The 72,089-nt window shown below is 33.9% G+C and overlaps 2 protein-coding genes and 2 long non-coding RNA genes across 8 annotated transcripts; 3 read left to right on the top strand and 1 right to left on the bottom strand.

Moving 5' to 3' along the window:
• Window positions 1–22,955: 22,955 nt before the first annotated feature.
• LOC145116950 (uncharacterized) lies at window positions 22,956–28,260 on the bottom strand. Its single transcript, XR_013712400.1, has 5 exons — window positions 27,942–28,260; window positions 27,230–27,861; window positions 26,398–26,553; window positions 24,329–26,087; window positions 22,956–23,256 (listed from the first exon to the last, which is right to left on the bottom strand). It is a non-coding gene; the product is annotated as an uncharacterized LOC145116950 (long non-coding RNA).
• Window positions 28,261–30,539: 2,279 nt separating this feature from the next.
• Window positions 30,540–34,153, top strand: LOC145111663 (uncharacterized). The gene is made up of 4 exons (XM_079047922.1): window positions 30,540–30,606; window positions 30,679–31,553; window positions 31,666–31,906; window positions 32,010–34,153. The coding sequence occupies exons 1-4, from the start codon at window positions 30,540–30,542 to the stop codon at window positions 34,151–34,153; spliced, it is 3,327 nt and encodes a 1,108-aa protein (XP_078904048.1).
• Window positions 34,154–34,259: 106 nt separating this feature from the next.
• LOC145111661 (uncharacterized) lies at window positions 34,260–35,320 on the top strand. Its single transcript, XM_079047921.1, has 2 exons — window positions 34,260–34,580; window positions 34,658–35,320. Exons 1-2 carry the CDS (start codon window positions 34,260–34,262, stop codon window positions 35,318–35,320), a joined length of 984 nt encoding a protein of 327 aa, XP_078904047.1.
• A 12,683-nt stretch (window positions 35,321–48,003) lies between these two features.
• LOC145117433 (uncharacterized) lies at window positions 48,004–52,870 on the top strand. 5 transcript variants are annotated; one of them, XR_013712664.1, is made up of 6 exons: window positions 48,004–48,537; window positions 49,005–49,109; window positions 49,189–49,234; window positions 49,989–52,193; window positions 52,373–52,486; window positions 52,593–52,870. It is a non-coding gene; the product is annotated as an uncharacterized LOC145117433 (long non-coding RNA). The 5 variants fall into 5 exon arrangements; XR_013712661.1 differs by having other exon boundaries at window positions 48,004–49,109; window positions 49,989–50,713; window positions 50,795–52,193; XR_013712660.1 differs by having other exon boundaries at window positions 48,004–49,109.
• Window positions 52,871–72,089: the final 19,219 nt, after the last annotated feature.

Below are 72,089 nucleotides of genomic sequence, written 5' to 3'. Positions count from 1 at the left end.
CTTTGTTTTTCTTCTTGTCCATACTTTATCTGATTTATTCCAAACATATTGAGTTGGGAATTCAACATAGGATAACTCCCGTGCCTTTTCATCGTATGTATTACATTCCATCCAGGCCAAAAACTGAGAAGCAGCAATAGTGGGTTTAGAAACAACATTAGTAACACGTTGGGATGGTTTAAACACAACAAGTTGTTTGTCTTCTAGGTGAAACGACAACCTTTCAACAGGAGGTGTTCTATAAAGAATGTCGTATCCAAAAAGTCTCCGGCATGCCTCACAAGCAGAAATATAACGACAATTGTAATACTCAACAATTTCATCACGGTTGTTATTTTCTTTATGTTGTTTATTTTTTTTTTTGGGGGGGGGGGGGGGGGGTCATAAAAAGAGGTTGTTATTAAATGTAGAAACTATGATATAATCGTGGCAGATCTTAGGGAGTAAATGTGTTTGATTTATGGTTGATTAGATAAATTTTAGGTATACGATAATGTGGTTAAAATTGAATTTATAAAAGTCAACAATTAAATGTAGAAACTAATTCATATCATATGAAACATAAATCTTTTTATATAAAACGATTATTAGTTAGTTATATAAATTATCGTGGCATAATTTAGGGAGGAGATGCGTTTCATTTATTGTTGATTATAGAGAATCTTGGTATAAGATAATGTGTTAAAAGTTGAATTCCTAAAAGTCAACAATTAAATGTAGAAACTAATTAATTTCATATTAAATATAAATGTTTATTAAAAAACGATTATTAGTTAATTATATAATTTATCGGGAATTTTATGTAGAAACTATAATAGAACCGTGGCATAATTTAGGGAGTAGATTTGATTCTATTATGGTTGATTATAGATAATTTTGATCTAAGAAAGTGAAATTTTTTATTTGTTATTTTAGGTTGTAATGTAGTGCTTTCAACATATAAAGGTGTATGTAATAAGTACAATCTACACGAATTGGGATCTTAGTGCCTTTTTAGAAAACATATTGAGTTGATTTTCATTCAAAGTTGTGTAAGTCAACTGAAAAAGGTAAAAATATGGGAGGAGCACAAGTTACACAATGGTGTTAATCAAGTGAATGATACTGCTATACCTCATGTACAAGTGAAGTATACTTATATAGGGGAAAAATAGGAAACTCAACAAATTACAAGCATCTTATTAATAGGGGGTAAAACAAAACATTATCTATTACAAGCTTTAAACTTCTAACATAATTTTCCCTATGTAAGAAGAATCTTATTAATAATATCATCAACTTGATCAACGACCACAACAGAATAATCCAATGCAAGGATGGCATTCTGGCACTATGGATTTTATGAAGAAATTCTTATGGCAAGCTGCATAGTCTATCTTCTTCTACCACTCGTCTGCTAATCTGATCAAAACTTAGAACATGAAATCAAAAATATTGGACCAATAATAAACAAATAAATAGTGCAGGACTACCAAAAGTCATTATACTTCACCCGTTTCTTATATAACCTGACATTCGAATGATACCCATTTGTGTCACACCCCCAAACCGAGACGGTGAAAACGTTCGGGGGCGGAGGACGTCATGTACAATATCACAACAATTGTATAATAGTAAGCAAAGCAACAATAACCATTGTATTAATAATATAGTGTTTACATTGCATTCGACTCACATATGATTGACTCCAAAAGTAAATAGCAAAACAAAGACTTGAAGCTACTATCCTCCATCTTCTCGTAACCGGTGTGTGTACCTGTCTACTAGATTCCTGAGAATACGAGTGATTTTGAAAGTGTATCAACATTGAAGTTGGTGAGTTCATAAGCATTTTTGTTATAGAAATATATTCTTTTTTCTTTGAAAATGTTCATGTGTTCCTCCAGAAAATCCTATATTTTCTGATGTAATCTAATGTAAGAATGGTGACCCATACCAGTTCCTTCTATGATCACTTAAAATATACTAGCTATATATAAACTAATATCGAACGGACAGTTGAATGTGTGGATCTGCCCCAAACAAGGAACAGGAAGTAAGGCGGAAATCACACATTCCACTGCCTATCGGATATTATTTATATATAACTCGGAGGTATAAACTAAGGAACCATAGAATTAACAACAAGGGTCTTTTACGTTATGCTAATTTGTAAACTAAGTGTTGAACCTTTTGTAAATGGGTTCCTAGTTCCACACACTCTACCATAAAGAATTGTTTCCAGAAAGTATTCGTATTTGTTTTCAGAAAGTTGAATTGTAAACTGTTTTCCAGTAAAATAGTTATGTTTAACCTGGAAAATCCTATATTTTCCATGTAACCGAATTGTAGTTTAAAACGTTCCAAGACTGAAAAGTACAAGTATAATTGTCATACTTGATTTGATGATACCTAGTTTTATTTATAAGTAAAACTAGTTGAATATTAGTTTTCCCTGTAAACTGAATGTGATGTTAATACCCTTCTATGATTACTTAGTACATACGAGTCGTATATATCGAGATCGAACAGACAATGGAATGGGTGAATCTGCTTTAAGCCCCCAACCAAACAAGGAACAGGAAGTAAGACGGAAATCACACATTCCATTGTCTGTCGGGCGTTAATTTTATATAACCCTGATGTATATACTAAGGAATCATAGAGTTACTACCCCTTAAGAATGTTTGAAAAGTATATTACTACGTAAACATATCGTTGTTTTCTACATGCGAGTTCTTATTACCATACTAGTATGACAGATATCCTGATCCGACGTTCTTCGGACGTCGTTATTGTTAATGACGTTTGTCACCTCAGGCCTGCTGGCCTAGCTGTTGCAAGCAGATCAGGTGCGGGATTGTCAGTCCCGTATAGATCTATACACAAACTCACGCTCTCCCTCCAGGAGACTCTGGTTAATAAGCCGAGAGTTCCATTGGTACTTAGGTAAGTACGCGAAGACGTGTCTCACAAATTGCTTCAACGAATTTACTAGTAATAGAGTGAAAAACCTTTTTGTAGATAACATGTAACTTTTTCCTAGAAAGATCTATGATGACAAATACTGTGAAAAGACTCATAAATTATACCCATTATAATTTATATGTTTACTTTGGTATTGTTATCCGATTTAGTAAAAGCAGTATATATAAGTTCCATAAATTGTACCTATTATAGTTTATAAGTTTGCAATGAAATTTTTAAGAAAAGTACCCTTTTTGCTCGACATGGTACAAAAGGGTTATAGTTTTATTAAAATAAGTTTTATACTTACATATATATATATATATATATATATATATATATATATATATATATATATATTTGGAAAAACAAAAGTACAAACAATTTAAGTAGTTTGAGTCAGTTTAAAATAGTTTCATTCGTTTAAAACAGTTGAAAACATTATGATGTTAACATAAGATTTCCTTGTGTTTTACTTGTATTCCCCACCTAAAAACATTGTAAAATGGTAAAAACGTAGGGGTATGAACTCACCTCTAGTATGTGTGCTTGCCTGAATACGAAGTGGCAGTGGTGATCCTCGGGTTAGAATCTGTGCGAGTAGTCGTATCCTAATAATAGTTATACACGATATCATATTTAAATTAATAAAATATTAATTTAAATAATAGGTTAAGTAATGGTTTAATTAATAATTAAAGTGTTAGACAACACCCTAATTATGTAAGAAAATTACTTACAAAAGTCTTAAGAATTATTTTGTAACGCCCCGACTCTCATGTATTAGTTTTACAGCTTTATTTTTCATATTGAAAGGTTTACTCGACGAGTTAGATGCACTGATTCGTCGAGTAGGTACGTTTTGGCCACGTGTTTAAGTGACCAACTCGACGAGTCGGAGGACACGACTCGACGAGTTGGAGCTGAAGGATGAAACCCTAATTCTCGGGGATCTGCATCATATTTAAAGGATCCTGTGCCCCCTTAGCCTCCCCTTACAGCCCCTTGTGAGTCCAGAAACCCTAACTCGTGTGTGTACTCCATCCTTGTGCAATTTTCAAGCTTGGAATGTGATTTTCAAGCTTGGAATGTGATTTGCAAGAAGAAGACTTGAAGTATAAGAGGAGTGGTGCAAGAGGAGCTAGTAGATCTGACCCTTCTGCTTATTGGCATCAGTTTGGAGGTAACAAGTCGTTACCTTGACCTTTCCTCCTTTCTAGATCTCTTTATGTTTAAGATTAGGGCTTTCCTAGCATGTATATTAGCCATTTTTGAGTATGGGCTAGGGTCTGAAGTTGAAACTTCAGATCTGAGCTTATCTTGGTCTCTATAGCTATAAAGTCTCCAGCTTTAGCAAGTATGAACCTCCCCTTTTGAGTTAAACCCCATTATAAGCTTGGATTTGATATTCCAAGCCTTTAGAGCCTTGCATGCACGTAAAGTTTGCAACTTTACGTGATAAACATGCCTTAGGAAGCTAGATATACAATTTGGAGCATTGGGGTGGCTTAAATTTGTCTGAATGAGTAATAGACTGAAGGGACTCGACGAGTCGGATGAAGATTGCCTGAGAATGGTTTCTGCATGGACTCGGCGACGACGTCATGTATAGTATCACAACAATTGCGGAATCGTAATGGTGGAATCGTTCGGAGGTGGAGGACGTCATGTATAGTATCACAACAATTTCATCATAGTAATCAAAGTAAACACAACCATTACATTGAATAAGTAAAATATTTACATCTGTTTGATTCATATTTATATACATCAAAAGTATAACAAAATGTAAAAGACGTGACTCTATACGCTCCGTCTTCTCAAAAACTGCGGAAGGTACCTGTCTACTGATTTCCTGAGAATATAAGCATTTGTGAAAGAGTATCAGAATTAAGCTGGTGAGTTCATAAGCATGTTTTTGTAAGGAAAATTTGTTAATGAATCAATGAAAATATTTGTATGTTTCCAAGAAAATCCAATATTTTCTAACATGTGTGTTTTTGTTATTGTATCTCATAATGTATTAGTTCATATGCATGGTTACCATTAGGTGTGCATTATGGTGGTGCTTTGAATAGGAAATCCCCTTTTACATGAAAACCCTGGCTATCACCAGTATGTATAGTAAGTTCGGAAAAACAATGGAAAACTCTAGTATGTATAGTAGCTCTATTATTTCATAATAAAACTAGTTGAAGTTATTACCATTCATACATTAATCGTATATTCTTAATACCAAATTTATGCGTTGTTATAACCATACTTGACCATTGAATTGCCTGAACGACGTTCTTCAGGTGTCGGAATCGAAATGACTTTGTCACCCAAGCCTGTCGGCCTAACTGTAGCTAACAGTTATGGTGCAGGATTATTAATCCCGTATAGATCTATACACAAACTCACGTTCTCCCGCAAGGAGACTCTGGTTATAATCTCAGGACTTTTATTAGTACTTAAGTAAGTGCGCGAAGAATACTCACTCATAAAATGCTATACTAACGATTAGGTGTAGAATAAAATGAATCCATTGAATTTAACTTGTTGTCTATATGTTTCATAAACTATACTCTATATAGCTTATATGTTTGATCGTATTGAATCTATGTTTGTCCATTGATAAGATAATTGTTCCATAAACTATACCTATTATACTCTATATGTTCGTTAATGTATTCAATTCATGTTTTACACTGAAAATTCTATGAATATGTTGAAAACTTCCCTTATGCTTAGCATAATACAAAAGGAATAAAATATCTAAATATTTTATAAAAGTATGGAAACCGTATTGTTGTATCAATTGCATCAGTTCTAAGTGTATTGAAATCCTTTTGTATAATTTCACAAAATCAATGATGTTTGGCTTGTATTCCCCCCCCCCTGAAAATGTTAAAAACAGTAAAGGTATAGGGGTATGAACTCACCTGCTTGTGAGTGACTTGGATGAATGACAAAGATAGGATGCTTGGTATGCTAAGTGAAGTCTCGAGCACAGTACGGTCCTATTAAGCACATATTAACATGTATGGACCTACAATTAGAGTCTAAAAACACTAACAAGCATAGGAAACACACTTAGGATGTAGGAAACACTTACAATGAAGTGTTAGAATAAAAACTGAGGGACAAAAAGGAGTTCACGGCCAACCACCATGGGTTCACGGCCCAAGATGTGTTCACGGCCCATGAACACATGAAGGGTTCACGAGCCACCTATGAACACTTGAAGGGTTTACGACCCATCTATGAAGGGTTCACGGCCCTATAAAGGGTTCACGGCCGTGAACTCTTGAAGATCATAAAGATGGTGACGAAAGTGATGAGTCAATGGATGGATATGAAGCACTTCACATGAATAAGATGAATAACAAGTGAAAAGGGGAGAATCACTTACTCTTATGGGGTGGAAATAGAGCTTTTGTTGGATGAGTCTTGAGAGAGTCTTGAGGAGTTTTTGGCCAAGGAGGGAAGAAATGAGGAAAAATGAAGGAATATATATATATATATATATATATATATATATATATATATATATATATATATATATATATATATATATATGGGGAGGGGTTCACGTCCCAACATGGGTTCACGGCCGTGAATCTAGTTTGCTGCCGTGAACACCCTTTGAAGAGTTTTCTGGTTCGATTGCATTCCTCTAATCCCAAGCTAACACTTCTTAACATCCAACTCTTAAGTGTAGTAGGCTTCAAGACTCTCAAACTGACCCTGAACACAATAAATCAATAGCAGAAACAAGCCTGACTTTTATTGATTGAATTTGACTTACAGATAAAGATTTCGGGTTGGCACATCATCCCCCCGATAGAGGGAATTTCATCCCGAAATTTAAACATAGAATACAATCATGGACTCGGAAAAAGATGCGGGCATTTCTGTTTCATTTGATCTTCGCGCTCCCAAGTAAATTCAGGTCCCCGCTTGGCATTCCAGCGGACCGTCACTATCGGGATACGACTCTGTTTTGTTTTCTTGACTTCCCTGTCCATAATTTCTATGTGTTCCTCCACGAAGTGTAAGTTCTCGTCTAGTTCGATCTCGTCGAGAGGTATCACAAGTGTCTCATCGGACAGACACTTCTTTAGGTTCGACACATGAAATGTAGGGTGTATGTTGTTAAGTTCTTGTGGCAAGACGAAGTTTGTAAGCTACAGGGTCGATTCTAGCGAGGATCTCGAATGGCCCAATGTATCTCAGATTCAGCTTTCCATGCTTCCCAAAGCGTATTACGCCCTTCCAGGGTGAGACCTTCAACATGACACGGTCACCTACCTGGAACTCCAAGGGTTTTCGTCGTCTGTCAGCGTAACTCTTTTGTCTATCCCTGGAGGCTTTTAGTCGCTCCCTGATTTGTATGATCTTTTTAGTGGTTTCGCGAATGATCTCCGGGCCTGTGAGAGTATTGTCGGGGACTTGACCCTTAGCTAGTTGCGTGTCACCCACCTCAGCCCTGCATAGAGGGGATCTGCACTTACGGCCATAGAGGGCTTCAAACGGCGAATCCTTGATACTCGTATGGTAGCTGTTGTTGTAAGAGAACTCGACCAAGGACAAGTGGTTGTCCCACGACTTACCAAAGTCTATGACACATGCTCTCAACATGTCTTCCAATTTCTGAATGGTCCTCTCACTCTGCCCATCGGTCTGTGGATGGTAAGCTGTGCTCATATCCAGCTTCGTTCCAAGAGCCTTCTGCAGTGACTGCCAAAATCTCGAGGTGAATCTGCTATCCCGATCGGAGATAATGGACACAGGCACACCATGCAGATGAACTATCTCTTGGATGTAGATTTGTGTTAGTCTCTCCATCTTGACTGTTTCCTTGATTGGCAGAAAGTGGGCGGATTTTGTCAATCGGTCGACAATTACCGAGATGGTATCGTACCCACTCGGAGATTTGGGAAATTTAGTGATAAAATCCATCGCGATCCTTTCCCACTTCCACTCAGGTATTGTTGGCTGCTGAAGTAGACCTGAGGGCTTTTGATATTCCACCTTCACCTTGGCGCAAGTCAGGCACTTGCCCACGAAGGTAGTGATCTTTGCTTTCATGTTTGGCCACCAATAGAGCTTTTTGAGATCCAGATACATCTTATCCGAACCTAGATGAATGGAGTATTTAGTCTTGTGAGCTTCGTTCATGACAACCTCCTTGTACCCGCCGAACTTTGGGGTCCAGATCCGGTTCATGAAATAGTATACTCCATTTCCCTTTACCTCTAAGTTCTTATCCATTCCCCTCAAGGCTTCATCTGACATGTTCTCTGGTTTTAAGGCTTCCAGTTGAGCCTCTCTGATTTGAGCGGATAGATGGGAATGGATGGTCATTGTCAGTGCCTTCACTCTACACCCTGAATACTCTTTCCGGCTGAGGGCATCCGTTACCACATTGGCCTTGCTGGGATGATAGCGTATTTTGTACTCATAATCACTGAGTAGCTCTACCCATCGTCCTTGCCTCATGTTCAACTCTTTCTGGTCGAAGATATGTTGTAGGCTCTTATGGTCGGTGAAGACAGTACACTTGGTTCCGTAAAGATAATGTCTCTAAAATTTTAATGCGAAGACCACTGCTCCCAACTCCAGATCGTGAGTTGTATAATTGACTTCGTATGCTTTCAGCAGCCTCGAGGCATAGGCAATAATCTTTCCTCGTTGCATGGGCACACAGCCTAGACCCTGATTGGATGCATCGTAGTAGACAACGAAGTCCTCCGTCCCTTCTGGCAGGGAAAAGATAGGTGCGCTGCATAAGGCCTACTTTAATGTTTGGAACGCAGTGTCTTGCTTTTCTCCCCAACCATATGTTACACCTTTCTGAGTCAGGGTGGTTAAGGGCTTAGCAATCCTAGAGAAATTCTGGATAAATCTGCGATAATAGCCAGCGAGACCCAAGAATTGACGAATTTCTGTGGGTGTCTTCGGAGCTGACCAATTCTCAATCTCCTTGATTTTGGAAGGGTCCACGTGTATGCCTTCGTTCCTAAGCACGTGATCGAGGAACGTCACTTTTCTTATCCAGAATTCGCACTTTGAGAATTTTGCATATAATTTCTCCGCCCTTATGGTTTCTAGCACTAGTCTCAAGTGTTGTTTATGATCCTTCTCACTTCGAGAGTAGACAAGTATATCATCAATGAATACTATCACAAACTTGTCTAGGAAGGGCGGCACACCCGATTCATCAGATCCATGAATACTGCGGGTGCGTTGGTTAGACCAAAAGGCATCACTACAAACTCATAGTGGCCATATCGAGTCTGAAATGTTGTCTTAGGGACATCACCCTCATGGACGCGTAACTAATGGTACCCTGACCTTAGGTCTATTTTGGAGAAATAGCTGGCTCCTTGAAGTTGATCGAAGAGGTCGTCGATTCTGGGTAAGGGGTAACGGTTTTTGATGGTAAGCTTGTTCAGTTCACGATAATCTATGCACATCCGAAAGGATCCATCCTTCTTTTTCACGAATAGAATCGGGGCTCCCCGAGGTGAGGAACTTGGTCTGATGAATCCCTTGTTGAGTAGTTCATTGAGCTGGCTGGATAACTCTTGCATTTCTGCCGGTGCTAGACGGTATGGGGATTTAGCTACAGGAGTAGCTCCGGGAATTAAGTCGATACGAAACTCGACTTGGCGCTCGGGAGGGATTCCGGGAAGATCTTCGGGGAAGACATCAGGAAAGTTGCAGACTTTGGGGATGCACTCGAGGTCTTTAACTTCCTGTTTCTCATTAACGAAATGGGCTAGGAATGCATGGCACTCCTTTCGCAGATATTTCTGGGCTTTGATGCATGAAATGATACGAAGGTTTGAGCTAAGTTTATCACCATAGATAATGAGGGCTTCGCCGGATGGAAAATTAAGGCGTATGGCTTTTTCGTAACAAAGGATATCAGCACAATTGGGGCTCAACCAATCCATGCCAATGATGACATCGAAACTTTTTATGGAAACTAGCATGAGGTAGATTGGAGAAGAATGATTGTTTAGGGTAAGGGTACAGCCTATGAATACGTCGTTAGTACTCTCTTTCTTCCCGTTAGCCATCTCGACGGTAAATGTTTCAGGTAAAGGTTGGGATTTATGCTCGAGTAGATGTTTAAATGCATGACTAACTGTCACACCCCGCTAAAGCGGAAACGCAAGATATGACAGCGATAAAGGTTTCATTGCAAAAGATAAAGATACATCACCATAGTAATAGTTAAAAGTTTACAACCCATAATTAACAAAACAAAATACAAGTTTTTCCAAAATAACATTGTTCAAAAAATAACTTCATAAAATAACTTCCACACGATGCAACATGATCTATGATGATGAATCTTTACACCCACTTATTAATTATTTCCTGAAAAAGCATGTAAAACAAGGGTCAACTATGAAAATAGTTGGTGAGTTCACAAGTTTACAAAATCAAGATTTGGTATAAAACTTTCCATAAATACAAGTACATTGCTATAATGAGAAACAAAGTTTATTGCTATAATAAACAACAAGCTTGTATGTACATGAGCAAACAATGAGTTCACAACCAAGCCTATGACTGATGCCCTATCAAGATCTATGCTTATCGTTCCATAGATTAATATGGTATCATGTACTCAAGCAATCGGGCGAGTGAGGAGTTGTCAATTCCTAATAGCGCTATTCATAATGACCATTGGCTCAAAGAGTTAATGGTTGGAGTAAAGTGGAAGGGACTTAAGACGATAAGGCCTCATGTTTTAACAATATCATACACATACACAACAAAATATAACAATCAATTTTCATACAATTCAATATAAATACATCAATCATAATTAATTTGGACATGCTTTTCCACCCCAAAACATAAAAACCGAAAATAGGGGGAGGTGTGAATACTCACAATGTTTCAAGTAGCTATAAGTGGTGCCTCGGAATACACCAATTCCTTACTGCCGGGATCCTACGACATCAAACACACTCTAGTGAGTTTCTATGTCGAAATCTAATGCTAACATACTAAATTCTACATATAGAGAAATGCCAAATTTTTGTTCTAATATTGGTTTTATATTAAATGGGTAACTATTTTTCTGAAATGGTGATATTTTATAACTCATGTGATTAAGATAGTTTTGGATATTATTTTCCATACTTTTGTAATTTTAATTGAGGGTATTTCAACACATTTAAAGGTGATTTCAAACTCCTAAAATCCAAAAATAGTATCAAACAGTTTCCAAAATTCATCAAATTTTACATTTTCATTCCAAATACAGTAGAGCTCTTCCAGAACTTTTCCCTTGAATTTTTGATGTGCTTAACTATTTTTCCAAATTTTTAAGCCTTCATAACAATATAAAATCGTTAAAAATAGCATCCAGATGATAAAAATTCCCAAAATTTTTATATTACTGCAATTAAATATACTTAAGCTGTGAAAAATATAGAAATGGGTTTCTAAACAGTTTAACCAAATTTTATGATTTTTGTGCATTTACTCTAACAAAAATGGAGATAAATATAAAACAGTTTCCAAAATTGCCCAAACTTTTTGTAACACTGTTATTATATATGTAGAAGCTGGGAAAAATATAAAAGATATTTTTCAATTTGTTTTTCTATTTTTCTTTGTTTTTATTCTCTTGAATAATCATTAATTGATGAATAATTAACAAACAGTTAAATTAAATTACCAAAATTTTTGTAAACTTCATCTATAGTGAACATAATCCAAGAAAAATACTAATGGTGATTTTTATATATTATAATCCGATTTTGTGGATTTAAGTGTATTTAATCTTAGAAAATACAAGAAAAATAGTATACGGAATATAAAAATAATCCACATTTTTATTTAGAGTTATAATATCTTATAAGGTCCTCTGGTAAATTTTCATGAATTTTGGATGAGTAGAACTATTTATCCCATTATTAGTCCATTATAAATACACAAATCGGGGAAAAATAGGTATGCATTATGAAAAATTCTGAAAATATTTTTATGAATATTCCACATGTAGTAGGATCTGCGAAAAATATTAGATAGCCTTTTCACATTCCCTACAGTGGTTTTATGATTTATTTGGATTAAACAAAAAGAAAATTCAAAACCATAAAAAACAGTAACAAAAATCGATGAGACTATGTGAGATGTCATAATTTACTTTAGGGTTCATCCACGAATTTATCTAGGATTTATAGACCTCAGAAATTATTTTAAATGATTTATGGCGTTGTTTCCTTGTAATAATTTTATTAAATTAAATAAATGATAAAAACTCTTGGAATTTTCCAGATCCTCATATCATCTTACTGGGAATTTAAGGAAATTTTATTTCGACCAGAAAAGGATATCTAGATTTTTTTTATGAATAAAACCATTTACATGCACTATTAACAATGTACTTTGATCATCAAGCTCTTTAACTTGATGTTCATCACATGCATCATGGTTTGTAGACCATGCATGGATATATTTTGTTCATAGTGATGTTTTCAAATGAAAAACTTGAATGCATAAGGTAGATAAACCTTTAAAACTTGTAAAAATTTGTATTTTAGGGTTTGACATAGGTTTTGGTCCTTGGATTTAACCATTAAACAACATGCATGTTGTTTTTGGGTGAAACCCTACCACCATCATCATCAAACTCGAAATTTCATGGATATGTTCATCTATGTTCATAAAGAATGGTGTAGAAGAAGGAGAAGTGCAAGAAAAACCTTTAAAACAAGAAGGAAAGTGAAGGAAAATGAAGGATTTTCGTGATTACCTTGAAGGACAACCCTAGAAGATGAAGATTTGAAGGTTGAGACGTGTTCTTGGCTGGAGAATTTCGTGGCTTTGAGAGAGAGAAGAGAGTGTTTGAGTGTGGTAAAGAGTGGAGTGAGAGAGAGAGAGAGTGTGTGTGTGTGTGTGTGAAGAGAGGGACATGAAGTGTAAAAATGGACTTAATGATTGAAGTTTTAGGGAAAAGAGAGCATGGGAGAGAGTATGGACGGATTTTATGAGTATAAGAGAGGTCCTCTCTCTCTCCTAGTTCACATTTATATAATTTCCCCTTAATTTTTATAAAACCCCAATCTTTATAAAAAGGCTTCTTTATTTAATTCTTGATTTATTAAAAATCTTTGTTTTTAACTAATAAATTATGATTAATGTTTGATAATTAAATTTTTATGTCTTTCATTATATCCCATAACTTAATTATTTAAATTTGATATAATGAGGTTCATAACAAATCTTATAGAGTTTTTAGGTTTTAAAGTTTATAAATTTGGATTTTTGGGCTCTTTAGGGCTTTTGGAACTTTGTTAGATACTTACCATCATAATGAAATGAAATTAGAAGATTTTAATTTATTTTTAAGGTTTTATACTCTTTTTCAATTGTAACAAATGTTTGGAGTTCGTTCTAATTCGGGTATTGGCATTTCCTACAGTAGCTAGACAACTTACTAGAATCGTAAGAGTCAAGTATATTAGTCCTAGATTTTTGTTGGATCCTAGTTTCTACAAGATTATGACCTAATCTATACTACTAGGCCATAGCATGATGTGCATATATTGTTTATAAAAAGACGCATGAGTCCGAGAATGTTCTGAATTTGACAGTTGTCACAGTATCCCCCACTCAAAAAGAATTTCGTCCCGAAATTCATTCTATGTCATCGTTTGTCATCGCATGGGAAAAGATGTGGATACTTTTCCTTCATGAAGCCTTCATGCTCCCAGGTGTACTCTGGCCCGCGTTTTGAGTTCCATTGAACTTTCACAATCAGAATCTTACTCTGCTTGAGTTTTTTCACCTCTCTGTCAAGGATTTCTATCGGCTCCTCAACGAAATTCAGCTTATCATTGATCTTGATTTCCTCCAGAGGTACTATCAATGATTCGTCGGCTAAACATTTCTTAAGATTGGAGACGTGGAAGGTGTCGTGAATGGCGCTTAACTCTTGGGGTAATTGGAGTTTTCCCACTTCTTGATTGCCTCAATCTTAGCTGGATCTACATGAATTCCTTTGTCACCGACCACATGGCCATGGAAATGTACTTCTCGAATCCAAAATTCACACTTAGTGAACTTGGCATACAATTTCTGCTCCTTCAATAGTTCCAACATTAGCTTCAGATGTCGTTCATGATCTTCCTTGGTTTGCGAGTAAACAAGTATGTCATCAATAAATACGATTACGAACTTGTCCAGGTATGGTCTACAGACCCTGTTCATCAAATCCATGAAAACAGTTGGCGCGTTCGTTAGTCCAAAAGGCATGGCTAAGAACTCATAATTTCCCTAACAGGTTCTAAACGCTATTTTATGAATGTCTTCTTCGTGAACTCTTAGTTGTTGATATCCTGATCTGAGGTCGATCTTGGAAAAGTATGAAGCGCCCTGCAACTGGTCGAACAAGTCATCAATTCGAGGAAGAGGATATCGATTCTTGATTGTCAACTTGTTCAGTTCTCTATAATCAATACACATTTGGAATGACCCATCTTTCTTTTTGACGAACAACACCGGGGCTCCCCAAGGTGAAAAACTTGGTCTTATAAACCCCTTGTCTAGAAGTTCTTGAAGTTGTCCGGACAATTCTTGCATCTCAGATGGCGCGAGACGATATGGTGCTTTTGCTACTGGTGCTGCTCCAGGAATTAAGTCGATCCGAAATTTGACTTGTCTGTGTGGGGGTAGACCGGGTAATTCCTCCGGAAACACTTTAGGATAGTCTTGAACCACCGGGATCTCTTTGATTTCCTTAGCTTCAGGTTCTCTTTCTACCACATGGTCCATGAATGCAATACAATCCTTCTTCAGGTACTTGTGAATCTTCATGCTTGACACAATGTTTAAACTTCTTCCCGGATTTTCACCGTGTATGATAAGGGTTTCGTTATTGGAGAGAGATACCCTAATGACTTTCTCATAACAACCAATGTCCGCTCTATTCTTGGATAACCAATCCATTCCTACTATTACATCAAAACTACCCAGCTCTATAGGAATTAGGTCTATGCTAAAGAGTTTATCAGCTAAGTTCAAAGAATAACCTAAAGTTATTTCATTAGCCCTAATTTCATACCGATGAGCAAGTTCAATAGCATAAGTATTCCTCATCTTTCCCGATTTCAAGTCAATTAATGGTCTAAATGCTAAAGAAACGAAACTCCTATCTGCTCGCGTATCGAATATTACTTATGCAAAGTGATTGTTGAGGAGGAACGTACCTGTAATCACTTCAGGGTTTTGACGAACTTCTTATGCACCAATCACAAAGGCTACACCTCTTGGCCGCCCACCTTGATTTCCTTGGAAATTTTGCCTAGCCTGGTCTTGTCCGTTATTACCAGGCCCCCTGTTTAGTTTGGGACAAGCATTACGGAGGTGATCAGTACTCCCGCACTCGTAACATGCCCTTTTTCCATCCTTATTCAGCTTACAATACTTCGGGTAATGACCTGTTTGGTTACATTTTTGGCACACAGGGCAAGCTCCCTTGTGATGGAAGTTACACTTATCGCATTTTGGATGCAACCCAAGGTACTGCTCTCGTTCCTGGGTCCTCACCGGCTCTTGTTCTTGTGTTTTCACCATGAAATTCTTTGTGGTTTTCCACTTCCTCCCTGAGTCACCATCATCTTTCTTTTGTCCTTGATTTTCTAACTTTCTCTTGCTACTAGATTTTTCCTTTATCAAGGCTCATGTTCGAATCACATCATTGGTCAGTCGGTTTGCTAGACTTACTGCACTTTGAATGGTGGTTGGGTTAGCAGCAGTAACCATTCCTCGAATCTCAGGCGCCGAACCCCAAAGGTAGCGGTCAATCCGTTTCTCCTCAGGAGTGACCATGTGAGGTAACAGTTTTGCTAGCTCATGAAATCGCACTGTGTACTTCTCTATTTGTGTTCCAACCATAGAATGGTTCCAGAACTCAGATTCAAGCTTCTGAATTTCGTCCTTGGGACAATACTCCTCTATCAGTAGCTTCTTCAGGTCTTCCCAAGTTAGCTGATATGCCACTGCACGGCCTTGGGTTTGCACTAGGGTATTCCACCAGGTCAATGCCCTATCCTGGAGTAGACAAGTTGCATACTCCACTTTGTTGCGTTCGAGACATTTGCTAATGTGAAGGACCGACTCCATGCTGTCAATCCATTTCAGCAACCCGACCGCACCTTCCTTTCCATGGAATTCCTTAGGTTTACAGGCCATAAAGGACTTATAGTTGCATTCTCTTTCATTGTTTCCCTGGTTTCCTCCTCTACTTCCTTGGGTTTCATTAAGACCCGCAGTTACTTGGGTAACAGTGTTTGGGATTGCTGCCATGAGTTGTTGTGCTACCAATTGAGCAACATCGGATGTTTTGTTATGTGGGCGCCCGCGATTAGGCCTTCCCGACATGGTTCTAAGACACAAGAGAAGAAATACGTATAAATACGTAAAATAATGTATAATATTTAGTTCACTACTATTTTGGAAACCATAAGTGTTGTCAAATTAGTGGTTTGCATTATTACTATGCATATAGATTTGAGAAAGGAAAGAAAAAGAAAAATCTTTTTATTCAACCATTGACTAAATAAATTCTAGGGTTTGATCTCATAGTAAAAGTTTTTAAACATAAAAATAAATTTTTTCATTATCATTTGAAATAGTTTTAAAACCAAAACAATACATCAATCCCAAAATAAAGTTTTAATGTTTTTCCCAAAAGACACCCTACATGGGTTTTCATTACATGATAAGATAAAATACTAAAATCAGAAAAAAATAGGAATCGATATCCCAACAAGAAACATCCACATCATGATCAGTAACAGCCCTCCGAATACATAACATGCGGTCACGCACGACCTGCTACTCGCCTGGCATCTCTAGCAGTATCGTTAGCCTCCATCGAATGCTGAAACAGGATGCCCATTCCTGTCATCACCTCATCCAGAACCTCCTGATGCCCATCTATCACTGCAAGACTCTGTCGTATGTCCGCTGCCATCCACTGCATTCTTCGGGGCTCCTCCGGGGTCATACCTGCCTGCCTGACAGGTATCCCTATGACTCGCTGTGGTAGGGGTGGTCTCGGTCCTGCCATGTTGGGTCTCACCCTACTGGGTCCTGCTCCATCGAATGACATCCCCACGGGCCTAGAGACGTTCTTCCTTGCAATGTGTCGGATACGAGGCCCGGAGGGTGGCGGCTGTGGTAACACCGATACAGGCGATGCCTCGCGTTACCGACTCGGAGCGTTGTCGCTGCTGATCTCCACCGAGTCTCCCATGTCTTCCATGTCTTCCGAGGGGTCTTCTTCCACCGAGGTGGGAGGATCACGTCGAGGGATAACAGTGACATAGCCGGACTCATCAGCCGAGGGGGTAGCGTGAGAGGATGACAATGTCGACATAGTGGACTGAGACATAGTTTTAATGACTTATGAAATAAATAACAATGAATGCCTATAATATGCAATGCTTACACACACCAAATTCACCTTTTGATTTTTGAAATAAAGTTTTCATGAAAATTTGGTTCAACATTTTCCCATTGTAATTAGCTCAAGCTTTGTACACATTTTTCCTTAATTAAACATAGGTGATCAGGCTATGATTAATTAAGGTCCAATAATACAACTCCCGACCTAATTACATTAGTAGTATGTTCGATGTAAAAGAAAATTTATAAATTTTGGTTATAGGTTGTGTTTTCTTAAAAGAAAACTGATGTTCTCTATAACTTTAGCTCTGATACCATTTCTGTCACACCCCGCTAAAGCGGAAACGCAAGATATGACAGCGATAAAGGTTTCATTGCAAAAGATAAAGATACATCACCATAGTACTAGTTAAAAGTTTACAGCCCATAATTAACAAAACAAAATACAAGTTTTTCCAAAATAACATGGTTCAAAAGATAACTTCATAAAATAACTTCCACACGATGCAGCATGCTCTATGATGATGAATCTTTATACCCACTTACTAATTATTTCCTAAAAAAGCATCTAAAACAAGGGTCAACTATGAAAATAGTTAGTGAGTTCACAAGTTTACAAAATCAAGATTTGGTATAAAACTTTCCATAAATACAAGTACATTGCTATAATGAGAAACAAAGTTTATTGCTATAATAAACAACAAGCTTGTATGTACATGAGCAAACAATGAGTTCACAACCAAGCCTATGACTGATGCCCTATCAAGATCTATGCTTATCGTTCCATAGATTAATATGGTATCATGTACTCAAGCAATCGGGCGAGTGAGGAGTTGTCAATTCCTAATAGCGCTATTCATAATGACCATTGGCTCAAAGAGTTAATGGTTGGAGTAAAGTGGAAGGGACTTAAGACGATAAGGCCTCATGTTTTAACAATATCATACACATACACAACAAAATATAACAATCAATTTTCATACAATTCAATATAAATACATCAATCATAATTAATTTGGACATGCTTTTCCACCCCAAAACATAAAAACCGAAAATAGGGGGAGGTGTGAATACTCACAATGTTTCAAGTAGCTATAAGTGGTGCCTCGGAATACACCAATTCCTTACTGCCGGGATCCTACGACATCAAACACACTCTAGTGAGTTTCTATGTCGAAATCTAATGCTAACATACTAAATTCTACATATAGAGAAATGCCAAATTTTTGTTCTAATATTGGTTTTATATTAAATGGGTAACTATTTTTCTGAAATGGTGATATTTTATAACTCATGTGATTAAGATAGTTTTGGATATTATTTTCCATACTTTTGTAATTTTAATTGAGGGTATTTCAACACATTTAAAGGTGATTTCAAACTCCTAAAATCCAAAAATAGTATCAAACAGTTTCCAAAATTCATCAAATTTTACATTTTCATTCCAAATACAGTAGAGGTCTTCCAGAACTTTTCCCTTGAATTTTTGATGTGCTTAACTATTTTTCCAAATTTTTAAGCCTTCATAACAATATAAAATCGTTAAAAATAGCATCCAGATGATAAAAATTCCCAAAATTTTTATATTACTGCAATTAAATATACTTAAGCTGTGAAAAATATAGAAATGAGTTTCTAAACAGTTTAACCAAATTTTATGATTTTTGTGCATTTATTCTAACAAATATGGAGATAAATATAAAACAGTTTCCAAAATTGCCCAAACTTTTTGTAACACTGTTATTATATATGTAGAAGCTGGGAAAAATATAAAAGATATTTTTCAATTTGTTTTTCTATTTTTCTTTGTTTTTATTCTCTTGAATAATCATTAATTGATGAATAATTAACAAACAGTTAAATTAAATTACCAAAATTTTTGTAAACTTCATCTATAGTGAACATAATCCAAGAAAAATACTAATGGTGATTTTTATATATTATAATCCGATTTTGTGGATTTAAGTGTATTTAATCTTAGAAAATACAAGAAAAATAGTATACGGAATATAAAAATAATCCACTTTTTTATTTAGAGTTATAATATATTATAAGGTCTTCAGGTAAATTTTCATGAATTTTGGATGAGTAGAACTAGTTTTCCCATTATTAGTCCATTATAAATACAAAAATCGGGGAAAAATATGTATGCCTTATGAAAAATTCTGAAATTATTTTTGTGATTATTCGACATGCAGTAGGATCTGCGAAAAATATTAGATAGCCTTTTCACATTCCCTAAAGTGGTTTTATGATTTATTTGGATTAAACAAAAAGAAAATTCAAAACCATAGAAAACAGTAACAAAAATCGATGAGACTCACTGAGATGTCATAATCTACTTTAGGGTTCGTCCACGAACTTACCTATGATTTATAGACCTCATAAATTATTTTAAATGATTTATGGCCTTGTTTTCTTGTAATAATTTTATTAAATTAAATAAATGATAAAAACTCTTGGAATTTTCTAGATCCTCATATCATCTTACTGGGAATTTGAGGAGATTTTATTTCGACCAGAAAATGATATCTAGATTTTTTTATGAATAAAACCGTTTACATGCACTATTAACAATGTACTTTGATCATCAAGCTCTTTAACTTGATGTTCATCACATGCATCATGGTTTGTAGACCATGCATGGATATATTTTGTTCATAGTGATGTTTTCAAATAAAAAACTTGAATGCATAAGGTAGATGAACCTTTAAAACTTGTAAAAATTTGTATTTTAGGGTTTGACATAGGTTTTGGTCCTTAGATTTCACCATTAAACAACATGCATGTTGTTTTTGGGTGAAACCCTACCACCATCATCATCAAACTCGAAATTTCATGGATATATGTTCATAAAGAATGGTGTAGAAGAAGGAGAAGTGCAAGAAAAACCTTTAAAACAAGAAGGAAAGTGAAGGAAAATGAAGGATTTTCGTGATTACCTTGAAGGACAACCCTAGAAGATGAAGATTTGAAGGTTGAGAGGTGTTCTTGGCTGGAGAATTTCGTGGCTTTGAGAGAGAGAAGAGAGTGTTTGAGTGTGGTAAAGAGTGGAGTGAGAGAGAGAGAGAGTGTGTGTGTGTGTGTGTGAAGAGAGGGACATGAAGTGTAAAAATGGACTTAATGATTGAAGTTTTAGGGAAAAGAGAGCATGGGAGAGAGTATGGACGAACTTTATGAGTATAAGAGAGGTCCTCTCTCTCCTAATTCACATTTATATAATTTCCCCTTAATTTTTATAAAACCCCAATCTTTATAAAAAGGCTTCTTTATTTAATTCTTGATTTAGTAAAAATCTTTGTTTTTAACTAATAAATTATGATTAATGTTTGATAATTAAATTTTTATGTCTTTCATTATATCCCATAACTTAATTATTTAAATTTGATATAATGAGGTTCATAACAAATCTTATAGAGTTTTTAGGTTTTAAAGTTTATAAATTTGGATTTTTGGGCTCTTTAGGGCTTTTGGAACTTTGTTAGATACTTACCATCATAATGAAATGAAATTAGAAGATTTTAATTTATTTTTAAGGTTTTATACTCTTTTTCAATTGTAACAAATGTTTGGAGTTCGTTCTAATTCGGGTATTGGCATTTCCTACAGTAGCTAGACAACTTACTAGAATCGTAAGAGTCAAGTATATTAGTCCTAGATTTTTGTTGGATCCTAGTTTCTACAAGATTATGACCTAATTTATACTACTAGGCCATAGCATGATGTGCATATATGGTTTATAAAAAGATGCATGAGTCCGAGAATGTCCTAAATTTGACAGTTGTCACACTAACAAAACTTCTCTCCGCACCAGAATCGAAAAGAATGCATGCATAAGAGTTGTCGAGGAGGAACGTACTCGAAACGACGGTGGGATCAGCAACTGCCTCCTCGTGGCCCATTGCTAGCACCTTTCCCGTGTTGCCAGCAGTTGTTGCCTTGGGACAATTTCTCTTGAAATGTCCGATCTCCCCACAGCCATAACAGGCTTGACTAACGCCCGCTCCAGGAGCCTGGTTGGTCGGTTGGGCTGGTGTCTTGAAAAATTGTGTTGTGTGCCCCTTTCTGCCACATTTGTTGTATTGCATCTCTCTACAAACTCCCAAATGATGGAAGTTTCATTTGTTGCACAAGGGCAGGTTTCCAGCATAACGACTGGGAGTTTTTGGAGTAGTGGGAACAGCAGCAGGAGTGGTAGCGACATGAACTGCCACTACTTGTTGTTTCTTGGAGGGCTCCTGCGAAGACTGGCCCTTACGCTTGTTCCCGAACTTTTTCTTCCCACCACTCTCCTTTGGTGGTTCGGGAACGGTTGCTACTGCATCAAGATCAACCCCATGATCTATAAGAGTCTGCGCTAAACACTTGGCACTATCGAATGTAGAAGGTTTCGCAACCAAGACATTCCCTTGAGTTGGGGGTGTCAATCCCCAAATGTACCTCTCTATTTTCTTGCTTTCCGGGGTGAACATCCTCGGACATAGAAGAGCCAGATCGCAAAATCTAGCTGTATAGGTGGCAATGTCGGAACCCTTCATCTTTAGGTTCCAGAGCTCGTGCTCCAACTTCTGCATTTCGCCCCTCGGGCGGTACTCAGCAAGCATAAGTTCCTTTAAACTTTCCCAACCCATGGCATTTGCTACTGGCAGAGTTAGGGATTTAACCCGGCTATTCCACCAAGTCAATGCTCAATCGGTGAAGGTTCAGGCGGCAAACTTCACCTTGCTTGCCTCAGAACATGCGCAAATCTCGAAAATTGATTCGATTTTCTCGAACCACGGGGTCAGGGCAATGATTCCTCCATTGTCGTCGAAAGATTTGGGCTTCACATTCATAAAATCTTTGTAGGAACACTCCTTTTGGTGTCCCTGACCACCATCCAGATTTTGGGGGTGGGTACCACTTCCTGATCCGCTGGAGCCACCAGGATTTATTTGCGCCATCGCGGCAGCCACAACGGCTGTAACAGCTGCTTGGAACATGGCCGGATCGAACTGAGGAGGTGGCGGCGACGGACGATCGTCGTTCTTCTTGTTGGGTCTCTTTCTGGGAGGCATCTTTTCTTTAAAAAGATACAAGGGGAAAATGACGACAAGCCTCCTATACGATTATGAATCGAATATTTTCGAGCAAGATATATCTTAATCCTACAACGAAATTAGAGACCTAAAATGATAGTTACTAACATAACAAGGAATTGCAAGTCTTTCGTTTGTGAGGGTTAGTACTACTTATGCAGTGTTATAAAATCATAAAATACTCCTATAGTATTTTAACTACGTGTTTTCATTAGTATAAGATTTGGTGAGTTTTAGACTTGTCGCACACTACAGTCACTCCCAAACACATGTTGGTCATATCTCGAACAAATAAAGTTGATCAGGTTATATTGGCCCCACATATGATTACATAACTATCCAGGTTTAATCGTAGTGTCCAACTCGCGCTAAATACTTTTATGTAGGTCTTACTATGTTATAGCTTCTTGTACGTATGTATACTTGTATGCTTCTTCTAAGAATACTTGTATTTTTAAAGTATACGTTTAGTTTCAGAGCACTTCGGCCCCTTTAGTATTTATAGTTGTATACCATGTAAGGTTCGGTATACTTAGTTCACTATAAACAATAGCTCTGATACCAATCTGTCACACCCCAAACCGTAATGGCGGAATAGTTTGGAGGTGGAGGACGTCATGTATAGTATCACAACAATTGCATCATAGTAATCAAAGTAAACACAACCATTACATTGAATAAGTAAAATATTTACATCTGTTTGATTCATATTTATACACATCAAAAGTATAACAAAATGTAAAATACGTGACTCTATACGCTCCGTCTTCTCAAAAGCTGCGGAAGGTAGCTGTCTACTAATTTCCTGAGAATACAAGCATTTTTGGAAGAGTATCAACATTAAGTTGGTGAGTTCATAAGCATGTTTTTGTAAGGAAAATCTGTTAATGAATCAATGAAAATATTTGTATGTTTCCAAGAAAATCCAATATTTTCTAACATGTGTGTTTTTGTTATTGTATCTCATAATGTATTAGTCCATATGTATGGTTACCATTAGGTGTGCATTATAGTGGTGCTTTGAATAGGAAATCCCCTTTTACATGAAAACCCTGGCTATCATTAGTATGTATAGTAAGTTCGGAAAAACTCTAGAAAACTCTACTATGTATAGTAGCTCTATTATTTCATAATAAAACTAGTTGAAGTTATTACCATTCATACATTAATCGTATATTCTTAGTACCAAATTTATGACTTGTTATAACCATACTTGACCATTGAATTGTCTGAACGACGTTCTTCAGGTATCGGAATCAAAATGACTTTGTCACCCAGGCCTACCGGCCTAACTGTAGCTAACAGTTATGGTGCAGGATTGTCAATCCCGTATAGATCTATACACAAACTCAAGTTCTCCCGAAAGGAGACTCTGGTTATAATCTCGGGACTTTTGTTAGTACTTAAGTAAGTACGCGAAGAATGCTCACTCATAAAATGCTATACTAACGATTAGGTGTAGAATAAAATGAATCCATTGAATTTAACTTGTTGTCTATATGTTTCATAAACTATACTATATATAGCTTATATGACTGATCGTATTGAATCTATGTTTGTACATTGATAAGATAATTGTTCCATAAATTATACCTATTATACTCTATATGTTCGTTAATGTATTCAATTCATGTTTTACACTGAAAATTCTATGAATATGTTGAAAACTTCCCTTATGCTCAGCATAATACAAAATGGATAAAATATCTAAATATTTTATAAAAGTATGGAAACCGTATGGTTGTATCAATTGCATCAGTTCTAAGTGTATTGAAATCCTTTTCTATAATTTAACAAAATCAATGATGTTTGGCTTTTATTCCCCCCCCCCCCCTGAAAATGTTAAAAACAGTAAAGGTATAGGGGTATGAACTCACCTGCTTGTGAGTGACTTGGATGAATGACAAAGATAGGATGCTTGGTATGCTAAGTGAAAACCCGAGCACAGTACGGTCCTATTAAGCACATATTAACATGTATGGGCCTACAATTAGAGTCTAAAACCACTAACAAGCATAAGAAACACCCTTAGGATGTAGGAAACACTTACAATCAAGTGTTAGAATAAAAAATGAGGGACAAAAAGGAGTTCACAGCCAACCACCATGGGTTCACGACCCAAGATGTGTTCACGGCCCATGAACACATGAAGGATTCACGGCCCACCTATGAACACTTGAAGGGTTTACGGCCCATTTATGAAGGGTTCACGACCTTATGAAGGGTTCACGGCCGTAAACTCTTGAAGATCATAAAGATGGTGATGAAAGTGATGAATCAATGGATGAATATGAAGCACTTCACATGAATAAGATGAATAACAAGTGAAAAGGGGAGAATCACTTACTCTTGTGGGGTGGAAAGAAAGCTTTTGTTGGATGAGTCTTGAGAGAGTCTTGAGGAGTTTTCGGCCAAGGAGGGAAGAAATGAGGAAAAATGAAGGAATATATATATATATATATATATATATATATATATATATATATATATATATATATATATATACCTTAATAAGCATTTACAAGATTTTGCTGAATTTTAAGAAGTACAATGGTTATTGCATTATTTACAACAATTTTATGCATTACATAATCTGATTTGGTCTTGAAAAGGTCAAGAACGTAAATCTGTTTGACTTAGCCCCCTCAAAATCCCTATATTTCCATCAATTTTGAATTATTGTTACGCCAATGTCGCACCTACATCGCAAATATCTCCTCTTTCCCTTATAAGTTGCATCTAACCACCATTAAAACCAAATAGAAGGAATCGACACAACCATCAAAGACAGAGGAAAACCATATTCAAGTAATTGTTTCTGTTTAAATCTACCAAAGCAACAATACCCAAAACTTATCTCAAGACTCTTTAATGTTGTGTGTGTGTGTTTTTTTTTGGTGTTTACAGGTACCGAAACTGCCAGCAACAGTCTAGGCAACCATATAAGAAAACATTCCTCCATAAAAAGTAATACGATACAGTTATATATATGTAAAAAACACTGCATACATAACCAAAATCACTTTAACTCTCTCTTTGATGTTTTGTCTGTGTTTGTGTTAATTTTTTGTGTTTATAGGACCCGATTGTTGGCTCTATGAAATTAATTCTTAGCCAAGACCACCATCTATTCCTGAGGTAAAATAAATCAGTTTAAGGGCAGGTCTGTAATTTATTTCTAATATAAATTAGAACACATTATATACACACACATGCACATACAATATACCCACTCTAACTCTCTCATTAATAGAGTTTATGTGTCTGTAATATTTGCTTTTAAAATTAATGGTGCATGAGTGTGTTTCTGTTTACATCTACCAAAGCAACAATACCCAAAACTTATCTCAATACTCTTTAATGATGTGTGTGTTGTGTGTTTTTGGTGTTTACAGGTAACGAAACAGCCATCAATCCAACTTATATTCTTGTGCAAAACAAAAAACAAATATCAGGTATCTTCAATGTTGTGTGTGTGTGTGTTTTATAAATGCTCAGCTTTTTTGCAATTTAAGGGTTATTTCTGTCATTTTAACAATACCCAAAACTTATCTCAATACTCTTTAATGATGTGTGTGTGTTGTATGTTTTTGGTGTTTACAGGTAACGAAACAGCCATCAATCCAACTTATATTCCTGTGCAAAACAAAAAACAAATATCAGGTATCTTCAATGTTGTGTGTGTGTGTTTTATAAATGCTCAGCTTTTTTGCAATTTAAGGGTTATTCCTGTCATTTTATGCAATTTAATATTTTTAATGTCATATTTTGCAATTTAATATTGTTTAATGTCACTTTATTACAAAAAATAATCTTCAAGAAAAAAAAATTTCATAAAGAATTTTTGAAATTTTTGCAGATTAAAACTACTCAGAAATGGATGTTGAAGTTGTTATCGATGTCATTGTGTGTGATATATGTGGAGATGTAGGGCATGAACATTTACTTGCTATTTGTAGTAGATGCATGGATGGCGCTGAACACACTTATTGTATGAAGAAAATGCCAAATGAAATTCACAAACATGGATGGTTATGTGAAGAGTGCAAAAATGGTGAGGGCTATGATCTTCCAAATCACAATGCAACTGTCCAAATGCAACCTGTCCCGAGACAGTCCAATAAGTCATCAAATGCAAAGAAAGTTGCAGAAAATGAATGTACAACAGAAATTCCAATTTTACAAGTGTTACAAGAAGTCACTATGCATGTAAATGAGGAAACACATAAAGGAAAATTAAATTGGTGGATGCAGTATGGCCGTTATATGATTGTTGACAACTATGGCTTCCTCTTAGGTAAATACAGAAAATTGGATGAAGACATGAACATAACCTAAATATAATTTGATTTAGTGTCTTTTGTAGATGATTTTTAGTTTCATTTTGAACATAAATAGTTTGATTTAGTTCCTATTGTATCATCATACTTTGATTTGGTTGCTTATTATAGTATCCTACTTTTGTTTATTTTTTTAGTTGTAACCGAATTTTTGGTTTATTGTTGGGTTGTATGATTGTCAACAATAATTGCTTATTATATCAATGTACTTTCGAGTAAATCTTTATTATAGATCCATGTCAAAGTACTTTTGAAGATGGAAGGTTTATACAGTGTTGTTGGTAATTGATGATGGTGATGTACACATCGACCCTCAGCATATGTTAAACCAACAAAACACTTAAAAACCCAATTGTGGTGAATGTGTATCTGTTTTTTTTAAACCAGAGAGATTAAGACAGAAAGAGGGAGAGGGGAGGGTGGAGAAATAAGTGATACCTGAAAGGCTGAAAACCTTATATTTACCAGAATCGTTTGTTGACACGCCTAAATAGAAGCAAGGTCATGAGCCTCAATATCGTTTTGTGACCAATCAGTTATAGAAGAAGTTATGTACTGGTGGGGGGTGGGGGCGGGGGGAATAGTTGGTGCTGACTTCTGCTTTGTTGAAACCTGAGAAAATGAAGCGACAAAAAGAAACAATAGCAACAACAAAAGTCTGAATAAAAGTGATTCAATTTCACCGATGGCGGAGAAGGGAGAAGTGGTAGTGGGGATTTAGATATCACAGTGCTTATGTGGTGGCGGTGAAGGCGAAGATGGTCAGTGAAGCCGTCATGGTGAAAGCTATAGAAGTCGGTGTTAGTCGAAGCAACAACAATGATGAATGAAGTAGAAGGTGGTCGGTGAGCTTGTAGGGCTTCGATCTGATGCAAAATGGAAACCATCTACAGATTCAATGAAGTAGAAGATGATGAATGAAGTGGTTAGACAATGATGAATGAAGTGTTTAGGCGGTGGTGGTGTATTGGTCGTGGTAGAAACGGCTTTTAGGGTTTAGATAGATGAGGGCAACGGAAACGATTCGAACATCCAGATGATCGGACATCAAGAAGGTCTTCCCTGCTCCACTGCGAACAAAATTGTTCAAAATTGACAAATCAATTAAAGTTTACAACCAGAGATAGAATATAAAAAAAGTAGATGTTACCAGATCTATGCTAATGGCTGTGACTAGCGGAGAAGGCGAAGCTGTTTTGGGTACCAAATCAGAACGAAAAAACTCAAATTTGAGGTAGTTCGATGGTATTCTAGAGAAAGAGGAAGTTGTTAGACAAAGTTGAATGAAGTGTTTAGGCGGTGGTGGTGTATTGGTCGTGGTAGAAACGACACCTAGGGTTTAGATAGATGAGGGCGACGGAAATGATTTGAACATCCAGATGATCGGACATCAACAAGGTCTTCCCTTCTCCACTCCGAACTGGTAATTGCTGTTGTAGAGCAAATGTCGGCTGTAAGAAATGTATTTGCAATTTAGGGTTTGGATAGAAGTGAAGCAAATGTTTTTTCACTTATATAACAATACCCTATATTTTTATTATTAAAAAAATGAAATAATAACGGGAGGTAAATATGCCGCCTTCACAAATCACACAACAGCACTATGTTAAGTATTTGTGTCATTGTGTTAAAATATGTATATAAAAAATAATTAAAAGATGTGTATTAAGGCAAAAACACTTTTGATTGTCATATTATATCGTAATTTTTTTTATTCTAACATTAAATTAAATATAATAATTTAATGTGATTATTTAAAATATTTCACATAAACATAAAATTAATTTAGGCTTTTAAATAAAAATGAATGTTTTTTTTTATTATTACATAAAAAAATTATAAAAATGTTTATATGGTTAAATTAAATTATACAAAACAATATCTATTTGTATTCCATACTGACATGAAAACTTTAGTACTGACATGAAAACTTTAGTTATATTTAAAATATTCCATACTGACATGAAAACTTTAGTAATGGATGGTCATACTACTGTTCGAGATTTTTTTGCATTACGACACGTTCACATATGGTGGAACATACTAGCTGTTCGAGTTTTGTTTGTGTGGGACCATGTTGAACATGAAAGACTTCTTATTTAGCTGATTGATCGCAACGTAAGTATTAATACAATAAAATAAATATGTCATTATTTTGTTTAATGTTCTATTTATAATTCACATATTGTTATTATATTGCATATCTCAGAGAGACAAAATGATCGCAATTGTCCCCCGGGTTTTGAGGTCAATTTTCAACATGAATTTGGTTGGACGCGTTATCTCCTTAAATCATTTCCGTATGGATCATTTTTACACAGACCACCCAAGATATCAACATTATAAAATTTTCTTTGGTGAGTGGGCTATATTGATAAAGAGTAACACAATTTTTACTCTCTTGGGAAATGATATCGCCAATTCATTTCCAATTTATCCATTGTGTTCTTCTATCACAAGCCTCACAAGAGATTTTAGCCGTCGAAGAATGTTGATAGGTACATTTGTATATTTGATTATATATATATATATATATATATATATATATATATATATATTTCATACGACAAATTAAATAATACTAAATTTGGTGCATTGTAGATGTCGTTGGAAAAATCGTATGGGGAAGACGAATGATGTCATTCTATGCATTTGAACTATTTATCCAAAATGAGATGTAAGATTATAATGTATATTATTTAAATGTATTCACCAATTATTATTATTATTATTATTATTATTATTATTATATTAATATTATTATTATCATTATTATTATTATTATGTGTTTTAACAAAATTTTGTTTAAATGAATAGGGGGCATACAATAAAGTTGATGTTCAATCACGTACCGATGAGCCTTATGATACAAGTGTATCTCGCAATTGTCAATCAATCCATAATTTATGTCTCTAGGGTCAAGTTGGTCCACCAAAATTTTTGTAAGTTAACTTTGTGCAACATTATATATAGTTTCAATTATTTATAAATAAATTATTTCGGTATACCTTATTAACTATATAATACATGTCCATACAGATAATATTTTGGTTTCAACTGCATTAACCGATGTCACGTTAGATCCAAGAATGCCGGAAGCTGATAGGATTCGAATGAGAGATAGGGAAAATTTTTAATTTTTCCATGGTTATTTGTGTGTGTCGTATGTGGTATTTATTTGTTTGCTGGATTTAAGATTTTTATTTGTTTTTATAGTTATTTTGGTATTTATTTGTTTGCGGATTTTGTGATATGGATTTTTGGTACGTTTTTAGTTTATAAATTTTACTTTCTTTGTTTGACAATCTTTTCTTATATGATTGTATTTTGTTATTTCTGTTTATAGGATATTGATATTGTTGTATGTTAATTAAAATAAATATTCTACCAAATAGAATTTACAAATACTATCTAAATAAAAATCAATCAAAATGAATTTATCAAATTATTGAAAAAAACTTATTGAAATATGAAAGAACGATACAATGAAAAAACAATTCAAAATTCAAATTATAAGTTGACACGGTAAGTCAATACCCAAAAACTGTTAAAACATTACTTCCGAGTCTTGTAAACAAAACTATATAATTTAATGTAAGGATCACTCTCACATATAAATAATTACTTCAAACCAATCAATTTTCGATTAATATGTTAGTATTTTATAAAAAAATTCGTTTTTTATTACAAATGTGTTCTGAAACTAATACAATTATATATTATTATTGTTTACGTTTTTACAGTTGTCATGGTAATTGCACACAAGGAAAATAGGCCTAATGATGCTATACAACTTGATTTAAATGCACAAAAAGGTATGTTTCAGATGTGCAATATGATTATTATATTATCTTTACGCATAATTCATCCAAAACAAAATATTGCAGAAAAAAGGAAAGCATATAATAAGACATATTATGAACGACAAAAAGAGAAGAACAAAATGAGACGAATAGCTAACGGTGAAGTAAGTAGCCAAAACGTGACACATAAGACGAATGTGTCTGCAGTACAGAGGGCCCTAACTGATATTACAAATGCAACCCCTACAAGTGTATTGGATGAAGCTCAAAGGAATTCGATTCGGAACAGAAATGACTATCAAAGACGCAAGGAACGAAACCCAATGAGAACATCTATGCAAACTCTTCAAGACGATCCATATAACTTTGTTTATGATGGTGTCCCTAAAAAACATCGTGTGTTGAAGGTACAGAAAGCATGTGTTCGTTGTGGAGCAAAAAGATTGCAATTTGAATTCCCTACCTTTTGTTGCATGGATGGTAAGACAAAATTGGCACATTCTTCTATTCCCGATGAATTACTCGATCTCTTCACATCTAGAAACGAATTAGGCAATACCTTTAGACAAAGGATACGTGCATACAACTCAAACTTTTCATTTGCATCAATGGGCGTCGATGTTGCTAAAACAATGACCGACATGACATATGGAGTATACACTTTTTGTGTGAATGGAGGAATGTATCATAGAATCGATCAGTTAATCCCAAGGGATGGAATACCTCGAGACATACAGTTGTATTTTTATGATGCTGATTATGAGATGTCAAATAGACTACAATGGAAGAATATTGACAAACGAATTGCTGAAAAGTTGATTCGTATTCTTGCTACAAACCCATACGTGCAAATATTTCGAAGACTTGGTGATCTAGGGCCGCTTGACAATTACAGAGTCACGTTGAATGCGTCAGTAGAACTTGACCAAAGGGTTTACAACCGACCGACCACATCCGAGGTACCGTAATATTATGTTTGCTAATTATAAAATAAAAATATCATGTATGACATAAATGTGTGCATATTACACACCGTATTTAATCATTTTGTTACTATGATAAAAATATTAGGTCGCTGGTATTTGGGTTGAAGGTAATGACAACATAGCCGCATATAAACGAAGTATTATCGTGTATGCAAGATCCGACAAACCAAAAACAATTCAATCTTATAGGGGATGTTATGATCCATTGTCTTATCCTTTGTTTTTTCCTTACGATGAGTCGGGATGGCATTCTAATATTCCAAGACATGGAATTCCCATCAATAATATTATTAATGACGATGATGACATCGGGGATGATTTAGAAGGTACACATATCATAACTTTATAAATCTTATTTAAAGTAACAAACATTACATTTTGTACACGTCATTAATTATTTTTTTTATTCACGACATCAACATTATGTAGACTCTAATACAAAAAAAGAGCGGGATACTGTATCTATGCGAGAGTACTACTGCTATAAGTTTCAAATCCGGTCAAATTATAATGTAATTTTGATGGGAGGTAGATTACTACAGCAGTTTGTAGTAGATATCTACATCAAGCTTGAGACTTCACGTTTGGATTTTTGTAGAAAAAACCAGTCCAAAATAAGAGCAGATTTATACCAAGGTGTTGTGGACTGTGTTAATGCCGGTGAGGTTCGATCAAATATGATAGGGCAACGTGTTGTGTTGCCTGCAAGTTTCATCGGAGGCCCCCGTGACATGCGGCGAAGATTTCTTGACGCCATGACTTTAGTTCAAGATGACGGGAAGCCTGGCATCTTCCTTACAATGACATGCAATCCAAACTGGCCGGAGATAAAAAATGAGCTACTCCCTTGGCAGACGTCTCAAGATCGACCGGACCTTGTGTCAAGAGTTTTTCATGCTAAGTTAGAGGATCTTAAGAAACAACTCTTCACAAATCACGTCCTCGGCGTGGTGGGTTCATACGTTTATGTCATTGAGTTTCAAAAACGTGGTTTGTCGCATGCACATTTCCTCCTGATAATGAAACCTCCATACAAGCTTACTAACGCTGACCATTACGACAAAATAGTATGTGCTGAAATTCCAGATCCAAAAAAGTATCCTGAAATGCACGAATTAGTCGTCTCACACATGATCCATGGTCCTTGCGGTGGCTTAAACTCTGACTGTCCTTGTATGAATAATGAGCAAAAGAAATGTCGTTTTAGATACCCTCGGCAATTCAATGAAACCACGTTACAAGGAAAGGACTCATATCCTGTTTACCGAAGGAGAGATAATGGTATAGAGGTGGACGTACGGGGCAATAAGATGGATAACAGATGGGTTGTCCCATATAACCCAAAGTTGTTAATGATGTTTAATTGTCATTTGAATGTTGAGGTCTGCTCGAGTATAACCTCTGTGAAATATGTGTTTAAGTATATTTACAAGGGTCATGACAAACAAGTTATCAATATTGATCCGGATGGACAACCTGTCGCTGTTAATGAGATAAAATGGTTTCAGGATGCACGATATGTCTCACCTCTAGAGGCCATGTGGAGGATTTTTAGCTTCCCTCTTTCTCAGATCCACCCTTTTGTGATGGCTTTGCAGGTGCATCTCCCAAATCAGCAGATGGTTAGGTTCAGTGAGGATGATACGCTGACTAGCGTTGTTGAGAAGGAGAAAGATAGGAGATCAATGTTGACTGCTTTTTTTCTAAAAAATAAAGAAGATACCAGTGCGAGAGAGATAAAATATAGAGATTTTCCAAAAAAATTTACGTGGGATCCGAGCTCACGTCGTTGGCATCATCGAAAACAAGGATTAATGCGGGGTCGTATGGTTTCTGCCAACCCCGATGAAGGGGAGCGATACTACCTTCGCCTACTTTTATTGCATATTAGTGGGCCTACGTGTTTTGAAGATCTCTACACAGTCAACAATGTACAACACCCAACATTTCGGAAAGCAACTCTTGAAAGAGGGTTAATAGAGTCTGATGATGGTTTATCACAATATCTAACAGAGGCATCTTTATTTCAAGCTCCTATTGCTCTTAGAAGGATGTTTGCAACGATATTGACTTTTTGTGAGCCAGGAGATGTTCGTAAGATATGGGATGACCACTACAATGATCTTTCGGAAGATTATAGGCGACAATATGGAAGTATTGAGAGAGTCCAAAATATGGTTCTCACCGACATCAAGATATTCCTACAATCTATGAGTGACAACATTGATTGTTTTGATCTTCCAAAGATAAATGAAAATGTCGATTTAGAATTTGGAGTTTTTCGTGAGGTACAAGAGGAATGCTCTATTGTTTTAGAATCGGAACATTTACAAGCCCGAGATTTTCTCAATCCTGAACAAAAATTTGCGTATGATGAGATAATGCGGCATGTCCATAGTAATATTCCAGGAGTTTTCTTCATAGACGGTCCCGGTGGAACAGGAAAAACATTTTTGTACAAAGCTTTACTTGCTAATATCCGTTCGTGTGGTCATATTGCACTGGCGACCGCTTCATCGGGTGTTGCGGCTAATAACATGCCTTGGGGGAAGAACAGCTCACTCTCGCTTTAAACTTCCTATTAATCTGGAAAATAACTCGGTCTGCAAGATTTCAAGACAAAGTGGCACTGCTCAACTGCTTTGGACTGCAAAAGTAATCATATGGGATGAAGCGTCGATGGCTAAAAGACATGCGTTGGAGGCGGTTGACCGAACAATGAAAGATATCACTGGGGTGATGCTCCCATTTGGTGGAAAGATAATGGTTTTGGGAGGTGATTTCAGACAGGTTTTGCCTGTCGTTAGACGTGGAACACGAGCACAGGCTGTGGATTCTAGCATACGAATGTCGCCTCTGTGGTCTTCGATTATCAAGTTGCGGTTAACTATAAATATGAGAGTACTAACCGATCCATGGTTCTCAGACTTTCTTTTACGTGTCGGTGATGGAGTTGAAGAAACAGTGCATGGAAACTTTATTCGCATCCCCGATGATATGGTAATTCCCTTCACTAAAAAAGAAAAGTCATTGAATGCTTTGATTGATGCAATCTTTCCATCCTTGGAAATTAATAGATCTCAAACCGATTATATTTTTCGCGTGCAATATTATCCACAAGAAATGACAGTATCGATGAGATTAATGATTTATTCATCGGCCGATTCCATATAGAAGAGAAAATTTACTACAGTTTTGATGAAGCTGAAGACGATATAAATAACTTATATCCTGTGGAATTCTTGAACACACTCAGTGTTAGTGGTTTACCCCCTCATTACCTACGACTGAAAGTTGGATGCCCGATAATACTGTTACGGAATCTCGACCCATCAAATGGATTGTGTAACGGCACCCGGTTGACATGTAAAGGTTTTCAACAAAATGTAATAGATGCTGAAATAGCTGTTGGTCAGCATGCTGGAAAGAGAGTTTTTTTGCCAAGGATTCCTCTATGTCCGTCTGAAGATGACATGTTCCCGTTCAAGCTAAAGAGAAAACAGTTTCCAATCCGATTATGTTTCACAATGACAATCAATAAGGCCCAGGGACAAACAATTCCAAATGTAGGAATTTATCTTCCAGAATCGGTTTTCTCACACGGACAGCTTTATGTGGCATTATCCAGAGGGGTATCACGTGGGAATACAAAAGTATTAGTGATCCCAGATGAACAATTCAACGGTAGTGGAGTCTGTACTGTAAATGTGGTGTATAAAGAAGTGTTGCATGATCAATAATGCACAATCAATCATGTTTTCATTTTCATTTGTAAAGAATCAAAACTTTTCATTTTTAATTTTTTTTGATTTTGTATTAGTTAGCATAACTCTTAATAACGCTATTTCAATTGGTTATTTTATGTTATTATTACCGTGTTGTGTCATGTTTGTCATATTTTAATTGGTTCGTTTTGTGTCAATGTAAAAAAACAAGTTATCACGTTGTGTGATATCAGACAAAAACACGACATGACACCCCAATTTGATAGCACTAATTGATGAAAACGATTCGCATAAAGAAAACAATTTACTTAATAACACAATGAACTTTTCTTTTTTAATCAAGAAAAGTAGTTTTAACCCAAAATAGGAAGATACATATAATTTTAAATCAAAACAAAAACATACTTATATTTGAAGTCCAAAAAACAAATCGCCTCTAGAAACTAATTTCCGTAAAAACTATTCGCACCCGTCGCTTGGCGCGGGTAGACGGCTAGTATATATATATATATATATATATATATATATATATATATATATATATATATATATATATATATATATATATATATATATATATATATATATGGGGAGGGGTTCACGGCCCAACATGGGTTCACGGCCGTGAACCTAGTTTGCGGCCGTGAACACCCTTTGAAGAGTTTTCTGGTTCGATTGCATTCCTCTAATCCCAAGCTAACACTTCTCAACATCCAACTCTTAAGTGTACTAGGCTTAAAGACTCTCAAACTGACCCTGAACACAATAAAGCGATAGCAGAAACAAGTCTGACTTTTATTGATTGAATTTGACTTATAGATAAAGATTTCGGGTTGTCACATGAGTTGAGGCGGACCTGCTTTGTGCTGAAGGACAACATACCCAGGGCGGTCTGGATAGACTACAGGCCCAGGAGGGCATGTCAGTCAGACCGAAGGCTTGGCGAGCGGTCCGGATAGGCTGTAGGCGCTGCAAGGCTGTCCAAACGTGTCAAAGGCTCGGAGAGCGGTCCAGATAGGCTGAAGGCCTGCGAGACGGACCAGTCAGGCTGATGGCTCATTATGCATGCTGTTTATTATATGTTATTGATATGTTTATGTCGTTGGTATTTTGGGGGTAACTCACTAAGCCTTCGAGCTTACATTTATCGATTATTGTTTCAGGTACTTTTGATGATCGCGGGAAGGCGAAGGCATGATCGTACCGCTCCTCACACTTTATGATTTTATGATTTGATTCTGGGATACTCTGACTATATACTATTTTGAAAACAAGTTTTGTAATAATCATGGGTTTTGAAATGTTTAAAAAGTTTAAATTTGGCATGATTTTTATGGATGTTACACATTTGGAATAATTCTGGACGTTTTCGGTGCACAAATGTAGTTTTCGGTGAGGGCTTGAGTGTTTTCGGTTGGAGGCTTGAAGATTTGAAGATATAAATGAATGTTCTTGGTGTTCTTGGTGGAAATAAGAAGATATGGGCAAGATTCCTATGAATCTATGGGGTTTACGGATGATACTTGAGACCAAAAGTGGGAGTGTTTGCGGTGTGAAATGTGAGAAATGAATTGGGTTCACGGTTGTACATATATATATATATATATATATATATATATATATATATATATATATATATATATATATATATATATATATATATATATATGTGTGTGTTTACGGCCTTAAAAGTCTTGGGCTATTATGTTTTCGGTCCTAATGGGCCATAACTTTGTGTTTTCGGTCATACTATGACCGAAAATTCCCTTGATTTCATTAGTATGGCCGCAAACTCCATTGTTTCTAGGAATCTAGACCGTGAGCTCTTTTGGTGTTACTTTCCTTGGTCGTAAACAACTTTTCATTATATTCTTTAGACCGAAATCTCCAATGTGGGGTTTATTTTGTGATTTAAACCTTAGTCTTTTACCTTATGTTAAGTTATACTAACATAAATCAACTTAGGTTTCAAACCATGCTTAGTTACTAGCTCATAAACTTGCCCTTAAGGCAATAGGGGATACAATGCAACAAAGATTTCAATGTGGTTTTCACTAGTACTTGGTTAGGGTTTAGACTTTGCTGGGTCTAAAATTTCCCAGTTGTGACAATTTTCCCAATGAAATACTTCAATAGTTAAGTCACCACGAGCTGACCTCTCTGTAAGTGCAATGACAATCTCCCTTAGAGATCTCAAACATTCTATGTGTTGAAGTTTACCCACAGAAGGTGCAAATAACTGAAATAAGACAAATTTTAAAAAATGATAGAGTAAGAGCAATAGAGCATAGAATAACATATGTAAAAACTAAAAACATCTCATTTTTAAACCATGTGTACCTCCCAACAACTAGCCTCAGATTCTTCAATTCTTGCCAATAGAATCCTCATTTCACTTGCTTTGCGACCAGATTCTCCAAATCCCACAACTAGGTGATTCACAAGTCCTTCATCCAACATATTCAACTGAACTAACACAACATTGGAAACATCTTGCATCAATATTAGTTAAAGTTGAAAAATTACTTATACACGCCCATGAATAATACGATAAAGCTATGAAACAAAACAGAGAGAGAAGGGTCTCACTTGTCTCTTTTACCACCTTATGTAAAGAATCTGTCTTACCAAGTTCATTGACCAGATGTCTATTTTGTAACATTCACACTTCCATATGTATGACTTAAATCTTTTAGAACTTTACATCTTATAACCACATGTTCTACAATTGAGTGGTATATGTTCTATAAGATCTTTGATGAAAGATATCCTGCTGAGTTTGGTTACATGATTATGTACATTATACTAAGATTGAGATCTAAAATCATGACACAATGTATATATAAAACAAAAAATATATAGTCTGTACCTCCATCTGGACGCTCATTGTCTCCAGTAGGTCAGTCAAACCAGTCGATTGTTGGGATTGCATTATAACTTGTTCACTCTTACTCCTCCCAAGTTTCTTCAACAATCTGGATTTCTTTTATTTCTTCTTCTTTCTTCGTCTTCAAGCACCTACATATAAAAAATGTTTATTAAGTTCCCATGTTTGAGAGAGAAGATGATTAGAATCAACCGATAACTATGTTGGTTAAGATTATTCATGGTGAAAATCAATCAAAATAAAAAGATGATTAACAATATAGAACCCTAATCAACAGACGATGTAATGGCGTAATAGCTGACCTTGAGGAAGCGATTCAAAAAGGATGTCAATCAAATATGTTGCAATCATCGTCATCGACTTATCAAAAAACGCTAATTAGTTGGCTGATTTTTCGATTTCAATATGGAAAGTGGTTATTACAGACAGACGTAATCAATCGAATTTCGTAAGCTTTCAATAAATAGTGAATTGTTTGTTAGGATGACATCATTAGAAATATGCAGAATAATCTAAGGGTTGAAATGAATCAAGGAAACCCAATGAATGGTCCTGATTGTTGAAGGTGACATCATCAAGTTTCCGTTTTAATATATAAAAAGATTAATATGGAAAACAACTAACAAATTCAAACACTTTAACCATAAAGATCAATGATACATAGCCTAATCCCTCGAATGGAATCACACTCTCTTGTTTCAAGCAAGCAAGATCTTCAAGTCATTTTACTTGGCGGTGAAGCAAAAAAAAACTAACCAACCATAATGGAGAGTGTTTACCCCGTCAAAAGAAAGAGGAGTGTAAGAGGAGGTTGAGCAAGAAATTCTTTGGGCTTTCCTTGCTTTGAGGCTTGTTTGTTTTTGTCTCCTTTATATAAGGAGTGATAACCCCATGAAGCCTAGCTTTCTTAGCCTCCGAGATCTTAAGATCTTATCAAATTATGGCAATTAATATAATACAAACCTTTGACTATTTTTAGATATAGTCATATTAATCAATTTACATATTTATTGATGAATAAATAATAACAAATAACAAATTAACTAAATCTGATTAGTTATTTTTATTTTCTAGTTGAACCAAAGTATGTAACCTAAATAGCCTCATATAATTAATTATTATTCCACTCATGTGTGGTGGGCATATACGTTCAACAATAATTTCATTAGTAGAATGAATATTAAGGCGGTTCTTAAAATTAACTATGAAATGGCGGGTAAAGGAACCACTGAACACACTTAATTCCTATTACACATAGATCTAGCTAGGTGTTGATGTTCAAGCTACAAGAGATCTAAGTATACAGATGATTGTATTACCGCCGACATAGGAAACATGTCGTTGCTAATGCGCCCATGTCGCCGGTAATACCGTCGCTGGTATTACTACAAAACCACGATGTGCGTCGTTTTCCCAAACCGCACCTCATCCGTCGATCTCGCATCCAATCCAAAGGTCAATTGGTGCTCATCTTTTATAGGTTGCATATGCACTTAAGTGGAAATTTGAAGTTTGTTATATATTTTGGTTTATATTTATTGGTATTTTGGTATCTTGACAATTAGGAATTTATTATTAACGTTCATATTTATTTTGTAGGTGGACAATCTCGTTGATGCTATTATAAAAAAGCCGACATATAGTAAGAAACTTTAATTTTAAGTGGTTTCAATCAATGTCAAAACAAGGATATGACAGAGGTGACGGAGATGAAGAGGATTTCGGGGGTGATGATGAAGGAGAATGATGGGCCGAAAGACGGCAATGATGATTATTTAGTTTATGTTTATTATGTTGAACGTTTGTTAATGACTAACTACTTTATCATCAGATCTTTATTAATTAAATATGTAATGGATTTTTATTAATTAGTAGTATATGTTGACAATGTGGATTATGAATTATGTATTTTATACAATTTTATTACTACAATCTATAGATTTTTACTAAATACTTTAGCAGAAATATTAAAAAATAAAAAAACAAATAGCGTTACCGGCGCCACCGTTATCGGCAACACTATTATCTGCGATAAAAGTCCTTTAGCCACGGACTATTTGCGGCGACGTAATAGCAGCGACATGTCTCTGGTAATATCTATATTTTTTGTAGCGAATCACACAGCGATTTCATAAAAATGGCTCTCAAAAACCGAATACGAAACTTTAGAATCGATTAATTCCCCTTTATGAGATAGAAATGGGTATATATATGCTATTGAGGAAATTTTCTTGAAAACCGTTGGTGAAGATATGCTTGGACATGTCAGCATGCCCATATTTCTTACACCGATCAACGTTGAACTGGCGGTAGTTCAAAGAAGCATTCCTAATCCATAACGTTTGAATAAGTTCATTCTGACGATAAATAGTTTTTATAATTAAGCAATATTCATATATATCCTATCTAATGTCATCGTCAAATCTTACATGAGAATAGCCAGTCTATCATTTTATTAAAAAGCAAAGATGAAAAGACATCAACCGGAAAGAAGTCCTACATAGTCCTTTTGACAACAATATTTCGTAAAACAAACAAAAAAAAAAACTTAATTATATCCTCTAAAACAAAAGAAAGTCGTTTAAAGCACTTTCCCAAAACTAGAAGCTGATATTATTGGCAGCTTCCCTATTACAGAAAGCTTCGTACTGCAAAAGTGCTTTTAGGTCCATCGCTGCTTATGTTGCCTACTTTCTCCCCTCCAACACCAAGAAAGTCTCTGGTCGTTTTCCCACCACTGAATTGCTCCAAACCCATGTTAAAAGTAGAGTTTTGAGGTGGCTGCTGTTCTACAGAGTTCAAACCCCCACTGCCGCTCTCAAGACCACCTTGATAGCCATCCTCTTGCTCATTAGTTGCACCAGTATGCTGATTGAAAATAGAGGACCCGACACCACTACTGCTAAAAGAGTTCAGGAGCTCATTCATGTTGCTGTGATGCCCATTGCTAAACGAAGAACTTGTACACCCTCGGGTAAAGTTGGTAAAGCTGTTGGTGCCAGATGTTGAACGAAGTATTCCAGCCTTCTGAAGCATTCCAGTCGCTGAAAGCTGTTGGGGCATGGTTTCTGTATGTGATGAAAAATAAAGTGAAGTAGAGTGATGTGACACAAAGCTACCACCTGAGAACAAACTTAATCCCTCACCACTTCCAGAATTTATAGGGTTTCCCATAACACTGAGATTGTAGAGTTGCATGTTGTTATGTAGTGTGGTTGTGTTGTTCACAAGATTGGTTATTGTTTTGTTCAGAGAATTTATAGGGTTCGTTTGATCTGATGATGGCCCAAACAAAGCTGGAGTGGGCTTATAGTAGTTCGTGTCCATGGAGGTTTTGATCAGGTTCTGAGTAGAGGGAACCTGTGGACCTAATTGAGCCGAATTTATATTCCTCTGCTGGCTAGGCTGGTTATGTTTGCCAGAGCTTTTGAATGAGGTCACTCCCCTGGGATTTATGGTTGTTATCCCTTCAGCCAATGCGTCACAATATGCCCTATGATTGATGAAGCTGTCACGCCTGCAAAGTGTATAGTAAATGGTATAATTAGGATTAATTAGATGAGTCCACTGTCGAAATTTGATAATATTCAAATTTTTATATTTTACAAAGATGTTATTCAAATCAGAATATCAGATCCTGACAATTAGTAACGTATGTCTCTAATTATTCTCCATATATAAAAATGCCACAAGAATCAGTGGTCATTTGTCGCACTTACAGAACCTATTAGTACTAAAATTTAGGGTTTATGAAGTCACATAGCATGATTTTAAATACACATATGTGACAAGATCTAATATATAACTTTGTGATGTGAAAACACATAATGAACTATATAACAAGGTACCAAAAAGCAATTCTTATCCTTCTTTCTTCTTTCATCCCTTACCATCATTAGAGAAAAACAAACAACTCCTTAATATTAAATTAAACTAATTAAATAGTAAGTATTTGGTAATATAATAGTGCATCCCTTTGAGACTATATATATATATATATATATATATATATATATATATATATATATATATATATATATATATATATATATATATATATATATATATATATATATATTGAAAGGAAAGAAATAAAACAGATAACAAGTTAATAAGTTAGTAGTTACAAGATATATATAGATGAACAAATTAATTACCAATTAAATGAAAACAAAAAGCTTAGTAGGAAAATATAAACAAAAATGTTACCCCATTTCTTGTCGTTTTGTTTTTTGATCTCGAATTTTTGTTTACCAAAACTATATTCAATATATGCAATTTTTCCAACTTTTTTTTCTTTTTGTAAAGCATATTTTCTATTTTAAATTATATTTATGTGCATTGCTACAAATTATTCCTAAAAATGTACATAAATATATACCAATTTAAAGTCAAACAATTGTTTGTTGGAAATCTATAAATATTAAAGTATGACAACTAATATATAATAATGGTAGTTCTTCAACAATCAATACCAGAGATATCCAACGACTAGACCCAAATCGAGCTAAAAAAATTGATAAAAAACTGAAAAAATCTTGCATAAAAGATAAAATTAAATTTGTTTATCTGATTTGAAAGAACCGACTCATTAATTAATATAGGATCTATAGTGGGTTAACTGCATCAAATACTGAAACATACAAGTTACGATTTAAGTGCAACTGTGGAGCCTATTTTGATTGAATAAAAGCAAAATTAATCCATTTGTTTGAAGATAAAACGGGAACAATATTTTTTTCTAATCTTTTTGAAACACAAAAGGAATTATATTAAGTAATTAAAGTTATACCTTGCGAAGACGGTACCACAATGGCATGGATACTCTTTGGTGCCGCAAGTCTTTGAATGCGCTTTCAAATCAGAATTGACAGCATACATTTTTTCACACTTTTGGCACTTGTATTTCTTTTCACCATGCTTTCGTGAATAGTGTTTCTTGATGCCAGTGAGGTCTCCAAGAGCATGAGAAGGGTCATGGTTGACACAAGTAGGCTCAGGACACACATACAACTTTCTTTTCGCATCATCCGTTGCACTCTTCTGCTTAAGTTTCCATGGCAAATTGTGTCCCCTTTTGTGAAGTTGCAAGTTTTGGTCTCTTGGGAACCCTTTGTAGCATACCTCACAAACAAACCTGTTTTTTGCCATTAGGGTGGCAGGAGATAGTGCTATAACCTCTACATCCGAATCTATCAACACTGCACAAAAAATTGAAAATTAGATATTAATCATTTGTTTTATAAACTAAAGTGTATAATAAAGTAAAATCGGTCATAGAAAAAGACAGATCTGTTTTTTGTTTGTTTTCTTTTACCAAAAAGGTTTCCTCCAAATCAAGGGTTTTTTCCGTTTTTAAGAAAGATACGGGAAAGGAGAGAAAAAAACAGTTGAAAATGCATTTGTTTTTACATGTTTTCCTTTTTCTTTTAAACAAGCATATGAATTCTTTTTTCAGGATATGTATATCGTATATGACTAAAAATTTTGAAGAACTTGCATGGGACTCTTGGTGTGTTTCTTCGCTTCTTGTGACGAACAGTTTGAGGTTGAGTTTGTGACACCCCATGATTATCTTGTTGAATGTTATTAGCTTCGTTCAAATGATCTTCTTCATTCTTGTTCCCAAACAGCTGCATTGATGACAAAGATGAGCCTGAAGCCATCTCTTTTGTTCTATCCACTTCACAAAGCGTTCTTCTATGCTAGCAACTGATAAGCAATGAAACTACTGATTAAAGCTACAAACTAGCAGAAAAGTCACTAATTTAGTTATAATTTAGAAGGAGATGTTGAAGAAGAAGTTGAAACAAAAAAGTCCACTAATCTGAACTACTCTTACATGCAAACACATACACAGAGGAGCCTCAGTTTTCGTTACTATGATTTTCTCCAGTTCTTATCATTTTCGAGATGCTATGCTTTTTTATTTCGAGATGAAAGCTCCAATTTAAACTTATAGAACTTCTTGGTTAGGTGCATAAACATGTTTCAAAATTTACTTATATGGCTACACACATGGCAGTGGACCCCACCCGTCGCCGTATAAAAACAATATATGTTGCGTAAGCAAAATAAGAAGAGAACCACCGTCCTCTCTTTCTCTTTCACTCTCTTACACTTACGTCATGTCCAGGTGTAATACGCGGTGATGGAACATGTTTTATACCATCTTCATCCGAAAATAAGTACTTTTTGACTTTGAATATTACTGCAATATAGAATGAATTTAACTATTCAAGATTACTTTTTTTTCTTTATAAAAAAGCAAATTATATATATTTAATATAATTATGTAGTTAGTAATATAATTATACTACACAAGAAATAATTAACTATATGTAGTTTTGAAGTCTTATTTTTTGATGTTTTTAAAATATTGATATATTCAATAAATCTTTTATGTAAATGGTACTCTCTACGTTCCAAAAATATAGTTCATCTTTCCTTTTTGGTTTGTTTCAACATAATAGTCTATTTCTAAAAATAAATAATATTTTTACCAAAATACTTCATCATTATTACTTAACCAACTAAGCATTTAATGAAATATTAAATGCAAAGTAAGGACAAACTGTCATTTTATTGTATAAAGTTAGCGGTAATTAATGTTTCTTTACTCCGTATGTTTTTTGTCTGTGGACAATAATTTTGGAACGGAGGGAGTATTTGATAACAAAAAAAAAATAATGGTGCAGAAAAGGAAAAATGACTTACAAGGGTAATCATCTTTGTCGTTTTGTTCACATTTAGGTAACTTCTTTAATTTTTTACACATTTGACCATTTAACTTGTTATATGTGTTCACATATTGTCATTGTCACCGGGTATAGCAGTTGACAATGGTAATATGTGAACAAATTAACAAGTTAATTGGTTAAACGTGTACAAAAAAAGAAAGTTGCATAATGTGAACAAAACGAAAAGTTAATTACCCTAATAAGTCATTTTCTCCACTTTTAATAGCGATTTTATTTTTCATATTTGTTTGTATTATTTTTTCAAACGTTATTTTTTTAAATATCTATAATTTCGTAAATATTAATTAAACATTGATCAATTTAAACTTTATTTTTTAATTAATAAATATGTTTTTGTTTTGTGAAATATTTTATATAACCTCTTATATTTTTTTCTGTTCTTTTCAAGCATATAAAATATTTTTAAAGTAAATAGTATCTAATAATAAAATTAAATAAATTAAATATGTAACAATAATTATGAAGGGTCTTTTAAAAAAATAAAAAGAAAATATTACTTAGCAAATAGAAAAACAAAAAAAATATATATATTGTAAATGATTTAAAGTTATTCCAACTTTTTAATACTTTTTAATTATATGTTTATAAACTTTTTAATTTTTTAATACAACGTTTTAAACTAGTATTTAACGAAAGTATTTTAAATTGTTATAAAAAAATATTAAATTGTCACACAAAATCTGTGAAACACTTTAAAAATGTTGTAAATGAAAGTTTAGAAATAAATGTATGAAAATTATAAAAAAATTGTATGAAAATGAAAAAAAATCAAGTTAAAAACTTGTAAGAAAAATTTAAAACATTTAAAAAATATTTGGTTTAAAAGCACTTGTATAAAAATTATATGAAAGTATAAAAAAGTTAAAAAAAATAATTATAAGCAAAGTTTAAAACATTGTATTAGAAAAACCTATAGAAAAAAAAATCATAAAAATGCTATAAGAAATAATAAACAAAAATTTAGAAATTTGTACAAAAAAATTTGTTCATATTTAGACAACTTTCTTTTTTGTTACATATTTGACCATTTAACTTGTTAAATGTATTCATATATTACCATTGTCACCTGCTATAGCAGGTGACAATAATAATATCTTAACACATTTAACAAGTTAAATGGTCAAATGTGTACAAAAAAAATTAGTTACCTAAATGTGAACAAGACGAAAATGTAATTAATCTCGCAAGTCATTTTCTCGTGCATAAAATAAGTGATGTTGGCTGATGACTTGACCTTCCTTTTGTCGAGTTTTTTTTCTTTATTTTCGTAATTACATTGATTAAAACCGTTTTTTATAAAACTGTAGAAAAAAAAAGTAAACATGTTAAAGAATATGTTTGGCAACAATATGATACTTTTAGACTCTGTAATTTAGGATATATATATATATATATATATATATATATATATATATATATATATATATATCGGTTAGATCCAATAAGATCACTAACATTTTTAGAATCAATAGGATCATTTTTTCAATGTTCATTTTAGAGTTTATCTTATATCAATATATATATATATATATATATATATATATATATATATATATATATATATATATATATATATATATATATATATATATATATGAAAAATTATCATTTTTAACCTCTTTTCATATTGATATTCGAAAAAAAATCTGTAACATGTGCATCACATGCACATTATTTGGAAAAACGTTTTTTTAGAGTTTATTTTCTATCGAAAAAAAAATAAAAATATGCAAATTTATCTTTTTTAACCTCTATCCATACATATATTCGAAAAAAAATTCATATAACAGAAAATGTGCACCATATACACATAAGTAGAAAAATGTTTATGTTAATTTTTTTTTTCAAAAAGTCACATTCTATAAAAGTGTCATAACGTATTAAGATATTTTTAATTTGTATATTAATGCGCATATAGGCAAATTTGCATATATGCATATTTTCGTCTCTTGTATATGTGCGTATGGTGCACATTTTACGCATTTTTTATATTTTTTCCGAATATTAATATGCACACTACAAGAATAGTGGGCAACAGCGGCGACACCTTGGAGGGAAAAGTCAGTGCGTTTTCGCGTTCCTCTACGACCCTTCGATTGAAAACAAATCGGACGGATGGGGTTCATTTGACGCGGATCGCTGTTAGTGGGCAAAGAAGTTAATAAATTGTGAATTTACATATTTTTAATTATTTTTTCGATATAAGATAAGCTCTAAAACAAAAGTTGAAAAATCATGCATAATTGAGTTAGTGCATATATGCACATTTTTTTGACTTTTTCTAGATAATTTTTTTTAATATCTTAATTGTCTAAGATGTTAATATAGAATGTAGTTTGTTGATAAAAATTCAAAAAATAAAAGATTTTTTAATGAAAAATGTGCATATGGTGCACCATTTTTTGTAGAATTTGCATTTTGGATATCAATATAGAAGGAGGTTTAAAAATGATAAATTTACATACTTTTAAATATTTTTTCAGTATAAATTGCAATCTATTTTACTATAATAATTATATTATATAATAATTGGTATAAGTTTAAATATAATATTAAGATTTTTTATTTTTATTCATATAATAAAATAATTTTATATCAAATATCATTTTTAATTAATTATTTATTGTTTTCTTTTTTTATTTAAAATTAATTTAAGTATTTAGTATAGTTTTTGTATAAATTTTATTACATCCAATTCCGTATAAATCTGAACATTGAGATCGTCTAGTTTTTACTTGCACAATAAAATGAATGTGTGGGAAATGTTATTTTTATAGACAAATCTTTAAAAGTGGTTTTTGTGGTTTCTAAAAAAGTTGAGTTTGGTCCTTAATTTTCTAGGTCATCAACGATGGTCCATATGGTTTAAAAACTTTAATGGTTAGTCTTTATCGCTAACCCCGTCACTTTTTTATGTGTAAGTCTGAAAATATACGAAACATGTAAGGGCAAAATCGTTATTTAACAACCATAGGGACTATTTACGAAAATTTGACTATTATATATTTAGGCAAAACCTTATCCCTCTTCTGTTAACTATATCTCGCCTCCTTTGTCTTCTTCTTCTAGACCCACCTTCGGCAACACCTAATGCCGCCTGGAAAATGCCTCCCACGTGTTGCTTCTTGTTATCTCCTCACCACCGCAAAAGTTGGGGATATATGAGATTGGAGAGTAATCATCTCAAAATATATGATGTTGCTTCTTGTTATCTCCTTTGCATAGTGGTCTGACTTACGTAGCAAAAATTCCTACCACTACCAGCCATGGTTGGCATTGATTTCACCGTCGTCCTTGCCGCTATCCAATCCCTCCTTTGTGTCGTTAGGGATGTCGCTCGTTGTTGCAGCGTCAGATTATTTGGAGACTTCAAGAAATATTACATTGATTTGTCTAGAAGGGTAGCCTTGTTTTCACATATTTTTTTGAAGAAATTAAGGACTTTAAAGGAAATTTGAGGTTGTTGGATGAATTGGCTTCTTCGTCGTCTTCTTCATCTTGCTTATTTTACCTAATAGTTGCCCTTCAAGCTGCGAAAAAAGCTACTTGTAAGTGCAGACAATTTCGATCATAAGATCTCTTTGGTGAGTACGTCATAATTTTTCTATGAATCGATGAAGTTGATTGTTTGATTTGACTCAATTGAACATTCAAGTGGTTATATTAAAATTTAGATGTATTACTTTGTCGTTTGTTTCGTATCATACTATTAATAGCCTACATAACGTTCTATTTTATCAAAACTAGATCAAACTGCTTAAAAAGCTAGCAATGTCGGTAGAATTATGAGTTGTTTTTAATACGTCAATTGCTAATTCGCTTGATGCTTTTAACATCTAGCCTCAATATTTTGTGAAATTTATCGACGATCAACCTGTTTTTTGATGGGATGCACGAAAGAAACAAAATAATCCCGACTCTACAAATCCTTCAGTTTTGAGTTTGGATAACTTTGTTAATCAATATCATCCTATCAATATTGCGATTACAGTTCCTTATTAAGGAGATCCCCGCTAAACATGTAGATTCTATTTTGTTACTACTTTATTAGTTTTGATTATCGGAAGGATCAACCGAAAACACCGCATTTCAATTCCAAGCGTTACATGGAAATTGGAAAAAGCATTAGCAAACTTACCATATGATGAAAGAACAAGTAAGAAAACAATTATTCTTATGCTTATCTTCGTGATCATCAATGGATTTTTTTTTCTAAACAAAAATATTTCCCCCAGGTTGAGTTAGTGAGAGGTCAACTTCGAAGAGCAAGGGAAAGATACGGTAAACCCCTAAATTATGTCATTCTTTTTCATGGCTTACTTAAGCCCTCAGATAAAAAAAAATATATGTAGAAAATACGGGTATCATTAATCATCAAGAAGTAGAAACAAATGTGAAAGTCCGGCGGTGGTTGTCGAGAGGAGGAAGTACTAGAGGGTAGGTGGAATGGGGTTATTATTTTTTTATTTTTTATTATTAATAAAATTAGACAAAACTTCAAGAATAAATTATATGGTATGGAAGAGACGATATTGCCCTCACATGTTTCTACTTAATAGAAAAAAATAAACATATTTAGGGAAATGGACCAACCATTAAAAGTTTTTAAATCATAAAGACCATCATTGATGACCTAAAAAGTTAAGAACTGATCTTGATTTTCTTAGACACCATAGGGACCATTTTTCAAGATTTGTTTTTTTATATATATATATTTTTATCATAAATTTAAGCTATTTAATCTGGATTTTTTATTATAACCTTTATGTCAATAGAAATTCATATATCATAGAAATTTTCTCATTTTTTAAATATTATAATATAACATAACATTTTTTTTTCAATATTTATTTTTCTTTATTTTTTATTTTATCTATAGTTAATCAAAATACTTAAAAAGTTTTTCCATCACAGTTTACATGACTTAATACTCAGTATAAATTTGAATATATTATTTAGTCTGTTATATATATATATATATATATATATATATATATACTCACACACTGGTTGTATTTTTTTTGGAGGAAATTAGGGACTTTAAAGGATGAATCGGCTTCTTTGTCGTCTTCTTCATCTTGCTTATTCTGCCAAAAAGTTGCCCTTCAAGCTGTGAAAAAATCTACTTGTAACTGCAGGCAATTTCGATCATAAGATCTCTCTGGTGAGTATGTCTTAATTTTTCTATGAGTTGATGAAGTTGATTGTTTGATTTGACTCAATTGAACATTCAAGTGTCATATTACAATTCACTTGTATTACTTCGTCTTTCGTTTCGTATCATACTATTGATAGCCTACATAACGTTCTATTCGATCAGAACCTGATCAAATTGCTTAAAAAACTAGCAATGTCGGTAGAATTATGAGTTGTTTTTAATATGGAAATTGGTGATTCGCTTGATGCTTTTAACATCGGGCCTTAATTTTCGTGAAATTTATTGACGATCAATCTATTTTTTGATGGGGTACACGAAAGAAACAAAATAATTCCGCCTCTACAAATCTTTCAGTTTTGAGTTTGGATAACTTTAATAATCAACATCATCCAATCAATATTGTGCTTCCAGTTCATTATTAAGGAGATCCCCGCTAAACATGTAGATTCTATTTTGTTACTACTTTATTACTTTTGATTATCGGAAGGATCAGCCAAAAAAAAAACCGCATTTCAATTCCAAGCGTTACATGGAAATTAGAAAAAGCATTAGCAAACTTACCATATGATGATTTCGAAATCTCATAGGAAGTTCAAGAACAAGTAAGAACACAATTATGCTTATGCTTATCTTCGTGATCATCAATGAAATTTTTTTTTCTAAGCAAAAATCTTCTCCCCCAGATTGATTTAGTGAGAGGTCAACTTCAAAGAGCAAGGCAAAGATACGGTAAACCCTTAAATTATGCCATTCTTTTTCATGGCTTACTTAAGCCTTCAGATAAAGAACATGTACAAAATACGGGTAACATTAATCATTAAAAGTAGAAACAAATGTGGAAGTGCGGTGGTGGTTGTCGAGTAAGTACAGAGGAGGAAGTGCTAAATGGTAGGTTGAATGTGGTTATTTTTTTTTATTTTTTTATTGATAATAAAATTAGACAAAACTTCAAGTACGAACTCTGTGGTATGAAAAGTATGTTTTTACCCTTACATGTTTCTACTTAACATAAAAAAATAAACAAACAGAGTTAGCTATATGGACCAACCATTAAAACTTTTTAAACCGCAGAGACCATCATTGTTGACCTAAAAAGTTAATGATTGAACTCGATTTTCTTAAACACCACAAGGACCATTTTTAAAGATTTGTCTTTTTTATATTTTCTAATTTTTCCTATGATAAATTTAAGCTATTTAAGTTGGATTTTTCATTATAACCTTTGTTTCGATAGAAATTCAGATATTTCATTCAGATTGTCTATTTTTTAGATGTTCAGATTGTCTATTTTTTAGATATTATAATATAACTTGCCAACATATATAGACATAAATTTTTTTTGTTCAATATTCACTTTTCTTTATTTTTTTATTTATCAACAATTAATCAAAATACTAAAAAAGTTTTCTTTTATCATAGCTTACATGACGTAGTACTCAATACAAATTTGAATGGGAAAATGACACATACGACCTATAAACTTTCTAGGGTTTACCCTTTTAGTCACTTAACTTTTTAAGTGGCTTTATGAGGGAACCCACTCGTACACAACCAGTCTTTTTAATTTTCTTTACTTGTTTTAGCAGGTTTCAGTGACAGATTGACAAAACTTGCCACATCACCAATGACATGGCAACCCAAATAATTTTATTTTTACATTTTTTCAATTAAAACAATTTTAAAAAAAAAAAGGAAAAAAGAAATAATTAACATTTGCTGCTCCAAAAATCAAATTTGTGTGATCAGAAATCCATGGTTTACAAGTTGAAAACAACCTGTTTGTGCGATGGCTTTAATAACCCCCTTCGTCAAAATCATGATCCTCCAAAAAATCAAAAACGTTTGCTGCTCCAAAATCAAGTTTGGGTGGGTTTTGTTCGGATTTTGACAAGGTAACGGCCGATCTAGCAATATAAGGTCAGGCACGTGAAGCGATCGGAGAAACTCAGTGAGTATCTCGTCGTTAGCGACGGAGGATCGATGGCCGGGAGCAACTGGAGACGATGGTGGAGCACGAAAATATGAGAATATTTGGCGCAACAAACCTAACTTCTGAAAAATCACCTGAAGACACCCACACAGGTGGAGCTCGTTCTGCTTCTGTGTTTCATGAGATGAAAGCTTCTATTGTCTTTTTTCTCTATGATATTCTTCGTTATATGTTGTCAAGAATACAATCAATCTCCCTATTTCTTCTCTTTGACTTGCATAATTTGATTTCCCGAGTTGCTTTTTGCTTTCTCTGTTTATGTTGATTTTAGGTTATCTTTGAAGAAGAATAGTATGTCGGTATTGTAGATCATGCCCAAATCTTATTGTACTTTGATCTGAATGACTGGGATCTGAATAATTGTCAGAAAATAGTTGTATTAAAGGTGTGGAGACTATCTGATTTCAAATGTTTAGAATCAATCAAAGCCCACAACGACACCATTAATGCTCTCACCACCAACTAATGAATGGCTTTCTCTACTTTTGCAGATGGGAAGATCAAGGCATGATGGAGACCTGATGTAGAAGGTGCACATTTGTTCATAATGGGGTCGATTGCTGGAGCATCATTCTTGAGGATGAAGGCTGATTAAGAAGGGTTGATTGACCGGTAAGCGTGTATGTGTGTGTGTGAAAGAGGGGAGGGAGACGTGGACAAATGGTGAACGGCGTGAATTTAACTATTTTAATTAATTAAAAGTCACTTGTACATAAAACTGGTAATAATAGGTTAGAAGGACCAAATAAACAGGTCACTAACAACATTGTTCCCCAATAATATATATATATATATATATATATATATATATATATATATATATATATATATATATATATATATATATATATGTGTGTGTGTGTGTGTGTCCCACGTATATCATGGCATACATATTTTCAATCTCAAAATCAATTTTCCTTTATTTCATTTTAAAATGTATTTTTTATATCATAATAAAGTATATTGTCTTGTTTTTCATACTGTTGGATTATGAAATTCTACGGACTTGAAAATTCACAAGAATTTAATAAAATATTTTCCAATTTCAGTTGACCTTATACTGTAAATATTTTTTGTAAATATTTTCCGAGTTCGAAACTAATTACATTGTTGTCACTACAAGTAATAAGAGTATTATGGCCGACGCCTTTGGCAGTAACATGCTCTTTATCGTTGACAAGCCAAACATACTTTTTTACGTCATTAAAGTGTGTGGCTAAATCGAACACACTTAGTTTAAGTGCCTTCGTTTTAATCATCAAGTGCCTAGAAATACCCGTCTGAAATTGATTTATAAATTATTTTTGGGTTTTCACTATTTTTGGGATTGCGTTTTGAATATTTATCTCATTTAGGATGTGAATGCTTAGCACATGATTTCGTCTTTAAGATATATTAAGTTGTCATTTTCTCTTTGCTCCTTATGTATATATTTCTATAATTATACTTCGTACGTAAGAGAAAATGTTGCCAAACTTTTATTAAATGATCAAACGTATACACATTCACATATAAACTAAGTATTCAAAAGTTGACTTTACAAGACTACCTTTGTAAACACACTATCCGTTTTCCATCTTTTTTTTTCATGTTTCGATGTTTTTGAATCATTGATTTTAGTTTAGTCTACCCATATGAATATTCAGTCAAATTTTTAAATCTCGTGGAGCAACTCCAAAACCTTAAATTATGTTATGGTTGCAACATGTATATTGATAAAACATGGACTACTATTGAAAACTGTATCTCTAAGGAGTTACAACAAGGACTGAGATCTTTTATCGAGAGATCCAAAAGCATATGTCGACGACAAAGGTCAAATCATATGCCCATGTAGAAGACTTGATACCAAGAATTTATACATCCAAAAATAATGAAATTTCATATATATCATAATGGGTTTAATTCTCTTTTATTAAATGGAAGTGTCATGGTGAAAGTACAATTCCTTCGGTTATAGAAGATGTAGAGCCTAGTAACAGGATGGTCAAAACTATCACTAACATTATGGGACGGGTGAGTGAAAATGATAGCAACCACGACGAAGGGAACTCGGATACAAAGTGTAGCGATGTCGATGATGGATTTTAAATGCTTTTAGAGAGAGTCCAATCAGAATTATATCGTGGTTGTACATCGTTTTCTTCCCTTGACTTCGTAGCAAAGCTGATGCATATCAAGGTAATAAAAAATGACTTATAGTTTATTCAATCAACTTCTTAAGTTGTTGAAATTTTCACTTCCGAAAGGAAATAAGATCCCCTTTCACACATTATCTTGAAAAACAGAAACTAAAAAGGATTGGCTTGAGTTACGAGTTGATACAGTTGTATATCAAGAAAGAACATAAGTTGTTGTAGAAATTTCGAGTTTGTAATGAGAGTCAGTGGGTCGAGTAAAACACAAACGATAAAAAGCTATCTTATAAGGTGTTCCGATACTTTCTTGTGACCTACAAACGATGATGTCTATATTATTCAAGGAACACAACAAAAAATATTATTTGACATAGTACCTGACAATCAAAAGAGGGTATGATGTGTCATCTCGTAAGGGCTTGAATGCACGCTTAGGGCTTGTAGATGATGATTTTAATCCATTTAGTAACATGTGTAATCCTCAAAGCATGTGGTCGTTCATACTCATACAATGTTCCACCATAGTTATATATGAAATAGTCCTCCTTTAGGTCGTGGTTGCTAATTCACGACCCTAAAGCACACGAGAAGGACATGGATGTTTTCCTTATGGAGTTTGTGGAAAAGCTGAAATAGTTATGGTATTTCGGCATACATACTACATGCATAACATCATCAACTACTTCTTCAACATTAAAGATGTCAATTAATGAAATGAAAGCAATGTCTTATTCAATACCGGTGACATTATTAGCAATGACTTCAATAGTAGCATTATTTGAGTATTAGCTACGAAGCAATCGTGAGGTTACATTAGTGATGACTTTGGATGTCCTTTACAGCCACATTTCTCGCTGTTAATGTTCTTATTTCTTAAAATGTTTAATGTTTTTCAAGGTTTCTTTGCACGACACTGGGTCCAATCCCTTAGTAATTATCAAAAAGTTATTCAAACTTGGAAAACATGTATACTAACATTATATGTTTATATATTAATTTTTTTTGGAGCTTAAATATTTAGAAAATTTAAATAAACATTATATATATATATATATATATATATATATATATATATATATATATATATATATATATATATATATAGTTAAGTTATTGCAAGAACCAAAAGGTATGCGATAACTTGAGAATGCCTAATCTGCTCATAATTTGTCAAAACCAAGACTATAAATATTAGTGAAATATAGTATCTAAGATATATCTAGTCTCAAAAAATAAGTTTTGACTGACTTTCAAATAAAAATGTTCATCTATATGCATGCATGCATATCTACGTTTGTAGCTCATATAACTGATGATATACATATATATATATATATATATATATATATATATATATATATATATATATATATATATATACACAAACACACACACACGCATACATATCTGCATCCGTAGTCCATATGACTGTTGATTCATATAAATACATGCATAGATATCTGCATCTAAAATCCATATGACTGCTGACATATATATATATATATATATATATATATATATATATACACACACACACACACACACGCATGCATATCTGCATCCGTAGTCCATATGACTGTTGATTCATATAAATACATGCATGGATATCTGCGTCTGAAATCCATATGATTGCTGACATATATATATATATATATATATATATATATATATATATATATATATATATATATATATATATATATATATATATATATATATATGCATACTTATGAGAACATTTAAAAAAAATCGTTAAATCTTTTGTAAGCCTAGATATGGCTTAGACGTGCATTTCGTTAATTTTGATAAATTTAGTTTTGAAAAATGATGAATGGATTAGGAGTTTTCTACTTCTCGCAAAATTTTGCGTTCTCAAAAGAACTTTTCTCTGTGTGTGTATGTATGTGTATGTATCCGTGTGTGTGTCTATATATATATATATATATATATATATATATATATATATATATATATATATATATATATGGCTAGGTTCAAATGTTTCTAGCATCTATTGTGTGCGTTTAAGGACAATTCTGGACCAACGGATGAATAGAATCAATGGTCATGATCTGAGGGTTCATGATATTACAATAGGGTAACATGTATCATATAATCATACAAATTTCAGCAAAAGGGTATTTTGGTCAATTAATCTATACTAAAAAAGGAAATTTTCGGATTTTAAGGGATCATTAATTCCCTTATTTATATAAGTCAGAATTTTTTAAATTAATTCTAATTAAATTCTAATGTAATTTTAGTAATAATCGATTTTATTCTGTCAGAATGACAAAAAGTCAACGATAAACTAGTACATATATTTTCGGTTTTATTCTTGCAGAATATGGTTCCATTCAATATATTTTTTATAATAAACATGCTTAAAGAATTATACATCATATTATCAAGAATAACATTTTCAAAAGAATACAGATTTTATTTTTTAAGAATCACTAATCACATTCATTCATAAAGAATAAGACTACAAACAATTATTACATTCATCCTAAAAAAATCTGACTAATAATGGTTTAAGAATTACATTTATTCTTAAAGATTAAACCTTAAAATGGTTAAAAAAGAAAAAAAAACCATCATATTCTAACAAAAATACTAATCCATTCCGAAAGAATATTATTGTTAAGAAACAATTTATACATTCTGCTAGAATACACTCTCATTCTCACGAAAATGTGATGTATTATCGTAAGAATGTAATTATTCGCAAATATACTTGTTTTTGAACTCGATTCCAAGTCTTTCTTCGTATGATAAATATTTGATTCCTTCTTGAAGGCATTCTGAAAGAATAATATGCATTACTCGTTAGTATTACTAGTTGAACAAATACATTTGTTGTTAACAAACATTCTTAAAGACATTCTGACAGAATGCATTTATATAAATAAATTCTGACAGAATACACACAAATTCATTCACTCCTCACACTTAACTTTCACACCATTATTCACTAATTTCTTCTAAAAAACAACACCAGTTGGGTTTTTATATACATTACAAGAGAAGAAAAGTAAAAAACAAACACTTGTAAGGCTTATGAACACCATCAATAAAGAAGAAAACAATAGGATACCACATTGTACTTGATTTCTTAACTCAAGAGCTATATTCAATTATGCAGAAAAAAAATCTCAACAGTAAAATTTGATCATACCCAAAATATTCAAAAGAAATCCCTTACAGATGTTGAGATAATCAGAAATCAAATGCAGCTATACTGAACTTAAATTAAGAAATCGAGTGCCGACAATCTGTAATATAAAACTTACCTAAGTATGGCTGGCTGGAAGGGGGTCAACAACTGCAATAAGATATTTGATGTATACCTTCAAATGCATAAAAATTCGGTTTTTATATTTAAATGTATACCTTCAAAATGCATAAAAATCGTTTTTATATTTATATGTACGTATACTAAAATTGAATTAAAGTAAAAGAGTGATGAAGAGTCAATGAAAATGGACAAAATATTTCATTCAGACATTTTGGGAACAGTTGGCGGGCAAGGATTGCTACACAAAGAATGAAAGAAAACAATTGGAAATACAAGTAATCTATCAGAATAAGAAAAACATATGGACTGTAATCAATGCTCTTGCAAAATTGATAGGTTAGATGAAGCTTACATGTTATTCAAAGGGGTGGGTCATTACTTATGTTTTTTCTTATTCCTATCGAATACAAACGCAGCCACACATCAATATTTCTATCTCTGAATCGCACACACAAAAGGGACAGACTTTCGCGCCTTGGCTAGGACGCCATTGTTGCCGGTGATGACCGACAGCTCCAAACCTCCTTCTTCGATCATATTGATGGGTTTTAGGTAAAACAAATAAACCAGAAAACAATTCCTAAGTTCACATGCAACCTACTTTGGATCTATGTTTTAACTATTGAACATACAACTTTGAATTGCAAAACAAGAACCCTAGAGAAGGAGGCTATTTTCGAAAATAGTAAACTAGGGTTTAGGAGTTACATACCTTTCAATTGTTATAGCAAACAATTGACAATTCCCTTGATCTTGATCTTGATCTTCTTGGAAGCTTAGCACCACAAGTGTAATGCCTCTAATGGAATCACACCCAAGAACTAGCAAGAAAGAAACTAGAAGGAGAGAGGATGGAGAGAGTATGTAATTTCGGCCTAGATATCTTCCAAAGAATAGAGTGACCTAAAATGTGAGCCAGGAGGCTCTTTAAATAGCTGAGGGATCTAGGGTTTAGGTAAAACCCTAATTATCCTTTGCTTAGGGCCTAAGCAAAACCCAAGGGCCTTATCTGGACCCCTTGGACGAAATCTCTAGGGTTTCCCCTATGGATTTCGTCCACCTCCTTCCAAGGGGGTTTTGGATCCTTCCACTCAGCTATTAGTTAATTGCAAACTAGTCCCTGCACTTTATAATTAATTCTTTTAACCCCAAAATTAATTATGATTAATTTCTAGCTAACTATTAATTAAACATAATGATTTCTAATTAATATATTAATCTTTTAACATATTAATAAATCATTTATATATATTAATTTATTAATCTTATAAATTAATATCTCTCCTTTCATAATTTCCTTGTCCAGTTGCTAGGTTGAGGGCATCCCAAAAGGACTGTGCTGCTATCAATTCAAGTACATACCAATTATAGTTATGGGCTTAGACACCTAATCCAACAGTCTCCCACTTGGATAAGTCTGTAACTATAATTGCTAGTATGCCTTCTAAATTTGACCAGCAAATTGTAGCTTCCAAAAGCTGCTGTCGAACTCTGACCCAGTCAGTTACGTGTCCTAAGATAAGTGATCATATAATCCTTCGTTCTGCTAGATATCCCTAGACAAAAGACATGGAATGTAATCAATCTCTTTGTCCAGAATCTATGTTTCCCGATTCCTGATTTGTGATGATGTAGGACTTCTAATTGAACACATCAATTTAGTCCTGGCTGGGCCCAGCACATAAGTCAACACCAAATCATCGAGGGGCCCACAGATATCGCTTTTCCAGTTAGGGCAAAAGGAACGAATAAACATTGACTCATATGCTTGTATCTTTTACTCATCAAATTATACATGACAATACGTTTTACAACACCAAGTTACTGATGCATTTTCGTATCACCAATGCATGACCGACTTGTAAATTACAACTCATATATCTTCGTTTCAAGATTATAAGATATTATCGTCTCAGTATTACTCGTGACGAATTCCATGAAGTGATACTCTGAGCGAGGGTTTATCCAATACTCAAATCTCAATTTCTGAGTACTCATGAACGTTGCAACAATTCTATTGCCATGTCTATCCTTAGACAATCTACAATCCAGTTCATGACAGTCTTAATTCACTACTTACTTCCAAAAGTATGAGCGACTGTGGAGTTTTAAATAATCTTATTATTCAGGAAGTAAAACATGCAAAATATGAAACACAATAATAAACAATTAACAAAAGGCAGTAATCAAACTAATAAACAATACTTTATTATTTAATCACCAAAAGTCAATTACATTTATTTTGTTACAAGTTTCAGAACAAAACTGATCTAACTACTAAAACTAATATCATCTTTCAGTCCTATGCTCCGAGCATGCTGAATATGCTTAGCCCTACTCATACCCTTTGTGAGGGGATCTGCTGGGTTATCTTCAGATGACACCCTCTTTACTACAAGATGGCCTTCTTCTACTCTATGTCTGATGAAATGGTACTTTCTGTCGATATGTCTGGTTTTACCATGATCTCTCGGTTCCTTTGTCAAGGCAACCGCTCCTTCATTATCGCAGAACAGTTCCATAGGCTCCTGGATGGTTGGAACAACTCCGAGACCTCCGATGAAGTTCCTCAACCAAGCTGCTTCTTTCGACGCTTCACTCGCTGCTATGTACTCTGATTCACAAGTAGAATCAGCCACCGTATCTTGCTTGGAACTTTTCCAAGTAACTGCTCCTCCATTCAGTAAAAATACCCAGCCCGATTGAGAACGAAAGTTATCTCTATCCGTCTGAAAGCTGGCATCACTGTAACCATCTACTCTCAAAGTATCATTGCCACCAAGTACAAGGACCCAGTCCTTTGTCCTTCGCAAATACTTGAGTATGTTCTTTACTGCTATCCAATGAGCTCTACCCGGGTTTCCCTGATAGCGACTGACCATGCTCAAAGCAAATGCCACATCAAGGCGAGTACATGTCATAGCGTACATGATTGATCCGACAGCGGAAGCATAAGGTACACGACTCATGTCATCTATTTCAACATCTGTACTCGGGCATTGAGTCTTACTCAATTTGGTATTGCTCTGGATGGGTAGCTCTCCCTTCTTGGAATTTTCCATACTAAACCTCTTTAGTACCTTATCCAAGTATGTGCTCTGACTAAGTCCAATTAGTCTCTTCTTTCTAGCTCTCAATATTCTTATCCCAAGAATATAGGCAACTTCTCCAAGGTCTTTCATGGCAAAACACTTTCCAAGCCAAGACTTAACATCTCTCAAGGTTGGAACGTCGTTACCAATGAGTAATATGTCATCGACATATAACACCAGAAAAGTTACTATACTCCCACTAGCCTTGATATACACACAAATCTCATCTTCACTTCTAGAGAAGCCAAACTCTTTGACTTTCTCATGGAAGCAAAGATTCCAGCTGCGAGATGCCTGTTTCAATCCATAAATGGATTTCTCAAGCTTGCACACTCTATTGGGAAACTTTGCATCAACAAAACCCTCTGGCTGATTCATGTAAACATCCTCAGCCAACTTCCCATTAAGGAAAGCAGTCTTGACATCCATCTGCCAGATTTCATAGTCATGAAAGGCAGCTATGGCGAGCAATATCCTAATAGATTTAATCTTAGCTACTGGCGAGAAGGTCTCATCATAGTCAACCCCTGGGGTTTTAGTGAAACCTTTTGCAACCAGTCGAGCCTTGAATGTGTGCACATTTCCATCCATGTCTGTCTTCTTCTTGAAGATCCATTTGCACCCAACTGTCTTACGACCTGGTGCACTATCAACCAAATTCCAAACTTGGTTGTCATACATGGACTTAATCTCGCTGTTCATTGCCTCTTTCCACTTGGAAGCCTCTGGGCCTGCCATTGCTTCCTTATAAGTGACTGGTTCATCTAAATTTACCAGTGTCCTATCACTTATGAATGTGTCACCTTCTGAGGTAATATGAAAACCATATAACTCAGGTGGCACACTCACCCTAGTGGACCTTCGAAGAGGTAATGAGTTATCAACTGGTTCAACAGGAACTGTTTCCTCTGGTTGAGTGCTAGTGTCATCTAAGGTTCCTTCATTGGCTGACTCTCGAATTTCTTCAAGGTCAATGGTGCTCCCACTGTCCTCTTTGAATATGAGCTCTCTCTCCAGAAAGACTCCTCTTCGTGCTACAAAGACCACGTTTTCACTTGGTCTGTAGAACAAATATCCAAAAGACTGCTTTGGGTAACCAATGAAAACACATTTCTCACTTCTACCTGCTAGCTTGTCGTGAGTCTCTCGTCTTACGAAAGCTTCACAACCCCAGATTTTAATATGTGCCAACGAGGGAACTTTCCCCGTCCACATTTCGTGAGGTGTTTTGGCAACCTTCTTTGTAGGGACAAGATTGAGGATGTGGGCGGCTGTCTCTAAGGCATACCCCCAGAAGTGAATAGGAAGCGAAGCACGAGTCATCATAGAACGAACCATGTCTAACAAGGTTCGATTACGCCTCTCAGCTACACCATTTAACTGAGGTGTCCTAGGAGGAGTCAATTGTGAGACTATCCCACATTCTTTCAGATAGTCGTTGAACTCGATACTAAGATACTCCCCGCCTCTATCGGATCTAAGTATCTTTATCTTCCTGCCCAATTGATTTTCGACCTCATGCTTAAACTCTTTGAACTTTTCAAAGGTTTCTGACTTATGCTTGATCAATTAGATATAACCATATCTGCTATAATCGTCAGTGAAAGTCACATAGAATCGATTAGCATCTCTTGTAGTTGATCTGAAGGGCCCACACACATCTGTGTGTATGAGATCCAACAGACCTTCACCTCTTTCACAAGACCCTGTGAACGGTGATTTTGTCATCTTTCCCAAAAGACAAGATTCACACATATCATCTGATTTTAGGTCAAATGATTCCAACACTCCATCCTTTTGGAGTTGGGCTATGCGTTTCTTGTTAATGTGTCCAAGACGACAATGCCACAAGCATGCCTTGTCTACACTATTAGACAAGTCAATATTAAGTACACTATTTCCTAAGCTATCAACACAAGTCACTATTTCATACACACCATCACAAGCTAAAGCTTCAAACATAAAAACACCATTCTTATAAACAGAAATTGAACCATTCAAATCATTAAAAGAATATTTAAAACCTTGTCTGAACAATGCATGAAATGAAATAATGTTTCTCGTCATCTCAAACGAATAGCAACAATTTATCAAATCTAATCTAACATCATTACTAAGCAAAAGCTGATAAACTCCGATCTTGGTTACTGGTGAAGACTTTCTGTTTCCCATGATCAAGTTTATCCTTCCTCGCTCTATCTCCTCACTTTCCTTTAGCCCCTGCATATCAGAACATATATGAAAACCACATCCCGTATCAAGGACCCATGAACGAGAAGATAATGAGTTATTAGCATAAATAGTGTAAATACCTGCCGAAGATGGCTTCACTTTGCCATCCTTGATATCTTGCAGATATTGTGGGCAGGATCTCTTCCAGTGCCCCTTTTGATTGCAGTAAAAGCAAACGACCTCTTTTGGATCAGAAACATGGGGAGTGGAACCATTGGGCTTAGCCTTTGGGCCATTGCTTGATGACCCAGCTTGAGCCTTGCTCTTCCAGTTTTGCTTGGGAGGACCTTTCCTCTTTTTCCCCTTTCCCTGTCCAATAGCCAAGACAGGGGCACTTGCAGGTGTGGAGGGTATACTTTTACCCTTCATCCCTGCTTCAGCTGTCTACAACAAGTTGTGCAATTGGGCCAGAGTCTGCTCAGTATTGTTCAAATGGTAAGTTAGAATAAACTGACCATAACAATCAGGTAGTGAGTTCAAGACCATGTCAATGGCCAATTCCTCATCAAAGTGAATGTTGAGCTTGACCAAACGCTCTATGTAGCGTTGCATTCTTTGCACATGTGACACAACCGATTCCCCTTCTTTCATCTTGCAAGCCATGAGTGACTTGACTACTTCAAACTTTTCTTGACGAGCTCGCTTATGGTACTTTTCCATAAGGTCCTTGTTCATCTCGAAAGGCCAGTAGTCCTCATAGTACCTCTGCAGTTCTGGGGACATGGTCGCCACCATGATGCATGCCACTTTGGTAGCATCATCGTAATGTTTCTTGTAGGCAGCATATTCTTCAGGAGTAGCTTCAGACTCATCAAGCTCTTTGAGCTCCTTTTCAAGAACATATTCTTTGTTCTCAAAACGAAGAGCCATCTTGATGTTGCGCATCCAATCGTTATAGTTAGAGCCATCCATAACGAATTTGGAGCAGATATTGAGCAAAGAGAAGTTTTGGTTGGAGGAGGATGAAGCAGAAGTGTTTCCAGGAGTAGACATCTAAAAAGAAAGAAAGTTTTAGTTAGATTTCAAGATACCTTAATATAATAACCCAAAGATAAAATATCAAGGTTAGGATCCAACTATGAAGATTCACAACTTAGAAATGGGATGCCGAGATCCAAGTGTAAATTTCATAAAGGTAGGTGAATGACGATTCACCAATTCCACCATTAGACGAAACAAACGAAGTGAAATTCCTAATTCTTTTGAGATACATTGAAACTATTCAATGGCATGTTTTAATCTCAGATTATGCTCTTCTATTTGTGACTGGGATGCCGAGGATCACAAACAAGATGTGAATAACCATGCAAATGTGCTTGGTAACCTCATTGTCTTTATCATTAACTATTGATGTGCTGGTAAACCACACACGCTCCATCAAAATGACAATTATGAGATACCCATTACTGCTCTTTATTAGTGCCTTTTAGTGTGCTGGTTAACCACACACGCTCCACTAACGACCAATAAAGCATAATGTGCAATTTCATGGATTAGCATACTTTTCACATTTTTTCTAAAGTAACTAGAGTTGGGATTTTGTAAAATAATGTTCTAGTACTTTCTTTAATAGCATTATACTTTTAATGAGAAGTAGTTGTCCTATCAAATCCGTTCTGCTAACGACCCTCCACTAATCAAGGGAGCGGTGGGTGAAAGTGGACACCCATTCAACTACCATTTTATAGACAGTTTCCTTATACCCCCCTTATAGACTAGCTTCGTGAATGAGGCATACTAGCGATTTGACTGACCATATTCTTATACATATATAATATTAAACATTTAATCATAATACATATATAAGGTATGTTTTAAACCTTTTAAAACTTTAAGGTTTATATAAATTTCGAAAATTAAACTATTAATTTAAATTTAAAATAAACCAAATTACTAGATTTAATATTTATATATTAATTAACTTTTAATCAATTTATTAAATCTTGTAAGGATTATCTAATTAAATTAATCAATTAATTTAATCCTAATCCTTATCCCTCTAAATTTCGAAAATTAGGGTAAGGATAATTATCCAATTAATCTAATCAAGTAACAATTATCCAAAACAAGAAACCCTAAAACTTCTAGCATATTTCGAAATTTACAAGGGAGGAGGCTAGGGTTTTCAAAACCCTAACCCTAATTTCGATTAGGGTTCTTTGGAGGCTAGGGTTTTCGAAAACCCTTTTATCCAAAACCCTAATTTCGAAAATTTGGCCTTTAGGGTTTAATAGCTATAAACCCTAATTTGCAATTCAACAATTATAGCAATTCAATTTAAAACAAACAATGACTCTGATACCACTGATGGGTTTTAGGTAAAACAAATAAACCAGAAAACAATTCCTAAGTTCACATGCAACCTACTTTGGATCTATGTTTTAACTATTGAACATACAACTTTGAATTGCAAAACAAGAACCCTAGAGAAGGAGGCTATTTTCGAAAATAGTAAACTAGGGTTTAGGAGTTACATACCTTTCAATTGTTATAGCAAACAATTAACAATTCCCTTGATCTTGATCTTGATCTTCTTGGAAGCTTAGCACCACAAATGTAATGCCTCTAATGGAATCAAACCCAAGAACTAGCAAGAAAGAAACTAGAAGGAGAGAGGATGGAGAGAGTATGCAATTTCGGCCTAGATATCTTCCAAAGAATAGAGTGGCCTAAAATGTGAGCCAGGAGGCTCTTTAAATAGCTGAGGGATCTAGGGTTTAGGTAAAACTCTAATTATCCTTTGCTTATGGCCTAAGCAAAACCCAAGGGCCTTATCTGGACCCCTTGGACGAAATCTATAGGGTTTCCCCTATGGATTTCGTGCACCTCCTTCCAAGGGGGTTCTGGATCCTTCCACTCAACTATTAGTTAATTGCAAACTAGTCCCTGCACTTTATAATTAATTCTTTTAACCCCAAAATTAATTATGATTAATTTCTGGCTAACTATTAATTAAACATAATGATTTCTAATTAATATATTAATATTTTAACATATTAATAAATCATTTATATATATTAATTTATTAATCTTATAAATTAATATCTCTCCTTTCATAATTTCCTTGTCCAGTTGCTAGGTTGAGGGCAACCCAAAAGGATTGTGCTGCTATCAATTCAAGTACATACCAATTATAGTTATGGGCTTAGACACCTAATCCAACACATATGTTGGTAGAGGTTTCATTCGTCAATAAGAAAATAGGAGGCAGACTACATACTGATATGGGAGGTTAGGAAGAAGGTTTGGTGATGGGGATCGGCGACAATGGAGATTAACCAGGCGAAGGATTTGGTAGATGAGGGTTTGCGTGTGTGTTTCTGTGTTTGAATACATAATGATATATGGTGTCTGTAACAGATACCCATTATTTTAGGGATTATAATTTTGGAATAATTAATTGTACATACAAAATGACTACACTACCCTTTATTATTTAATTAATGATTTATTTTTTCTTAAATTCTGATTGGTCAATTTATGCACACAATAGTTGTTAGAAACATTTGAACTTATCTCTTTCTCTCTTTCTCTCTCTCTCTCTCTCTCTATATATATATATATATATATATATATATATATATATATATATATATATATATATATATATATATATATATATATATATAAGTTGGATCGAGTGAGGACTTAAAAATAAATGAGGACTGCGGTGACAAATCTTTGCCGCAAGATTGAAATAATAAAAGGTGGAGATTTGATTTTATTTATCGTCAATATCTCGCGAGATGATATGGCGTTTTTGTGATTATGTGCGAGATTTTGACATTTTCCGGCAAAGGTTAATTGTTTGGAGGTTAAATGGGTAAAATGAAATATGGAAAAAAAAACCCTCCAGCACGTGAATTCTGCACCCTCATCTTGCTCTCTCTGCCACATGTCAAACCCTCATTTGGTGGGTTTTTTCTTCAACCGACTTCGTTTTTTGGTCATAACTTTTTTTTTTCTTAGAAAAAAATATCTGAAAAAACCAAAGTTATTAAAATTTAATTCTCTAAAAAATGAACACAATAATGAGAATTTGAAAAAAAAATATTTTTTATTTAAAAAAAAACCAGAAAAAAAAAACATTCACCAAAAATCATAAAAATTTAAGTGATAATTCTACACAATATACTAGTGACTTTGTAAAAAGCATTTCTCAAAAATAAGTTTTTGAAATATTTATTTTTAATTTTAAGAAATATTAATAAAAGAAATGTTGAACATAATAAGGTTCAAAATATTTATGATTCAAAAAACCATTTGATTCAACTTGTTTATGATTTTTAATTTGCTATGATCTAAAAATATTTAGAGTCAAATATTTTATAATCATTGATTATATTTTTTATGATTCGAAAATAAATGATTCAAAATATATAATGATCCATAATTTTTTTGAGCAAAAATTATATTTAATTGAATATATTATTGATCAAAAATCATATGATTCAAAAATGATTTGATTTAAAAATGCTACAATTCAAAATAATTTGATTTAAAATTTTTTGATCCAAAAATAATATGATTCAAAAAAAGTATGAACGGAAAATGTTATCATCTTTAATATTCTTCTTATTTAAAATTTTATAATTGTTAAACATTGAAAATCAAACCGATATTTAGTTAAGAAAAATAAAAACTAAAAAAACAAAAAACAAAAATAAAGAAAACACTAGTACCTTCAAGTATGTAGTAAATATATTTAAAAAAAAACGAAATAAGGAAAAATAATTACTTTTTAAAAAAACCAAAAAACAAAAATAATATCTATTTAAAAAAAATTGTTGTTTTTATTTTTTTAACAAAAAATAAATAAATAAATAAATAAACAAAAATAAATAACAAAACTCACATAAATGACGTTCCATGGACGTTCACCGCACGTGATTAAATCCCCGAGTCCGTTTATGTATAATTTAAATATATTTTTTTACATATTAAATCTACGTTTAGGTATGAATTTTTCTAGATGAGATATGAAGCAAGAGGTAAGCGATGATTCACAGGGTTGCAGAAATATGTTGACGCAATTAAACTTATGGCTACAAGGGAGTCACCTGATTCGATTGATAATTATATGAGAATGTTTGAGAGAACTGCAAGAGAAAGTTTGTAAAGATTGGCGAAATGTCTTGTTGAAACCTTAGGTGACGTTTATTTGCACAAACATTCGTTGAATGATATGCAACAAGTACATATGGCACATAAAGAAGGACATAGTTTTATAGGGATGCGTGGAAGCATTGATTGCACACATTGGAACTAAATAAATTATCCCGTGGGGTGGAAATGTCAGTATGCAAGTGGTCATCATGGAATGCCTTCGTTGGTAGTAGAGGTTGTTGTCTCCCAAAATTTATGGATTTGACATGCTTTTTTCGGGTTTGCAGGTTCTAACAATGACGTCAACATTCTTGGTCAGTCATCAATATTCGACAATATATCAGGAATAACACTGGATGCTCCTTTCATAGTGAATGAAAATGAATATAAGTTTGGGTATTATCTTACAGATGAAATATATCCAGCATATTCCACATTCGTGAAGGCATTTCGAAACCCAATAGAACCAGGAGACAAATTTTTCAAAAGGAGACAAGAAGGAGCACATAAGGTTGTGGAATGTACTTTTGGAATTATAAAGTCAAAATGACACATAGTTCAACATGCGGCACAACCATATCAGTTAGACGTTCTATAAGATGTTATGTATGCATGTATCATAATGTATAACATGGTGATCGAAGATAAATGACGAAATATTAAACTTCAGATCCCAGACACGTGCAATTTCAACAAGGGACAACAAAATATTTACATAGAGTCGTTGATATTGAAGAAGCACGAAAACATAGGCAACTTCGAGAAGACTTGACTGATTATATGTACGATGGTAACGAAGACAGATAATTTAGGGGCAAAAATGTATTTTTTTAAATGTTATCTGTTTTTTGTTGTAATGTTCTTTTAGATTTTTAAATGTTATGTTTAATTAAAAAATTATGTTTTATTTAAATAAATATTTTATTAAATTAATTTTGTTTTTATAAATATTAAAAATTAAATCGAAAAAAATAAAAAGAAAATGATGACATGAAATTTAATAGGTGTTATAACATGTTGTCAATTTCTCACTTGATGTTATAACATCATGGGATGACATGACATGTGAGATGACAACATTTAGATATGATAACACCCCTTAACTTGTTCCTTATTTTGCCGCTTAAAAAAAAAGCTAAATCTTTTGTCAACTACGATGCAGTTATCAATCTATAATAATTGGGCATATTGTAAAACAAGAGATGTATGACCGTTTACATAGCTTTCAAGTAAACATGACAGTCTATTTCATGTTACACTAACAAATTATAATGGGTTAATTTGATGAAATACTAGAGCAACATGTATGTTTTAGTTGCATTTTAAATAAAAGATTTCTGGTGTAATGTATCATCTTTTTCCGATTATATATAGACAGTATGTTAATTGGGCTTTCTCTTGTATTATTATTATAATTAATAGACTTTTGTATCAAATTTGACATATTATTACCCACAGTAAGCAACCTATTTCAAAGATCTAAATAAATTGTTTGCCATATCGGTAGAAAGTTGAAAATAAGGATGTATTTGTACTGTACAAGTGATGATATATACATTCTAAATTAATGCACATCTGCAGGCAATACAGCCTTATCTTTATATAGGATTGAAATGTTCTAGTTTTTGTTAGAGTGGTTGGGTGGTGTGAATGACACTAGCAGAAATTATGGTTTCGATTACATAAGACTTGCCCAACTCATTTACGTTATGACCATTTTAGACGGTCACCTGCTTCAAATGAAAAACTGTGGGCCAGTCGAGGGGGAGGGGTTGCTTAGTCACGTTTTAACAAAATCCATATGGTCATATTTAATGTTAAAGCATGAACATCTGTGAAAAGGAAGCTTATCTTCTCCACCGAGCGCTTAGATGCTTGAACGATTCATCTGGATAGTGAATGTGATGAGGTTGACTAGATTGTGTATGACATATAAAATTACTGTTATCACCCGAAGCACCTGACTGATTGATCAAATCTTAAAAATATAATAATAATAATAAATAAATAAATAAAAGAAAAAAAACAGTTTTCTCTCTTGGTACGGATACTTTCGTGGCTACTGACGTATAGCTAGCTTACATATAATGGAGCTACTCATGGTTGTTCAATATTAATTAGTCATTAGCGTTTGATTGGTACTTAGTGTTATAGGCGGTGATATCAATTTGAAGACATATAAGAAGTATTAATTATCAAAAATATTATACGTGGAATACATTAATTAATTATATGAAATATTTTCCATAGTTAATGTATTTTATATTTTTCAATGAAAAATATTCTTTATAATTAATGCATTTCATATTTAATTATGATAATATTTATCATAATTAATGTTTCTTATGTTTGCTTTAGGACATATGTTAAAAAATCTCATTTTTAATTTATTTATTGCATCATGACAATCATCTCACATATTAATAGTTACCTTGTATTTGGTATATATATATATATATATATATATATATATATATATATATATATATATATATATCTTTACTATGTTATTAAGTATATTGGGCAATTCTTGAATTTTAAGAGGTATAAAATATAAAACTTGATGTACAAATAAGTGAAGCATAGACAAACAAGTAATACTTACCAAAAATCGAATACAGTGAATTAAGGAGGTTATTATGGAATGTTGAAATCACCACTAATTCTTACCAAAATTGGATCGTTAAGTGTTATTACTATAGCCTTGAATGCCTATTAACCAAAACTAATAACCATGTGAATATCTTAATGTGAAGTAGGAATGTACCTTAAGATGGAAACGTATATTGGATGCTAATCTCATATTATTAGTCTTATAAATCTAAATGGAAAACATGTTTTTTGCCAAACAAAAAAAAATTAAATATGTTGGCAAGATGTTTGTCACATGGATAAAACTAATGTTACAAAACAGTTTTTTTGTTATTTGTTGTTTTAAAAAAAAAGACATTGATCTGCGATCTTTTTTTGCTTGAATTAATTAAAGAATCAAAAAAACAATAGCTTCCAAAAAAAACTTTGGGAGGGCTAATCTTTTTGTTGATGCCAAAAATTAAGGTTTGTAATATTTTTTCGTACGTGTTGGGTTGCCCAAGAACTGGTAAATTGAATTTTACTGTGTATTAGCAAATATTGGGAGGGCTAATTATCCCAATGAATTGTTAATTACTAAATTAAAAATTAACTGGAGACGTCATTTATAAAAGTTGATAAATTTAACTATGTTAAAATTAGGAAGCTATTAAGTTTTCATTGGTCAATATTCCTTGAAATAATATTAGTTAAGTTTTCATTGATCAATATTACTTGAAATGATATTGTTGATGGGAAAGGGTATGTTTCAACACCTTGTACAATTGATTTTTTTTTCTCTAAGTTCTATGATAAGGAACAACGATTAATTTTTTTGTCCAAAACGTTATCGTTAAATGTATATTAGTACAAGAAATATTATATTTTTTTATTTTTCTTTTTTATGATTATTTATACATTTTTACTAACATCGTATTTTCTTTTCCATTTCCCACCTCTCAATATTATATCTCTTAGGTTAGAGGGAGTAATGGTGAGGCTAGCATGATGTTACACAGACCTTTTGAAGCCATGTAACATTTGCCACAAAAATATGTTTGCCATGTAAAAGTTGGGAGTGACAAAGATGTCATTTAAATAAGTTTGATTTAAAAAAAACAAACAAACAAATTAGTGCCAACCGGTCACAAACCACCGTTCCCTTGTCTCTCCTCTCTCTTTTGGCTAGCCGGCTAGCAAGGCTTGCTTGGCGAGGCCCTTGTCAAGAGCCAAGGGTAGTGTTTGGCGTTCTTGGCAAGGCTTGGCGCTTATCACTCCTTTTTGTCCAATCTAATTGTAATAACCGCATATGTTTCTTTCTAAACTTTGTTCTTTTTCATTCAAACTTTCGGTTCATATTCATTAAGCCGATTTAAAATTACCATGTTGTAACTCTCTCATTCGTCTCTTTGTTCATATGACACTTTCCAAAACATTATGTATTCTTTAAATTGTATTTCATCTTTTTGAAATAAAACAAATTTCCAAAAAAAGACTATGTTCAAATAAAATTATTTGTCGCTGCCAGAACGAAACAATTTGTCACCCCTT

Source organism: Lactuca virosa, chromosome 5, assembly GCF_052849685.1.
Source record: "Lactuca virosa cultivar CGN04683 chromosome 5, Lactuca_virosa_CGN04683_v6, whole genome shotgun sequence".
NCBI classification, from domain to species: domain Eukaryota; kingdom Viridiplantae; phylum Streptophyta; class Magnoliopsida; order Asterales; family Asteraceae; genus Lactuca; species Lactuca virosa.
The sequence above is the reverse complement of the archived record's forward strand: the minus strand, read 5'-3'. Positions and strand labels throughout refer to the sequence as shown.

What these genes read in the sequence shown, in the direction of transcription:
- LOC145111663 (XM_079047922.1), top strand. Translation starts at nt 30,540, where the DNA reads ATGGTAATTGCACACAAGGAAAATAGGCCTAATGATGCTATACAACTT. An exon ending in TGATTTAAATGCACAAAAAG is followed by an intron (nt 30,607 to 30,678) that starts GTATGTTTCAGA and finishes AAAATATTGCAG; the next exon opens with AAAAAAGGAAAGCATATAAT. An exon ending in ACCGACCGACCACATCCGAG is followed by an intron (nt 31,554 to 31,665) that starts GTACCGTAATAT and finishes TAAAAATATTAG; the next exon opens with GTCGCTGGTATTTGGGTTGA.
- LOC145111661 (XM_079047921.1), top strand. Translation starts at nt 34,260, where the DNA reads ATGGCTAAAAGACATGCGTTGGAGGCGGTTGACCGAACAATGAAAGAT. An exon ending in TTCGCATCCCCGATGATATG is followed by an intron (nt 34,581 to 34,657) that starts GTAATTCCCTTC and finishes GGAAATTAATAG; the next exon opens with ATCTCAAACCGATTATATTT.